The following is a 72,089-nucleotide window of genomic DNA, read 5'->3' as shown; positions in this document are numbered from 1 at the left end:
ATTGCGCGTTATACCACCATACATTGCAGCGGTTTCGCCACCGCACAACTGTATCCGCGCTGTGCTTAGAATGACGCACGATATTTCTAGGGCTCACACAAGTACGTTTAGAGGAAAATATCTGTGGAATGCTTCATTAAACTCGAAGAAGCGTTTTTTTTTTAAATGCGCGTGAATCTGGAGTTCCTTCGTTTTTTCTTCGAAGAGTACACGTTTAGCGGTGCGCAGATTGTTTATTTTCGTTCCAAAATTCACATAAAAATTTCAGTTTTGCTTCTGAATTCTCTGTAATACTATCAATAAGTAACAGTTTGCCTTTGGTACAAAAAAATTATCAAACGTCTGCACATTCACTGGAAGTTGCTCTCACTGTTGCGTGTCTCAGGATCTTGTGAAGACCTGGCCGACCAGGCTTTTTTCTCGCGCTGTAGGAACAAAATGATGCAACATGTTTTTAATGATCATTGAAGTACATTCACAGGTTAACATCTGGGGAGAATTTCAGCAAAATCGAAGAAGTGTTTTTTTTTTAATAAGCCTCTGAACTCGGAGTGTTTTAGTTTTTTTTTCACAATTGTGTGCCATTTACTTTTTAATCGTAGTGTGCACAGACACGATATTTACGGCCCTTATTTGTGCTTGCCAGGAGCAGCCCTCACTCAAATTTTAACACTCTAGCTCCATTACTTACGATAACACTGGCCCGCAAAGTACACAACAAATTGCGCTCTGAGCAAGATTTGGAAATTTATTACAAAAAATATATGTTCTTCTAGCCAACGATATTTTGGGCGCGAAATGTAGACCAGGCGTAGATTAAGCATAAAAATTACCATTCCCGCTTGATTAGTATATTTTTTGCTAGACGTCGCTAAATTTGGCCACGGCGCATGGGCAGGTAGCGGCCGGGGTCCATGCGGGTGGGTTCCAAATTTTTTTTCAGTCGGCCAAAATTTTTTCAGCCGAAAATATTTGTGAATCCGCACATTACATACATGCGGGAATGAGGTAAAAAAAATTCAAGCGAATTGAAGAGGTCGACCAGCCATGCTTTGTTCGATCTTATCTGAAATGACCCTACAGAGCAATAACCAAGCTCTCAATCACTTTCAGTACAAAGGTTATGTTGATTTCTCTCAAAGAAAGCGCTACAATAAATGGCGCCGCATGTCAAAAACATGGCGTTTTTTTTTTCAACACAAATTAAATATTCTATACCACGCCCCCCCCCCCCCCCCCCCCCCCCAAAGGGCCGTTTTTTTTTTCTCGGGGAAAGGTGGCAACCCTACCAAACACTTCTGCACTTATTTAATAAAAATGGGCAGACGGATACTTTCCGAGGGCTTAGAGAGAAGCAGTTGTAGTTGCCATATTAAAAGAGGGGAGAGATACCTCAGTACCTATCAGTTACCAACCAATAGCTCTGACTAGTTGCCTAGGAAAGCATTTCGAAAAAATGGTAAATAAGAGGCTAATGTATTTTCTTGAATATAACGGCATCCTGGACAGTTGTCAGGCGGGTTTTCGATCAGGCCAAAGCACAACTGACCAGCTAGTAGCCTTTGAGTTGTATGTCAAAGATGCTTTCATCCATAAACAGCACTGCCTTTATCTCAAGGCTGAGTCCCTGATCTCAAGATCAGGGACTCAGACTCTGATATCTGTCATTGCAGCTGTGGGAAGAGGGGGCTTCCCTTGCAACCGGTCAGGACTGAATCTCGAGCAGAGTCCCATGGAGCCAAGTGCGTTCTCAGTCATCGGGCCATTGGGAGTGGGCACTCCCGAACCAATCAACACCGGCCGAATCACCCAGCTGATTCCGGGCAGAATGCTCACGTGTCTCCCCCGGGTCAGGGAGAGGGTGGTGTGAAGGAAGGGGCTGAGCTGGTCCTCCTTCCCTCGAGCCCTCGTACACACACACGTTCACAGCGAGCCGGTTTTGGCGCGTTGGTTGGGGTCATGAAGAGGTCACAACTCACGTGACGTGTCGGCTGCCCGGAATGGCAGCTCCCAGCTCGCCAAAATCTGTGTGGACGAGGTGTAAGGAAACAAAAGTCCCCACAACCTCCCCGCCCCCCCCCCTCGACGACCGCAGCCAAGCAAAAATCCCAACGCATCCCAGCAAAGCCAACAAAAGTTTGCAAAGTCCGGAAAGACACTGATAAGCAGAGATAAGGGTGGAGAGAGCGCCGTTAAAGGAAGAAACTTGAATCGAGCAGGCGAAGAAAGCGGGTGTGCAGTCATTGTCGTGGGGTTCGCTTCGTATGTGTTTTCGCGGTCCACCGGCCACCTGGACTTTGACTTCTTGCGGTTGGCACGTCGGCATTCTGCTGCCGCATGGGGGTGTTGAAGGTTTACTCCCACTTGCCAGAACCCGCCTGCTTGCTTGCGTCTGTTCAGCAAGTGGTCTGGCCCCCATGTGGACCTTTGCTAATAAAGTAGTGTCAGAGGGGGTTAAGAATAAAGAAATGTTGGGACGAGGTGACGAAGTGGTGTAAAGGATGGGAAAAAGGCCGGTCTATCCCCACCAGGGCCCGTCATATCAAGCGGACTGTGTGCACCCCCGGTACCGCAGTGATCCGTCTTGAGAAGACCGGGGGACGTATCATCGGCGTTCCACTGTATTTTGCGACGAAGGGTATATGGGGACTAAAACTTGAAACAATACTTGATAATGCGAAGCTAGTGCGTTGGCACCATTCATGCTGTGTAAAACACAAAAAAAGAATGCAGACTTGTGCAAACAAAAAGAAAAGGCCAAAGCACTTCTCTCAGCACAGAACATTACAGTCATGGAGCCATCTGGAAAAAAAAAAGCAGGTTTATAGGCCAAACGTGGCCTTGGTTTGTGAGAGGAGTCCTTGATTCGGTGTTCATCCTTGAAGGTGTAAATAATTCGGTTAACCATTTTAAGTGGCCTGTTTACCAAGGCAGAGACAGCCCGTAGCTACACTATGCAGAGCCTTTCGTCCTCAGGTACTCTAGGCATCCTGCGTTTCTGAGCTAGCACCACCAAAAATATGCTCACCAGAATAATTCGTCCTTAACAGTGGAATTCTGCAAAAGTCTGCACCCTTGTTAGTGAGTTGCATGTTTTCCATGTACTACTCGCACCAACTGGCCACTTTTGATAACAGAAAAAGCAGCTGAACCTTGATGCAGTGTGCATACTAAGCTTGCTCTTCCAAACAAAATGTTTGCTCATTCAACAAGCGGGAGACAGACTTTGTATATCAGCTGCTTTGCACTACGAAACAAAAAAAAAACCATAAGGGCGAACGCTTGCCAAGCGCTGGGGCAGAGAGCTAGCAGAAGACGTGACACGTGCACCGCCCTTATAACTTTACGCGCATGCTTCACGTTTACAAATCTCATTGGCCACGCACTCGCATGCCCCCTCTATGAGTGGACCATGGCCTTGTTACAAGCACAATTAACCCTCATACAAACATAACTTTTCACTCATACCCTTACAGACAAGACTAGTTTTTTCCTTCTTTTTAGTTTATTTGTCGTGTAATTACTTCATAAAAGCAACTTGCCACATCAGCATGAGCACGAGGTGCTAAATGCTGCTGGTTAATGAGTCTGTGGCAGCTTGCCACATTACTTATGGGAAAGGAACCTAGGATAATAATCTGAGGGAAATTCAGTGTTGCTCTGTGCCATCATTTGTGCCTGCATTTAATGGGTAAATACCCCGCTCGGGGCACCTTGAGTAATCTTGGTGACGGTATTGGCAACACCGTGGACCCCGAGCCCCCATACTCGTGCTGTAATCTACCGTGTCTAGGAGTTGTGAGGTGAAGGGCAGAAACCTCAAACGGTGGCCGTCGGAGCCCAGGTCAAGCTCCGGCGGATGGGCTCCCAGTCTGTTTACCAGCTGTCGCGGTTCGAACAATAATTTATATAATAGGTTAATAACGGTATGCTCCCTTTACATACCTCCGGATTACCAACTATCGAACACTGATTTTGAGGCACTGATTTTGAGAACACTGATTTTTAGGCCCAGTCTGTTTACCAGCTGTCGCGGTTCGAACAATAATTTATATAATAGGTTAATAACGGTATGCTCCCTTTACATACCTCCGGATTACCAACTATCGAACACTGATTTTGAGGCCCTGATAGATGAACTACCTGAACCATACTTGGTCTTACTTAGGCGACCTCAATGCAGATGCCCGAGGTCGCCTCATTGAAAACTTCCTAACATCATCGGGAGCATGCTTTTTTAACAAAAACCAAGCTACATATTATAACATAGGACAAAACAGTTACTCACATCTTGACTTGGCTATTGGCTCTGCAGTTCTTTTCCCATTTCTTGAGTGGCACGTGGACACAAACTTATATAGTAGTGACCACTTTCCCACCAAATTCGAATACATAGGCAAAGGCACAAACACTTCCCCTTCTCGTAAAAGGTTCAGTGAGGGAAGAGCGAACTGGAGTACATTCACAGAAACATCTAAAGTACACCACACATCCACATGGAGGAAGCAGCCCAACTCATCACGGCGCACATCCTCGACACCGCCGAAAGGTCCATTCCTCATGGCTCCGGTGCCCCGCACAACCAGAGGAGGCCGTGGTGGAATGAGGACTGTAGGCGGGCGCGGGAGGCCCAGAACAAGGCGTGGGGTATCCTCCGTCGGTACCCCACATCCAATAACCTTGTATCATTAAAAGGGCGAAGGCACTTGGTAAAGCATGTGCGCCGTGAGGCAAAGAGGGAGAGTTGGCGCACCTTCCTTACATCCATTAACTCATACACAGACACATACAAGGTATGGACAAGAATATGTGAACTTAAAGGACAACATACACACAGCCTGCCCCTGGTCAGCACAACAGGGGACACGCTCGAAGATCAGGCTAACACACTTGCATAACACTTCCAACACGTTTCCAGTTCAGCACACTACACAAACACTTTCCTGAAACACAAAACCGCTTGTGAAAAGAAGTCCCTCCGTGACAATAAGTCAAAATGCGGTTACAATTCTGAATTTACACTGTACGAGTTGAAGGCTGCCCTGAGCACATGTAAACCTTCAGCTCCAGGTGCAGATACAATTACATACACCATGACACAACACCTACACCTAGACACTCTTGAAACACTCCTACACCTATACAACAAAATATGGCTTTTGGGGCACATTCCACGCTCTTGGAGGGAGGCCATAGTAGTGGCGTTCCTGAAGGAAAGGAAGGACCCTTCCTCTCCTGCAAGTTATCGTCCCATATTGCCCTGACAAGCTGCCTGTGTAAGCTCTTCGAGAAGATGATAAACAGGAGACTCGTGTATTTCTTAGAGTACAATGGTCTTCTCGAGGGCTGCCAGGCAGGCTTCAGGGCGGGGCGATCTACCAACGATCAACTCGTTGCATTAGAGGCATATATAAAAGATGGCTTCCTCCACAAGGCGTATGATACTGCTTGGCGGTATGGTATCCTCAGCGATTTGAAGTCCTTTGGCATGTCGGGTAACATGATGAACACTCTTGCTAGTTATTTGTCCGAAAGAACATTTCGTGTGAGAGTTGGCAGCGCACTCTCAAGGGCTCATGTGCAAGAAAATGGCATTCCGCAAGGCGAAGTTGTGAGTTGCACTCTGTTTATTGTAAAAACGAATTCACGCAGAAAGGCATTGCCACCATCAATGTCCTGCTCAATCTATGTAGACGACATACAATTATCCTTTAAGTCTTGTAACCTGTCTATCTGCGAGCGCCAAGTCCAGCTTGGTGTTAACAAGCTAGCTGTCTGGGCAGATAGCAACGGTTTTAAATTTAATCCAGTAAAGTGTACTTGTGTTTTGTTTTCGAAAAAGCGTGGCATTTCGCCGGATCCAGACATCAAACTCAATGGTGTCTTAATTCCAGTCAGAAATGAACACAAGTTTTTAGGTGTAGTCCTTGACGAAAAGCTCACATTCATTCCACATATAAAACAACTTAAAACATAAATGCTTAAAGGCTATGACTATACTCTAGGTTCTCTCCCACACTTCACAAACAACTTCTTTTACGTGTTTTTACTAGCCTGATAGGTTCACGATTGCGCTATGGAAGTGTTGTTTATGGGTCTGCAACTAAAACATCCCTCAAAACACTGGACCCAGTGCTTCATCTGGGGCTTCGCCTGGCATGTGGCACCTTCCGCACTAGACCGGTCGAAAGCCTCTATGTGGAGTGTAATAAATGGAACCTACGTCAGCGAGCATACACAGATCTTTTTTATGCTTTTAAAATTTCATCCATGCCTCACCATCCTTTTAAATGAGTTTTTTTATGATACCTCCATGACTGAACTCCTGCTAAATTGACCATCGTTCTCTGCGCCCTTCTCTTACAGAGTTAGAGAGGAAGCGTCAGAGCTTTCTGTATCCTTTTTAGATACCACCCAAACTTCCGTAACAGATTTTATAGCACCATGGCATCTCCGCCCTGTATCATGCGACACATCTTTCACACATATAGATAAAAACCGATTCCCAGATGTGCACTTCTGCAGCACTTCTTGTATTTGCAGCAGAAGTATCAGTATTCTGAATTTTATACGGACACCTCTAAAACTGCTACCTCTGTGTCCTGCGCTGCACATGGACCCGGCCTTAATGTCACTAAAACTCTGAATAGTTATACTGGTATCTTTACGGCAGAGGCTTATGGTGTACTTCTTGTTGTTAATCATATACTTCAAAGCAACATCCCACAATCCATTATCTACACAGATTCCCTCAGTGTTGTGTGGGTATTGTCGTCAACAGTCTTTCAAAAACCACAATGTCAATCTGATCGTCAAGGGTATTATGTTGGTGTATGTCCACAAATTTGAACTGGTCCTTTGCTGGGTCCCTGGCCACTGTGGTATAGCCGGGAACGAAGCTGCGGATCGAATGGCTGCTGCTGCTACACTCTTGAATACAGTAGACATAACCACATGACCCTACACCGACGTGAAGCCACACATCAGACAACAACTTCACAAAACATGGCAAACACTCTGGAGTGAACAAACAGACAACAAGTTACACGTAATAAAACCACACTTGGGACCATACACCACCGACACACGCAACAGATACACAGAAGTCGCCTTGGCTAGATTACGGATAGGGCACACACATGCAACACACATGCAACGCACTCGCACCTTCTCACTGGATCTCCAAGACCTCTGTGCAGCAGGTGCGGAGAGGCACTGTAAACAACACGACACAGACACTTCTCACAACTATACAGACAGCACATTCCACTACACCCATCGTACTTTTTGGACGACCCCATAATCACCCACAAGCGTACTTTTAAGTTTCTTAGCGATGTCGAGTTTTTACACCTCATTACTTACCATGCATATTGACACCCTGGCCCTGTACACCAGTCATCTACATTGTCTTTTGTGTCATTTCACGTATATTTTTAGTTGAATGTTTAGTTGAATCATCTCGTCCTCATAAAACAACTTTTCCTTGGCGCTCTTTGCCCGTAGTCGGCCTTGCGCCAAAAAAAAACCAACCATCATCATTATTGATGGGTAAATATATTGGTTAATTGTGTCTAGATGAATAATATTGTTTTTGATTGTTGCTCACACAGAGTTTTAATTTTTACCATTATATATAGTACCCTCTGTCATGCTCTGCTGTTTTTCTATGCAGGTGGTGCACACGTGCAATTCTTTTGCGCAGGGTCATCGTCGTGCCAAGAAGTTGTGAGCCCGTTTGAAAAAGGACGGCAAGTTTGGCAAGTTGGATCAGATTCATGACAAAAAAACAAACAAAAGAAAGAAGAATGACGGCACAGCACTGAACTCGCAACTGAAATTTTGTTTGAACAGAATGCATATTCATACCAGAAACCAAACAAACTCACGCAATCTTGTCACGGTAAAAGCAAACCATCAGTCTAAAATAAAAATCTGCCAATACTACTCCACGTGTGATGCTCTGCAGCCAACAAATAACTGCACTGCGTTATCAAAAAAAAAAAAAATCAAATTTCCTCTCTAACACTGATTGGGACAGAGCCCTTGCATGCTTCCCCTCATTTCGTTGTGGCGGCGCGTGCCACATTAAGTTGTTACGAGTACTCGTGCCTGCGTGTATAACATACATAATTTGTGTTTTATTGTGCTCTAGCAAAATGTTATCTAGCTGCCCTTGGGCCCATTTACAAACAATTACTTGAAGAATTGCCCACTAATTGACTATAGCTGTCTCTCTGCACATCCTGCAAATAAAGTTGCACCTCTGCAAATAAAGTTGGTGGCGCCGCCCGTAGACCTTTGATTGAAAGGTCATCTGGTGGCAGAACTCCTAACTTCACTTATCAGCATCCTAGGCGCCACATGGCTTCACCAATGACTGTCTGAAGCAAGGTGGTTTGTGGGCACCAGCGGCATGCGTGTAAAACAATGTTGTTTGTGTGCACAACACAATCTTAACGCATCATTTTACCTTATTGTTAAAACAGCTGCGAGACTGCGGGCACTCTAAGTTCATTTAGACCCGCGCCGAAGCTCCTCTGAACATTGGGCCCCACCAGCAACGTTATTAGAATAAACTCAGTTTCGGAGCTCCGCATCTCCGCCAGCGGAGGAGGGTGGGCCAAACGGCGGTCGCGAGAACTAGCGGCGCTGCAGTCAAGTTTTGCGCTACTCTCGGGGCGTCGTCTGCTACTGCAGCGGCGGCGGCGTGCCGCGGTGGGCCGCCGCGGGGTTGCTCGCGGCGGTATTCTAGTAGTGCTATGGCCAAACTTAAACATTTATCATCCTTGCAGTCGACAAACTTCAAAATTAGTCATCCTTCCAGTTGACACCCCGCATCACATTCGCGCACTGTTTACGTAGATATGCATACGGTCGTCTGTATATACAGCATTGACTTGCGTGCGTTGCTCATTGGTTGGCTGATTCGACGGTGGGCCTATATTTGAGCAGTGTAGATTGCGTGTAACTTCCATATACGGGAGTTTCTTAGCGAGTGACCATTTTCAGCGTAGTTCTGATAACTACTGAGCTATCAAAATTTCTTGTCCGGCAACAACATGACGGTAGTGCTTTACAATGTCGTCATCTTCAAAATGAATGTCACAGACTTTGCATTTCGCAGTTAGGTTTTTATCTTTGTGATGTAAAGCTTGCTCCCACCTTTCGAATTCCGTAGGGTCCTTTGGTGGCCCGAAGAAGTGGCGTGAAGTGAAGTAGCCGTTGCGGTAGCCGCTCTTGCACCTCGGCGCAAAGCAAGTCGGCATGCCGAACCGTGGATGAATCTCTTGCTCCTCCTACACTTTGTACATGATGCACGTGTGTTCGTGCAAGCTCCTTCGCATGGCCGAAAACAGTTCCAAAAATGACCGACGAGCAAAGCATACACACTCGCTGCCAACGTTACTAGTAATGTTGGTCGCTGCAAAGCACGCGCACTTGCACCGACGAGCTTATTGAAAACCTTCTTGAGTGAAAGATGCGCCCGCTATTGACGCCGACGCTCGCCAGGCAAAACAACACGTGTTTTGCCTGGCTTCAGGCAAAACATGTGAGGATGGTCGTTCCGGCCCGCATGGCAGTGCGAGTTTATGTGAACCTCATCAGTGGGAGGTTCCGTTAACCAGCTTCTGGTGTAGAGTTCCTGTGCTGAATTTTTATGTGCGCCGGGCTGGTCTCACCTTCTACGGCCTTTCGAATTAATTCCGGGTGAATAAAAATCATATACCCCTTTGTTGCTTCCACCGAGTACCTGACTTTTGGAATGTTTCAAGCGAATACGCATTACGCCCGCGAACGGCTGAATGCGTATTCGATCATATATTGGCCGTTCAGCAAGTGTCGGACGCCCTCGAGCTTCAACGCCCGAAAGTGTCACTCCCACCCGGGCGTAAGGCATGAGTAGGTGACGGAAGCCGAGTGGCCAGCTGACACGACGTGAGGCCGCGTCGCGTTTGCAGGACAAATAAAGATGTTTTCTCTCTCTCTCTCTATTCGATCATATATAATCGCTTACGACTAATATGAAATTGCTTAAACAACTGCCTTGTGCAGCTCCTTTGGAAGGTAGTAGGGTTGTTGTTTTTTGACACCCCTTTTCTTTTACGTAACCAAAAAATGCTTTCAGGTAGTATTGAGACATCTTGTGCGTTAGCAAATTCTGCAGCTTCCCTGTTTCCACAAGCCTGTCAAAAGTTGCCATGACACTGTTCATACGTATGGGGAGTCCTTAAAATACGGTTTTCTTGAGGCCCTCAATTGCTGATTTTCCTTGCGCATCCTAGAGTTCTGTTATGTTTAATTCAGCCTTTAAAAAAGTCCTCATTGAATCCTCATTTGCCTTTCGCAGAGGTGCCTTGTACGATCAGGTGGAGGGATTTCTTGAGTTCAAAACATCAAAAAGGCGGTCAAAGATCCTTATGAACTTAGGCGTAGAATCCGCACCTTAAATTGTGGATTAAAGCTTTAACGTGATTTCGCAAAAGTCGAGTGCATCTGCGAGAGATGAACTGAGCGTCAGAACTGTAGGCGAACTTTCATCTTCGGTGATCTAATGTCTCGTATGCACCACAAACAGCGCTGGCGCCGGAGGAGGTGAGACGAGCCCGGCGCATATAAAAGTTGAGAATAGGAACTCTACATCGGAAGCTGGTTAACGGAACCTCGCACTGACGAGATTCACAAAAATTGTCGTGATGCTGCACAGGCATAAAGGCATGGCTTTTACAAACGTGTTGGGTCATTTTTCGTCGATATAAGACAGCTCAGTACTTATCAAAACTACGCTGAAAATGCTCACTCGCTAAGAAACTCCCGTATATGGAAGTTAAACGCAATCTACACAGCTCAAATATAGGCCCATCGTCGATTCTTAGCCAGCCAATGAGCGACGCATGCAAGACAATGCGCATACAGACGATCGTATGCATATCTACTCAAACAGTATACAAATGGGATGTGGCAACGTCGACTGGAAGGATGAAGATGTTTAAGCTTGTCGACCGGGAAGATGATATATGTTTAAGTTTAGCAATAGCAGTACTAGAAAGCCGCTGTGGTACGTCGGGGCGGCGGCCCGCCGCGGACGGCTGCTGCGGCGGCCCGCCGCAGTAGCAGACGACGCGCCGAGAGTAGCGCAAGACTCGACTACAGCACCACTAGTTCTCGCGCCCGCCACGCGGCCCGCCTCTCCGGCGGAGCTTTCAAACTGAGTTTATTCTAGTAACGTTGCCCACCAGTGACTTCAACAACATCACTTTGTCTCCGCTGCTTCGTCATTTACAACGATGAAACATCAGTGTACTGGCCGCTGGTTTAATCCATTCCAGAAATTAAGCTACCTATCTTGTATTTCGGGGCGTTGTTCCGGCAGCGGACGCTTCCTTTTTGCCGCTGCTTGTACTGAGTATACTCAGCTGGGGCACTGTAGCCAAAGGTAAAATGAACGGCACTGCATCAGTTGCGAGCGCACACCTCTTCGATGTTCAGTAGTACTTCCCCTCCAACCTCCAAGCTCCAAAAAATACCATTTCGCACACCCGCACTCTCAGAGAAATGCCGACAGCAAGTAGCATCATTGTCTACTGCGGATGGCTGAAGAGCATGCATTCATATTTGTTTGGGATTGCAGGGAACGTTAACTAAAGTCACGTGTTCTTGCCAGCTGCGCATACCGGCGTTGCAGTGCGTCTGCACCCCATTTTTTCATTGGGAAAGCATGAAATCTCGCTTGTGTGAGTGCTCAACGGCTACCGTGACGCATTCACTTCGGTTTAGTGTTTTATACCTTCTTTGGATTGTTACCGGCTCAAAACACCTGCCAAGCACACATTAAAACACTGTGGTGAGGGCAAATGCTTTTGCACGGCTTTCTCCAAGTTATCGTCTGCTCCATCGGCCTGCGGAACCGGCCAAGCCACGGCGAGCAGACATCGAACAGAAGACGCTGAGCAGACGACCGGTTACAAAAGCGCCGAAAAGATCCGAACACCGCCGAGTGGCTGGCACTCAGGCAGCTTCTTTTCTCTGCCGCTGGAGGGTGCTGCAGTCAACGGTCTCAGTGGAATCTGTTTGGCGAGTTTATTAGAATGACGAGTGAACGTTTGTTTTGCAAGCTGTGTCCTCACCTAATAGTATATCTCCACCATTGATGTGGTGCACGTGTGGGCAACCGCGTGTGTGCACTTCCATGCTGGTGAGAAGAACTTCTTGCTGGGCTAGTTGGTGAATAGATGCCATGATTTGAAGCGCAACAAAAACACACAGTCTCGTCTACTCTGTTCTTCGTCCGTGTGTTTTTGTTGCTCTTCAAATCATGGCTGCCATGCCGGTGTCTGCGCGTACCCATTGCTAAGGTAACGTCATATGTTCGACCACTTGCCGATAGATGTCGCTTCTCCCAGCTAACAATGCACTCACTATAAACATTGCTCAGTGGTATATGCTACCATTGTATCTCAACTGATGGGTGTGTGAACCTCATAGTTGCTTCAGAAACATTATTTGGCTTTTGTACTGTACGACTCTGCCATGGGAAAGGTTGGGGTGCACCTGCGATATCCATGTTCGCAGGCAACTGTGCTGCAGCATAGGCATTTCATGCATCGTGCGCTTTATTTCGCAACCGCAGCTCCATTCTGCAGTGCTGATGCAGACCTCTCAAGAGCAAGTATAGCATCACCACACAATGCCACTGTGACTATTCATATCTGTTGATGCCTCGGCCCAGAATCTGGTAATAACAGTGCGGATGCCAGATGCCGGGGCGTTTTCTTTTTCTGCCGGATGTGGACGCATGTGCAGACACAGTGGGCACTGTCATGGCAGTGTGTTGCCAACAGAAGAAATGCCCACTAAACTTTTTATGTGAATACCATCTATACACCACAAGCTAAGAAAACCACGAAATAAAACAAAAATGGCCTGAACAGGTTGTTTTCCTCGCTTCATACAGAAAAGTGAAGTGCATAAATCACACTGAACAGTACCGTAGAAAGCAACACGCTGCGCATGTAAATAGTTCTCCTTGTCACCCCCATTCCTGCAAAATTAATTATTCAAAATTATTGCTTACTGTGTGAACTGATCTACAGTAGACTCCCGTAAAAGGGCCGTGCATACAAAATACAAGTTTGAATTATTCATAAGATTTGGTGTTTTATAGTGCCCCCTGCGCTTGTCCGGTAGCAAACGATGCATTATTCACTGAGAAATTAATCAAATTATGTTGAAATTTCGATTCTCCCTCTAAATCTTGTTTCGTGATGTCTGCAATGACGTAACCAGGACAGGTCTTCAAACAAACGTTAGTGCGCAGTTAGTCTGCAGCATACTGCGGAGCACCTTGTTTACCAGCAGACCTCCTAAATGGCACCACCATACTGTTCGGCACCGCTGCCTGCCTTTGCTTTGTTTCTTACCATATTTGCACCTGGCTTGTTTTTGTTACGGTAGGTAGTAATCGTTTTGTGAAACATGGGGTATGCTCGACAGACAGGGTCATGCGATAAAATGTCGCTTGCGTCAATAAGCCAGTGCCGTGTGAAAAAACTCCAAAGCGGCAGAGTGCTGTGCAGCTATAACAAGCATTGTGCACACAGTACCAACAGCAGTACGCACTGGTACCTTTATGTTTTTGTGTACTTTCATAACTTCCATTGTTTACCCAACCATTCTTATTGCTATAAAAAGAATATGCATTATATTTAAGCGCAAATAGCTCATTCTGCAAGCTTATAAGCCCTGCTTAACTTGTGTTTGCTTTTGCTGGCCTCAGCCAATTGCAAAGCTGCGCATATTCATCATGTGTTCTAGTATGGGAAATGTGCTAGTGAGTTGCATGGTCATTCCATTTTTTTCTAATTTGAGCTTCTTAGAGCTAAATTTATGTCAAAAGTGGTGTATGATTCTAACGAGGCAATCTTTTGAATTAACCAAACTTGTGTTTTGTCTGCATGACCTTTTTAGGACCAACTCAAAGGGACTGTAAAAATTTTTGTATTAGAAATTCATCTTAAGTGGAGGTTTTTTTTTTTGCATTGTTGATGTTACAAGAGAGCAAAAGTGTTGTTCATCTTAACTGGAGTCATATGCACTTCACCTATAGCTTTTAACAATGTAAATGTAACAGTAGCAGTCTTCAGATACCTTATTCCCTGTGTACAAGGAGCTACACAAATTTTTCGTCCTAAGTAAAAATGTCGAGCGGACACACCTGTTCCATATCGCTTGTTGAAAAAACCCTGAAGTAGGTTGTAGGACGACATAAGGGATGGGAGGGGAAGTGTTTTCATGGCTTCATCTTTGTCTTGGGAAAGCTGTGTATAAAACGGCCATTTTGTATTTCGTTATTTCATTTTTTTAGTTTATCCCTTTTATTTTATTTTATTATTATTTTTTTTTAACATTTCTTCCAACCCGCCACGGTGGCTCTGTGGCTAAGGCGTTGCGCTGCTGAGCCCAAGGACGTGGCTGCCGCTTTTCTGATGGAGGCGAAAAGCAAAAACGCCCGGGTGATCAAGACTTCAGCGTATGTTAAAGATGCCCAGGTGGTCAGAATTAATCCGGAGCCCTCCACTACAGTGTGCCTCATCGCCTGTGTAGTGTCGGCACGACCCCCGTAATCAATCAACATTTCCTCCAACAATTACTATATTTACATAATTAGAATGATTAAATGTGTGAATTTCCCCAATTATGCATTTTGTACAGATGCAGGGTGTTACATGGTTGTTGCTGTGGATACTTGCCAAATAATGTTTATGCAATAAAGCAAGTTGGGCAGAGGGCGGTGTCATACACATTCCTGACACCAAATAAATGCACTAGGTAAGTCCTTTCGAACTCTGTAACAAAAGAATAGCATAAATGGGTCTCACCCGCAAATACTTGGTACATAAACAAGGCAGCCCTGCCCTATTCGCACAAAATGAATTAAGAGGGCACACTGGTCTTTGAAACTTTTTTTTTTTGCTTTCCAACCAATTTTGACGAAATTTCATGGGCTTGTTCAGTTTTTTTAGCTGATTTCAAATATCTAATTAGTTTTTATGAGGTAATTAGTTTCTGAGCTAATTAAAACAAATTCTTCATTGTTCTTGAGAAGAATGAAAAAAACTATTCAAAAGATTACAGCAAGGCATGAATAGATACCAAAAGTTGCATAGAATGGAATGTGGGAAGCAGCTTTTTTGTTTTGCAATCACATACGTTCACACGAATTCTAACTTCTAGGTTTGAAGTACTCATGCAAACCAATTTAAAATAACGCTAATTAAACAACTGCTGGAACACAAAATGCACAATCTGCTTATCGGGCCTCTATGGCTTTCATAAGTACCTGGTACTGTTCCACATATGGAGTTTCCGGAGGAAAAACTGTGCAACTCAGGAGAAAAGTGATACCTAAAAAATTCTTTTTCGGGGCAATTTTTCGGTCCCAAAGACCCATGTGCCCCCTTAATGAGCGGGACATAGTGAGTATTCTGCACATTTACATATTCCCATGTGAAGATGTACAGTGACACATACCACCCTGTTCAAGCAACTACAAAGATAATGGTGACGATAGAAAAAGATTCTATCTTGATAAAGAGAGCTGAGCTCGACAAGATGTTCTCATGATGGGGATAAAAAAAGCTGAGCACCTAACAAGGTGTTTTAGGGCAGCTGGCAGGCTAGTGACTGCCAAAAGCAGCAAACAACATGTTACACACAGTGGCGGAACAAAGGTGATACAAACCATGCTAGCTGATAAGTTTCACGTGCGTCATTCCTCTTTGCGCAAGCGTGGCTACGTACCAATGTGGGCATATATCTTTGTAGATGTGTGAGCATGGTGGTGTGTGCCATTGTCTACATATTCTCCTTCACATGGCAATATGTTCTACGAACAAGTACAGTGGTCCAGGCTGCTCACAACAACGCACAAATGTGTGGCCTTTGATACATACAGTGCAGCCTGCTGATAGCGATGGGTGTGACCTGCAAGATGAGGGGATGGCACCGCACAAGTCAGGCATGTGAAAGCTACTGTGAATGCTTCCATGTTTTGAGGGCAAGATTAGACATCAACAGCCCCTCGCCACAACAGCAACCAATGGTTCCTTTAAATATTATGTCGCGCTGATAACCAGCGAGATAACCAAACAGAGCCCACGGCATTAAAAAATTTAAGAAATTTTGAGAATTATGTTAATGCATAAAAATTCTTGCACGGTTTTTGTCTCGCCAACCTTGCGCTTTCTAGGAGGCATTAAATGTCTAAATCCAGACAGCTAACCAGAGCACGGGATCGGGATACACGTTGATTTCGTCAGTTTGTCCTCGGTTCTCTTTTGTTTTTAGACGCACATGAAAGCATACGATTACGTAGAACTGTGACATTAATTTTCAATATATATTTATTTTTGCGCGTATCCGGCTGTCATTATCAAATTAGGTGACTTTTGTTTCGTTTGGTTACATTTCTGTATTTTCATTCGATGATTCACTTTTACTCTTCTACCGATAAATGTATTGACAAGGCAATACACGGTTTGCATTTCGGTACTCGGCATAGAATGCTGGCCGTCTGTCGGTGACAGTCTTTATTTCACAGAGGTGGTAAAATGTGGGAGGGGAGTGGGGAAGGTTTGTAGCTTGGGCTGTTGGGTGGTTAAATTACTTTGGCTCTCTATAAAATGACCACTACAAATGCAGGGATGCTGCTTAACTCTTAGGCTCCCATGCTGTCACTCATGAAAACAGAAGGCACAAAGCTCGCAGTCACAGAGAGAAATTGTGAACTGCTTGTAAATTGTATACAGCACCACAAAAAGCGCCCATATCAATGAGGCCCATACCCAACCGTAGAAGCGTCCAACGAGTTTAAGTAGCCGGTAGTGCATTTAAGAACTCAACACGTCTGCCTAGGTTTCGTTTCGCCGCAGACTCGCAACACTCTGTAAACATTAAAAGCACCGAAGCAAACATGACACAAAACAACGGAAGGCTGTTTATTTCAATGTGCCGGCCCATCTCAGTAATGAAGGAAGCGCCGACTTGTAGCACCACCCATCAGTGATTTCCCTACACCCCCCCTAGGGGGTGTGTAGACCCCCCCTAGTTTTTCTGGACACCCCCCCTTGAATCCCCAAATTTCACTCTTGTCAGTCCTTGTATGGGCCTTTTTCAGTATCGATCTGCGCATGCGCGGGCTGCCCGTCTGCTATTCTTGGCAGTAGCCTCGGGCAAAATAAACAAAAGTGCGCCCACCGAGCTTGCTGTTAGCGTTGCACGTATTTATTTCCTTTTTTTCGACAGCTCGTGGCAAGTTCGTATGTGCACACAAAAAAGGCTTTCAAAGGAAAGGGGCAAAGTGGTTTGAGGCTGACCACGCTGCGAGCACATTGCTACCAGCCAGGGAGTAGCGAAAATGAAAAAAAAAGTAAAGGAAAAGGGGAGCTTCAACGGCCGCAGATTAGTCACGTAAACTTTCGCCTGCTACCGTGACATTCATATGAATGGTACGGGTGACGGGTGGGTGCGGGAGCAACTGCAGGACGAGAACATCTTGTGCACGAGTTCTCCGAAACCCACATATTTTCGGGGGTGTGCCTTACTGCCATTTTTAATACGCCGAAGTGGAATACCACGCTGGGACGCACCAATTCCCCACTCGCTTGAAGTGATTTTGGGAGTGACGTCGGGTGCCCAGGGGAAAATGGTCCAATGGAGGCAGCGGAAACGCGAGTATGCAGGACAGTCCCACGGTCGAGGGAAGTTTACTTAACTATAGTTCATCTCACAAGCTAGCTGCAGAGCTGTGGAGGCTACATTGTTGTCCCCCTCAGGGCGCCTAACTCCCCGCGAAGGAAGCGACAAAAGGCGCCGGGGCCGTGCGGTGCCACTTGCCGAGAGGGGAGAAGGGAGTGTCCTTTCAGGACCCCCTTCACGGCGGATTAGGCGCCCTCAGTGGGCGCACTATTGATAACAATGTAGCCTCCACAGTGCTGCAGCTATAGCATGTGAGATGAACTATAGTTATTTAACTTAACTTAATTATTTAACTTATTTATTTAACTAGTTAACCTAACCCAACTATTTAACTAATAATTTAACCTAATTATTTAATTTAATTAATTAACTTAATTATTTAACTAGTGGGATAAAAAAACAGCTTTTCTAGTTTATGAACCCCCCCCCCTCCCCAGAGCCATTGAGACACCCCCCCTTGATTCGATGCCTGGGGAAACCCCTGCCACCCATTCAGCTACCTAGTCCCTTTACTCACAAGGGGTTGTGTTTAAGGTCACTGGTAACATGAAAAGGTGCAAAAAGATTGGGATTGCAATCCCATTCCTCATGCACAGTACAAAATTCCAGATATAAAATTTTTGGCATAAAATTTCTGTCAAGTAGCCCATACCCGATTCTGGAATTCAAAACTGTGTATACATCATCGTGGTGAGATGCTGAAGGTAGTAGACACAAAGTAGAGAACTGTCAGTAACATAGATGAAAATGTTTGTTTCAATGTTTTGGTCGAAGTCAGGAGTGACTATGAAGAAAAAGCATGCATTTAGTGGTATTAACGAAAAAATTGGGGTGACCTCATTTGGGGGGGGAGGAGGGAATGAAGAAAGAAGTATTCGAAGATGCCTCACTGAGGAGCCAGGGTTACTAACCAAAATGGAATGTTTGGGTAGGGACAACACAGCCCTTGGAAGCTTGGCTTCTGCCTGGAGGGTAAGGGTGCTGCAAATGCTCAAAAACGTGTCAGTGCACACGCTAGGGGGCAGAGTACACAAGAGAAAGTCCACATGGTCCAAATGGGAGGCGGTGCTGTTCAGCTCCAAACTACTACTACTACAGCTACTGATCCAAGCTGAAGAAGCCACCAAGGGTCAAGGAGTCCTAGCTGACGACTGAAAAGGACAGGGCACCCCCGTCCCTTCCCCTTCTAGCTTCCTTGGAAACAGTTGTTTTTCCCTCTCAAAATTTTGCCTCCTCACATTTTTTTTAAATTAGGGGAGAAAGTTAAAAAAATTACCGGGGATGCTTAGAGCTTTCTAGAATGTGAAATTGAAAGTGGGATAGTAGGACCTTCTATCAATCTGGACATGATGGCCATACCCGTCGCCTCTTGACCAGGCCCCTGGACAGCACCCTCCAAAGCTTGCTGTGCTCGCTCGCCATCGCCAGGAGCCTCCATCGGTCTTCACCTCTCAAGGCGGCTTGTATCGTGTGTGCAACAGCGGCTTACACTACTCCTCTGGCGCAGTTGTTTACCTTTCCCGGCACACACTCTGTCGCCCTTTCTCAGAACCCCCCTCCAATCCACACCTCCGACGCTGCTGTTTCCCTTTTCCATCAAATGCTGACTTAGAAAGGCATACGCCATGCAATTAGAAGGCATGGGTTTGGTCCCTGCTGTAGACGCGTGTATTTCTCCACTTTCTTTCCTAACATAAAGGAAACTTTAGCTTCACTAATAAGATTAAAGAAAAAGCCAAAATATTCTGTTATGCTTTTCTTGAGTTCTAGACTGCTGGCTTTCCTTTCTGTGTGTGCATGTGTGTAATGTATATATATATATATATATATATATATATATATATATATATATATATGTGTGTGTGTGTGTGTGTGTGTGTGTGTGTGTGTGTGTGTACGAGTATAGATTGTGGGGATATAAATGACATAACCGTTGACTCCCATATTTTTCGCTGTGGTTTGTGGGCCACGTGGGGGTGTGGACATAGGCTGCTCTCGCAAACTCACTCACAGGAGAGCGTGAGTGCGTCGTTAAATCTGCTGAAAATTTCGAGATAAATAGAGTTTTGAATTAAGCGAAATGCTGAAAATCTGGGGCCAAGTGACTGAAATAAGAGCTAGTGCTGGTAGCAAAAGCTCAACTGCACCAGGGGAAGTTTCGTGGTAAAGGCAAAACAATTCGCAAGAAAAACAACTTTTTTAAATATTGCAGAAGAAAAAACTGCGTGATGCCAGCCTGCTTCGCGTTCACATCCAGTCCCAGGAAAGCGTTCTCAAGTTGGTCAATGCATTGCATCAAGTTTTGGTTGCCACCGCTACGTTCTACCTTGCAAAACAGGAGCAGCATGTTTCTTGATTCTGCCGTTGTAGGCATTTCTCGAGGCTCCTTGTTGCCCGCATGATCAGTTGGACGAGGCCAAAGCAACAGCGCCAGGAGGGGGGTTTGGAAGTAAAACTGCTCCCCTCCTTCTCTCGCTTCCTCGTAAGCGGCGCAGTCGACTCTGTTTCCAAGGGGTAGACAGGATGCGAAGCACATCGGGCACATGCTGTCAGTGCGGTCGCCACGGAGAGCCGGCAGCAGCTCGCATTTTCGATGCGAGCTATACCCAGATTCAATCTTTTTATCCGATGTCCCGACACTGGAGCATTGTAATAAGCAATTTATTTTACTATAGAAAGCATACAAAAGTGGACGGTGCCATAGCTGTTCATCGTTACTATATCCTATATATAGTTATAAACGGTATTGTTATAAGTGTACTCGACTGTACCCGTGACCTAAATATTTCTGCAGTACCTGTATAGAAGCAGCACAATATGCAAACAGCGAAGAGGGCAGACCGAAACTGGTCAAAGCACCCATTTGTGCCGCACTCTTCTCGCCGTGTTTCCTTTGGCAGCTCACCACACAGAAAATGCTCCTTGGTGTTTTTGCTGTTGGTAGCACACTTATTTAAAATTACCAGTCCTTCTTCCTTTGCATCCCTGTTCTGTGTTCTTACATTGCAGACACTCCAATTGGCTGCACGGTTACAAACGAGGACAGGGCACAAGCTGGTCAGATGAGGTGGCTGCAGCATACTCCCAGCTCACGATGGTGTGCTTGGCCTGGAGCAAAGTCCGTTCCCTGAGGACGGGCGCAGCCAAACAGCCATTAATCAAAATGGAAAAAAAAAAAAAAAAAAAATCACCCCAATAAACATACAGCCAACAAAAGCGCCAACACACACCATATCTGCCAGATTCTCTGTAACAAAAAACCTAAAAAATTGTCTCTGTCCAAACCGCTTCTATTTGGAAGAGCCACGGGAATACTTTTTGAGCAATTTGTAGCTGCTAACTTAGGTAAATATGCTTAGAAGGTTGGAATTTCCTTCCCCTCAGAGTAAGTTCGCCTTCAACTTGCTTTGCACTTAATTACACGGAATAATATACACTACAGATACATTCCCATTCTGCAGCAGCCCCCCAAAACATGAAAAAATGCGGTAGTTCGATCTTGTGCCACAGAGCAGTTTTTACTATACTTACCCGAGTTGCAAGTGTCCCAATGTTCCCAAGGAAAGATCTTTTTTATTCATTTCAAACTTCAAATGGCACACCAATAATTTGTACTCGGCTGTTTAAGTCTAAAAGCAGTGCTAAAATGTTGTATAGAAAGCTAGCTTTCTACCACACTAAAATGTTAAAGCACACTTCCTGCATTCTGCTTTTCTATTTCTAGATTGCACTATACTTTAGCTGGCAAATGAAATAAAACCAGGAGATTAGCTCGCTGAGGTTAAATAATACCCTTTTCCCCACACATTTGCCGCCTAAGATAACTGCACTATACAACAGCGAACACAACCATTTGATGTTTAATGAGAAAATCTTTAAATTTGTTTGTATTTTTCCCATTTGAATTAAATTTGCCTGAGTAGTGCGTAGATTGCTAACATGGCAAGTATACTGCAGCCACTGCACACACAGGAGAACAGAGTATATCATCTGAGGACAAGAAAGGCATACTTGAATGGGAGCAAAGGGTGACATTTCCCCCACTGCCAAAAAAAAAAAACAGCTCTATGCAACACCAGTGACCTAGAACAACCTATGCTTTACATCCTGCTGTGGGAACCAAACTATTCAAATCACTAGACGTTCTGTTTGTAGACTGCTGTAAATGCATGCATAGGGGTTCTTCAGTTCAGTTTGCCAAAAAAAAAAGACCCCTGAAAATTTTGACATTCAGAATCGTGTAGAATTGCCAGACCACCGGTTAGTTACATGCCTTTGTCTAGCTTCATTCTCCAAATGCTATTGCTGAAGGCTGAAGTCTGTTTCACAGGGCTGTTTGACTGTACATGCAGTGTACAAACTGTTGTTGCACCCAGAAATAGCTTACAATTTGGTTAGGCCTTGCACCAGATAAACACAAGCACAGTGACAAGGTAGTCCACCATATTCTTTTAAGCCTACTCTTAGGGATGCAAACTGTTTCAAGTATCATCACTGAGGACAGTTTGGAGCCTCTCCTCTAAGGCAGTGGAACAACATGGAAATTCGTTTCAAGCTTGGATGTCCGCCAGTAAGGAAATGATAAAGATACACGACATTGTGTATCTCGTCGCACTTTTCTGATGTACTTTCACTTACAAGGGCCCTGTTCAGGTAGCGCCTACTTCTCCATTCATGCAGTCAACATGGTCCCTGCCACATGTGAGCAGGAGAGCAGGCCTGACAAAACTGCAGTTCTGGAAGCTGCAGTGCATGAAAATGTCATACTGTTATTATACTGCTCTACTGCAATACCAGTGGTACGTCAACACATTGTGATTTGGAGCCGTTTTCGGAGTTGCAAAATATCAATTTTGGAGGAGTTGGCAGCATCTATTTGGGACTCTTTGAAGCAACTAAACATCAACTGGTAAAGATGCCCAAGGTTCTCTGAATGCTTTAAAATAGACCAGCATCGACCCTGGAAGTATCTGCTTGATTTATAAGTGTGCCGCTCTGCCTACAAATACACACAAGTGAGAACTAAATTCACATTAATCTTTAAATTTAAATACAAACAACAAACCTGCCTGCACAACCTGATTTTGTGCATGTAAGTCAAATAGAGTGAATTTCTTGAGACATTGCCTCTTGCATGTTCTGAGGTTTTTCATTGACAGCTGCGAAGTTAGCTGTGTTTCCTATTTTTGCCTTGTCCTGATTATTTTTCCTGTTATTCGTCAGCCATGTCCCATTTGTCTTCATTTTGAGTCTGTGTGGTTCCCTTGCATGCACTGACAGCGTAAAACTAACAAACCACAATTTATTCACATAGAATAATTTACACGAATGAAAATGCATTAAAACGTGTTCGCATAATAAATGCGCCCTTTATATTGGTCGTCAAAATTTCAGGATTTTTCCCCCTCTGCACAGGGAACACATCCCCCCTTTTTGAGAACAAAAATGTACCTAATCTGCTCACAGATTGCTTGTGGGTAGTTACCGGGCTATAAAAGGAGTGCCTGCATGTGCCAGTCACCATGCCTGCCCTGCCTTTTGGTCTGTTATCACCTTCGAAGCTCCCCACTTCAGTGCATTGTGGAGTGACCTGTGAATGGTGAAGAGGTAAGAGGTTTGATAACATGCCATGCGAGTAAAACTCCAGTCACAGAAAAACTCAAAACATAGTGCCTCGAATAGAAGGTTACTGTTTTATGCGATTCCACGAAGTGCTCGGCTGTACCGAACAGCTAGGGTGGAATTCTGAGTTGGATGTTTTAAAAACGTTTATGTTGCACCCGTGTTAAGTTGTGATGTAGTTACTGCTGCAGGGCAGCCTCTGACAAGCATAGAAACCAATGCTGCCCCTTTGCTTGTTTTGTGACCGATCCATATCATCTGCCTTCAGCCAATCAGGGCTCACTTAAAGTTGACACTTTGAAACAAATAAAATGTGGAATACCAGCCCTGGCCACGTCATGAACGTTTTACTTTGCTCATATTACATTGAGCAACAGGTTCTCAGCTTGTGAAGAAGACATAATGCAGGTATCACATAAGAAGACAGAAATATAGTGAGCTTAAATTTGCCTTGCACAGAAAATGCATGACACATGCCACGTTTTACAAGGAAACAGCAGCCTAACCTCCATTATTCATTTGTGCCAACTATGTTGAAATGTTACAATACATCTGGATCTCTCATCGAACTGAATATTAAAAAAATGTATTATTTGGACAAGCATTTGTAGGGAAAAAATAAAAGCCTACTGGAAACTACTGAGACGTCAGAGGCTGCACACAGTATGTGCAGTCACTACTTTTGGCACACCTGCACACAAGATCGTGATAGAATGGTGCAGGAGATCTCGTTTGGTGTAATTTGGCACAAAGTGGGAGCAATTCAACAGGCACTCCCCCAATTGATCGAAAAGGGGGCTTGGAAACCTTCTTATCATACTGATTTTATTAACAGTAATGTGAGGTGACTTGGTGGCACCAGCAAGAGTTTGTGGCAACTTCATTCTCACATGACAGCACCCACCATGCTCATTCACCAGTGTGTCGCCCTTACTACCATCGCACATGGCCATGGCACCTGTGCCAAGTCATGCACGCAAAACGACCATGGCTGCCTGCTGAGTTGCCAGACCCCACCACACCCTCTTCTAGCCTGGCTTTAAATCCCAGGAGCTCAGTCTTTATCACAGCCTCTTTCTACAAATGGTGACCCAACTTCTGCACCCTCTGACCCTGCCACAGCAAACATGGTGACTTCGGACCCAACCATCCATAGGTTCTAGCTGTGCTGCCATAAAACCTTAAAATTCTGCACGTACCTAATTTTTATGAAATTTGCAATTTTAAAAATTCATAAATGCCCAGTACACGCCACTTAAAATTTTGCTTTTAAAAATTGCACCGTGAATAATAATTGTGGCTGTATTGTTTGTTGCTAAGCCTGATCACTCGTGCATTAGAAATTAGTTTCTTGAACACACGGACTACTGCTTCTGTGTACAGAATGAACTCATCGAATCAACACGAACCGTGAGCACTGCTCCTCAGCTGGCAATATGACAAACTGGTTTGATTTTATAGCGGTGTGGAGCAGTCAGAAGAAAAATTTTTCCAAGAGTATATTGAGGCTGCACCTTGCTTTGCTCTGTTACAGCACTTTGCTCTAGGTTAAGATTGAAAGTGCCAGTGTGCTGAAAAAGCGTTTCCACAAACCTTTGTGAAAAAAATACTTGTTGCAGTGACCCAACCAAAATGCTCGAGGTTGCGCAGATTATCTCTCCCTCATAAACAACCAATATGTTGTGAGCAACTGCCAGCTCTTTGAAAGTCTCAGTATGCGTTTTCTTCCTAGCACTGTTTCTCCCTTCAATTTAGTCTGACATTCAGTCTGACATTTTTCATGTTGCCGTTTTCTGCCTCTTAAGGTGAATTTATGAACCACTCATCTTTCCAGGCACAATTATGGACACCATGTGCAGAAAATCCTGGGCACATTCTTTGCCAGGTATCTAAGTCACTACGTTTCCATGGCTCAAAATTCAGCTTCAAATGTCGGCAATCAGCCTCAGACATTTGCCAAAATTTATCGTCACAAATATGGAGCGTATGCCTGAATAAAAAAAATACAAGCAATGACATTAAGATGTATATTATTAAAGGGCGGTGTGAAAAGCTGGAAAGCATATCCCAGTTGCACTAAATTACCACTCAGGCACTCAAGCGCTCGATCCTCTGGCCAGTCCCTACTAAGTCCCCACCATTCCATCACTGAGTATGCACCCTACAATGACCTTTGTGCAGCCATGCACAGACGCTATGGCTCGTTTTCATGGGCACGGACTAAGCTTAGTAGCCGTGGCTACCTAATCACGACTTCTGCAAGTCAGCTCTTACTAGGCCCTGACTAACATAAACCGTTTTCAAGTCGCCATTCAAGTGTGCTGACTAAGTAGTCAAGCATTAGTTGGCACTGTGACGCATTCAGAAAATGCTGCGCATGCATTTTAGAGATTTCCCCCTAGCAACAGGACAAGTATATGCTTGGCGCTCACTTCCTCATGACATGGTCTTGTGAGTGTTTAAAGGAGCCATGAAGAGAAAATGCAAGTTGGTTTTATTCGAAAGATTTCGTGTTTTACAGTGCCCCCAGCGCTTGTCCGGATACAAACGATGCTTTATTCACTGAGAAATTAAACAACTTAGGTTAAAATTTTGCATTTCCCGCTAAATCGTTTGTTTTCGGTGTCTGCAATGACATCACAGGAACCGACCGCTCTGCAACCTAGAATACCTTCATTCTCCGCCGTACAGGGTAGAGACACGTATACGCTGGCGCCGCCATTTTGTGTCGCTCGCTCACCGCCGAAGCAAGTCATTGTGTAAAAATCGCGCTAAAATTATCGCCGCAACGCGGTTTACTGAAGAAGTTTGAATCATATTGTCTGTTTCGCGTTGCTAGGTCTCGTGGGAAACGAAAAGAACAACGCGTTGAGCATGTTGGCCCAATTGCGGCGGCACGGGACCGTTCAAAGGTTGTCTCCACCCTGTACAGCGGTGTTGGTTTGTTCCCACGTTTCTTTACGTTACCCGAACCTAGATGGCGCCACCATACCGTGGCAAGCGTTTGGTTTGTTTTTGCCCGTATTTAAACCTGGCTTGTTTTTGTTCTGGGAGAAAATATTCGTTCCCTGAAACAGTGCTCGCTCGACAAATGTGGTCACGTAAGACACCGTTGCTTGCGTCAATCGGCCCCAAGACAACCCCAAGCCCCGTAGTGCCGTGCAGCTAAACCAAGCATGCTGTGCGCAGTACGAACAGCAGTACGCATAAGTACTTCTATGTTTACATGTGCTTTCGTAACTTCCACTGTTTGTCCCATCATTCTTACTGTTTTGTAAAGAATGTGCCCTAAATTTAAGCGCAAATCGCTCGTTCGGCTAGTTTGTAAGCTCTACCTAATTTGCGTCTGCTTGTGCCGGCATCTGCCAATCGCAGAGCATTCTCGTGTGACATCATAGGTTCTGTTGCGGGAAATGAGCTGGTGGGTCGCATGGTCATTCCCTTTTTTCCTAATTATGTAGCTTATTTGAGCGAAGTTTACGTTAAAAGTGGCGTCAGTATGATTCTAACGAGGCAATCTTTTGAATGAACCAAACTTGTGTTTTCTCTTCATGGCTCCTTTAAGAAGTGCTCCATAAGCGATTCCCCGGAACGCACCAAGGACGAATTGCTGTGTGGGAGAAAGCCAGACAGAAGCAGTCGTTCAACAAGATTTCAGGCAGCTCTAATCAGTAACAGACAAAACAAGTGCTTATAGCCTCAACAAAAGGATGTTGTGTACCTAATTTTTTTCCCCCCAATTCCGATTTATACAGTATGTGCAGTGCCATGCAAAAACCCCACATTGGATCATGACTGCACACCCACATGGCAACTTCGCAGACTGAATTACCTCAGCCCAAACACAGGTTGTGAAAAGAAATAAAAAGAAGGTATGTCAACTCCTTCCATTTCTCTGAAAGCGGCAGGCTCTTACCAAACAAGCGCCTCGACACTCCCCACACCAGCTGCAACAGTCAGCCCCTCCACAAGCACCATGGCAACATCCTGCAGAAACCAAAACAAGCTGGTCAGCCAATGCCGCCATCCAACCCACTGCTCTAGAACAATTTCCACCCTTACCTGCCAACACTCCCCACACCATCAATCACCCAATACACCACATTTGACCGTAAAAACGCTTAACATTCCACCATCCTCATGAACAAATAGTGCAACTAGAAACGAACTCTTCAACAGCCTTTTTAGTATATGCGGTGCTTAAAACCAGTAAACCTGCCGTAAATGACGAAAGGAATTCCCAAATGACACTCAATGTCGCTTAATGGAATGACGAGCATCAGCAATCCAAATTTCAAAGGCAAGCGATCAGTGTTCGTGTCATGGCAAAATACCACACCAGGGGCCCCAGGTCCTATTCTGTGAGGAATGATTGTGTGCACAAATTTTCCAATACTTTTTTGCCGCTACTGAAACACAACTATTTCAGCCACCTGGTAGAAAGCTGAACAAGTGCCAACTGTCAGCCTGCCGCACCTTACTAGCCTTACTAAGATGCAACTATTTCAGCCATCACTGGTTCTAGAAAAGAGAACGAGCATGTATTAATAACAACCTGCAAGAAGCTTTCTGCCTTATGTATATAAGTGGTAGAAAAAATTTACCACCCCTTCCAAAAGAAAGTTGAGAGAAATGCAAAAGCTAAAAGTGCAACCAACATTCATTGAAGGTGCCCCCATTCGATCGACAAACCTTCAAAGGCCGAAATCACAAACGAAGAACGAACCCATGCAATGATTTTTCGCGCACTAAGTAAACGCATCTGCGAATGATTTAAACGTATACCGACAGGTGATTTATGAGCTAAAGGTATGCTATTGTACACACTCTTCGTGATTGATGCGGTTATTGTCTTATCTAGAACCGTTCCTTCTTCGCGATTTTCAAGTAACCGTTTTGACACAATGGAAGCCCAGTTACACACACACGCTGTGTGTCTAGAGATGTTATCAGACCTTTTCGGTCGACCAACCGGTATGTGGGAAAATGCATTAAATTTTGACAGAGTGCAATCGATAAGAAAGCTTTCACATTAAAAACTTCACAAAAGCTTGGTATTGCTAACACAGACAAGGACAAAGGGACTGGACGCACACACAGGGCACTAACTTCCAACAACTGTATTACCATGTTTCCTACGTATACATATACAAAATCAAGCTCTTTCTTTGATAATGCTACAGAGGCAGTGCTGAGGCACTGGTCCTTCATATTTGCTATCATCTGGGATTCTATTATCTCGCGCGTGAGTTGATTTTTGTGGTTGCCATGATTGCCCACTTATCGTAGAGATTGCAACCACACTGCTTGCAGTGTAACGCCAGCTATCTTCCTGAGCCATTCCTTACATTGTTGCTGTGCTCTTTGAGGTGGTCATTGAGGCAATGCCCAGTCTCGCCTATGTGCTGTCAGAAGCAAAAGTCTGGATTCCATGCGAGCGGCGAAGGAAATGCATTGCAGTGCCACCATGCAAAGGGGTGCCTGCTGCCGAGACACCGCTTGCATGGCCTAACTGGTCGCATCTTCGTTGGCTCGCTTGAGTTGATACACCGTTGGTAAATTCAGCTGCACATGTGTCGTGCCTTTTTGAAGTGTTCTGGCCGAGCCAGGCTGAGCGGTGTAATTCGTGCAGAGTGATGCATCGAACAAGTTCGCTTTTTTTGTTACTTTTTATCATACACTCACACACGTGACACGCTTCAATTAAGCAATGCCCGAGCATGTACTGGCTTACTCTTGAGTGCCAGATTGTTTGGGAAGCACAAAGAGGATAAGGAGTAACAACAAAGAATAAGAACACAGCCGAGCATTAAGGCACCCCAGATAGTAACTGAATATTCAGCGGCTCACCGAGACCACCTTTGAAAAGACATGCAACATGTGCAGCCAAAGGCGACACCTTTGGTTTCTCTTTCTACCAACAGTGCATCAACTTATGGAGTTAAACGAACATGTGTGCAGTTAAAATAGGCCGCACAGCTAGTATCTCGGCAGCAGGTGTACTTCCATTGGGTAGAGCTGCAATGAGTTTCGGCCTCTGCTCGCGGGGTAGCTAGACTTTTGCTCCCGACAGCACCTTTTCAGACTAGATAGCGAAGGCTGTGCCCGATGCCGTCTGCACTGTGGGGACCCTGGTTTCCTTTAAGCCTCATTCGCACATGTTTTAGTGAGCTGGGAGCCGCCACTTTGGCAGCCGGCGCGTCACGCGAGTTGTGATCTCTTCATGACCACATGAGCTGCGCCGAGCCAGCCCGCCGTGAGCATGCGTGTGATGGCACGGAGGAAGGAGGACCTGCTTGTAGCCTTCCACTGTGCAGCCCTCTCCGCGACCATTGGGGGAGACCTCCTCTCCCCCCGAGCCGACGAGCTGGATGCGCGAGTGTTCTGCAGGGGAGTCGGCTGGGCAGTTCGGGAGTGCCTACTCTAGACTCCATAGGACTCTGCTCAGAAATTCCGTCTTGAGCGGTCGTAGTAAAAGCCCCTCTTCCCACGGCTCCAATGATAGATATTGGAGTCTGGATCCCCGCGGCTTGAGCGAGCACAAGGAGCACACCTCTCCGCGAGCGACAGTCGTGTTGTCAGTTATGCACCCAGTACTAGCCCACCAATAAAGCCTTACTAGGATTGCTGGAGTCTGTCTACGGCATGAGTACTTGAACCCGTGCATGAGTCTTCGGATTAAACTGGGGCTGGCGTACGGCTGATAGCACTTTCTCTAATGAAGCTATCTGGGGCCCTCTGTTATTCCGTAGTGCATCCTACTAAACGATCTTTGTGCCTTTTGTTGCACATAGGCTTGGTAGATAAGCTAGGGTTACAGTCTGCAAAGCGTCCTCAGATTATTCGAAGCCAAAAACCCAACTTTTATTACCTCCAACCACGCAGCTATCTTTTTCAAACTGTGGGAAAGTGTGCACATGACAAAAAGCACAAAAGTTTTCCTGTAGGATGTACAAAAAGCATTGTGTAGCATGTGTAGAAGGCCTGTGTTCAAATCTGAAAAGCACTTCGAGAACATGTTTGGTATGCCATCCAGTCTAGCACTTTCAGTAGTGTCGATGCTCAAGCAAAGGTTGATGCTCAGGGAATATCTATTCCTGGAAACGGAGCCATTTCCTGGTTAATACTCAAATCATAGGTGGTACCATTGTCATTTCCAAACACAGATTAGAAATAGCTATCGAAGGATTTCGAGATTGAAGAGTCAGAACAGAACACATCAACTGAACGATGATGGGCAGGAAGTAGCAGGATTGATGGTTTTCCAAAACTGAAGTGGATTATTTTTCATAAAAGATCTTAATGTGGTATTAAAATAAAACTTTCCAGCATCACTCATTTTAGTTTTTAGCTCAGATTTAAGTGGGGACTCCCCATCATTACTGTGTGCATTCCATCATTTTCGCAGGCACTTCATTGCAACGTCTGAGCAGTATGATTCGCCTGGTGTACCATGGGTGTGTAGAATGACATTTTATACTCTTCTGAGAAGGAAACTGTGCTATACACTGGTTAACTATGCTGTAGAATTGGTTAGTCAACATATCAACACTGCAGTCATCACTACAAGACAGTACATCGTCAAAACATGATGCAAGTTTAGCAAAAATAAGGGTGTTGTCAGCACACTCAAAATTCAAAAGTTTTAAATGCAGGTCGTACTGGCTCACAAGCAACATTTAAATGAACAATAACAGCCTAATAGTTGGAAATTTTGTCGACTACACTGCACCGATGTCCATTCTTTACCAATTCATCATTGACAAAAACAATATCCAAGACAGAATCTTTGTGCATTGCCTCATCAACCAGCTGCAACAGAAATTAAAGTCACACCTTATGGAACCACAAGCAAACAACTAAAATTACATCTTACAGAACCAGAAATAAAAGCTATAGTCACATCCTATGTAATATATGCAATTTCATCCCAATGTTCCACTGTAAAACACATATATAATGTGAATACAAAAATAACACAAATTACTACTTTGTAACATTCGATGCAGCGTTAGAGCACTGGTTTAAATCGTAACGATGGCCATGGTTCCAGTTTGTTCGGTTGCTCTAGAACATGTTCCTCATATGTATAGTCTGCTGAAGCCAGGTGGGTTCGATGGCCATGAATGAATGAATGAATGAATGAATTTATTGTTAGAGACCATGGAAAGAAAATTTCACCAGCGGACGTCTCACCTAAGGGTGGACACCAGAAGGCCTGCTGGTGGGGGGCTGTGGGGGATGGGGAAAACAGACAGGCAGAAACAGGAGAAGAAAGAGTGAGAGAAGAAACATATATACATGCATACAGGACTATACACACACACACACAAAACGAACATGGGCACAGACTAGTTTGCTACCTGGAGAGAGAGCAGAGTGCCGGGAGGAGTCCCAAGGCGTCCAAATAGGAACCCAGGGCCTCACAGACTTCATCCCGCTCTCTGGCACTGCCCGGCAGCCACAAAATCTCTCCGAAGGGCCGAGCCGTTCCCCTGCGGGCGGCCAGCTGTTCAGCAGCCCTCCCTGCCACAAACTGGGGGCACTCAAGGACCAAGTGCGGCAGGGTCTGGACGACCTGGCAGTGCTGGGACGATGGCCAGCTCCAGGCGGTATTTTCGCTGTGCCGTCCACACCCCTACGCGGAGGCGCACGACAGCCGAGCGTTGCTGATGTGGTAATCGTGTGGCCTGCACGGGTGGTGGGGCCTCTCCGGCAGCTAACCGCGGGGCTGGGTGCTGGGCCCGCACGTTAAGCTAGATCAGGAGGCAGGCATCGAATGCAGCTGCCTGGGCTGCCACGAGTGAGGGGGGGCAGCTTGTGGGCCTCGGCCACCAGCTCGTCTGCCTGCTCGTTGCCCTCCAGCCCGATATGACCAGGCACCCACCGCAGCCGCAGGCAAGCGCCCCATTCAGCCAGCCGCGCCGCCTTGTCCTGCACAGCCTGCACCAGGAGTGAGTGCAGGTCGCCTTCCTAGGTCCAGAGTAAGGCCACCGGGAAGTCGCACAGAAGGGTGCAGCGCTCGAGCCCATTACAGATTGCTTTATTTTATGTTTCTTTTAAGCAATTTATGTAGATTATTTTTATAACTAAGGAGCATCTTGAACTGAAAATTACACAAAAAATGTACAAAAGTAACACTGAAGTCAAGCAAACAGAACTCCGATACAAAAAACAGTTGGTGCATCAATAACACCATCAAGTGACAACAGTAGTATTTCACGGTTAGTATATTATGTGGATATCTCAAGCTTATCTCTAAAATGTTTGTTTTCGACGCACACGGAGATTTCGGCGGGAAAAGCGTTCCATAGAATTATGGCATCAAGAAAAAAAAATGAGCTAAATGCTGACGTTCAGCGCCGGCTGGCGTTGTTGTTATAAAATTACTTCAGAGTAGTCAATGGTCTGGCACGGTCCAACTAATCAGGCACTGAATCTAGTATTCAGCAAATAACGACACTTGCAAAAAAACTGCCGTGCTAGTCGAGCATTCACATCACCTGAAGCCATGCCATGCCACATGCGCCCTCTAAATACTGTGGAGGCCCAAGGGCATACAGAGGTTGTATGGAATGCTGTCCTCATTTTCGGTTGGGAGAGCCCTAATGCAATGTGGGTCTAAAGAAAAACCATTATGTATTGTTCATTGGCTGTTGAAACATTGTACTGTCAGCGCCCCACATTACTTTAAACTCAGCATTGTGTAGCCACATTCGAACTGTAAGTGTTCTGAAATGAAACTAAAAAAACGACTTCGTCCCTCCCCCCTTGAAATGAAATGGCATTCTTTTTACCCTTATAAGCACATCACATCCTGGGCCTTCTGAGTACAAGGATCTCTACTGTCGTACAAGGCAGAGATCTCAACAACTGTCTATGTGCATTACACTCAGATACCACATTGAAAAGCGAGCAGGCAAAAATCAGGAGAAGACAATTTTTATAAAATAACCAAAAATGCTTCCTGTGAAAGCACTGAGACCACAAACTGTGGAAGCCCTTGACCTAAGCGCACCTGTCACATGGTTCTCAAAAATGAGTTAAAAGGACACTGAAGAAAACCAGCAAGTTGGTTTCAAACAAAAGTCTGATCTTTCCATAACCATTTTAGCGTTGAGTCGGGGCCAACAGATGCCTTGATTGCTAAGAAATCGCTATCAAAAAACGCATTTCCCTTCCTCATATTCCTCACAGCGATTCAATGAGCTGTTTGCGTCACGATAAACTGGAAGCCATTCTCAGATAATGAATAGCAGCCTACCATTGTCGCTGAAGAAGAAAGTGTATGACAGCTGCATCTTACTGGTACTCACACCTACGGGGCAGAAACTTGGAGGCTCACTAAGAGGGTTCAACTTAAATTGAGAACGACTCAGCGGGCAATGGAGCAGAAAATGATAGGTGTAACATTAAGGGACAAGAAGAGAGCGGAGTGGGTCAGGGAGCAAACTGGTGTTAAAGACATATTAGTAGAAATTAAGAAGAAGAAATGGACGTGGGCAGGGCATGTAATGCGAAGGCAAGATAACCGCTGGTCATTAAGGGTAACAGAGTGGATCCCTAGAGAAGGCAAGCGTTGCAGGGGGCGGCAGAAAGTTAGATGGGCAGATGAGATCAAGAAGTTTGCGGGGATAAATTGGTCACAGTTGGCACAGGACCGAGGTAATTGGAGAATAATGGGAGAGGCCTTTGCCCTGCAGTGGGCGTAGATAGGCTGGTGGTGATGATGATGATGAAACTGGAAGCAAGTGCGGAAGCAGTGCTGTATACAGTATAGAAGTAACTGAATACAATGCTACCATGCATCAAGCGGTTTCGCCAATTTTGGTCAAATCAGTCGTGCTTTCCACAACTCCCATGTACTTCGCTGCTCCGAAAACTAAGCAAAACGTTTAATCATGGGATCCGTGATCAATAATGATGCTGTGTTGAAAAAAGGCACATTTTCTTTTTAGGCCACGTGAAGGTTGATGTCGAATCAAGCAATCGTGCACAGCCCCAGCATGCCTCCTTGCATAGCATTACTGCTGCATGCTTGGACAAGTAGCGCCATCGAGCAGCAACCAGGGAAGACATTGCATGCGCCAGACATTCCGTACACTTGAAAATACTGACATTAGCCAAAATAACCGTTCCTGTGCTTTTTTTTTAGCGCAGCAAAAGCCCGCAGAGGGTCATAATTAAAGTGGCTATCTAGAAGGGTCACACAATTATTTGGCCGAGTATTGCCCCAGGGATTGCACCAAAACAGACTGATTGATTGTAGGGTTTAACGCGCCGACGCAACGCAGGCGATGAGGCGTGCCGTAGTGGAGGGCTCCGGATTGATTTTGACCAACTGGGGATCTTTAATGTGCGCCGAAATCTCGTACACACGGGCGTTTTTGCTTTTCGCCTCCATCAGAAAAGCGGCCGCCGCGGCCGGGAATCGAACCCGCGACCTCGTGCTCAGCAGCGCAATGCCTTAGCCACTGAGCCACTGCGGCGGGTTGCACCAAAACAAAAACGAACTTATTGGAGTTTGGGGTCACCCCGTGATCTCTGGGCTCCCGCAATATTGTTTCTAGCTTTCCTTTCATTCTTCAAAGTTAAAACATGACACAAAAAAAAAAAAATTTCATTTGAGTTTTTATAAATTGGTGAAGGCATGTTGTTCAAATATTTGTCACGCAATTTTAACCACTTCTGGCGTAAGTTGCGTAGTATAACCAGCGGAGGCAATGCCTGCCTCTACGTTTTGGCTATTTTCTACCTTGTTTTAGAAAAGCTGTGCATAAGAGTGGCAAAGTCGTGTTCTAGGTGTCTTCAGGGTCCCTTTAACTGTGACCAGCAAAAAAAGAATACGGTTTGACCAACATAAAAAGAAAGAAAAGAAACTGGCACATAAACAAATGTGGCAGTCTCAGCCCACCATGTCAAATGTGTCTGAAGAGGTTTGTTCCTTCACACCTTTCCCACATTGAGGATCAAATGTACACTTCAAATGCTCAGAGCATTTTCTGAACATTCTTCTGGGAGCGATGCATCACTTGCATCACAAACCATTTGGAAGTTGAACCAAAAAATAAATTGCACACAGATCGAAAGGTTGACCCCTTCCACCTTTCCCCTCCCTTTCCCGTGTTTCCTGTGTTTGCGCACACCAGTAAGGATCACTGTACCTACAGTTCTCGAGAGGTGTTCCAAGATACTTGATGGGTTTGTTTGTCAGCTGACGCCAATGAAGCCTGGTGTTGTTGGCCAACGGCCATGCCCGAACCTCAGACACTTTTGGACCAGTTCATTACACTACCTGATACCATACCAAAAGCCTTAACGTTGTCAACGGCAATAGTGACACTTTCCTTATTTTTGCAAAATACCACAGTATTATCTGCACATGCTAAAAGCTTGACTTCATGCTGAAGCAGCTTGAAACCTCAGATTCAGTCATTTCCCATTTCTTTCAGGCTCGACGTCTCGATGCAAGGACAAAAAAGCGGGCGGCCCTCTTTGCCGCCAATCGACCAACCTGGAAGCATGGTCACCGTGGCGATTTCATCCAGTGCAGCAATGGCGCATCGGACGTAATTTGTGTTGTTTGTACTGGCGTCACGGCCGTAAAGCGGAACGTTACAATTAGGCTGCGCAGATTACATATGGGGCAAATTTAGCTTTAACCAACTTTTACTTTGGGTTACGTCAGAGAAAATTTCAATTTCCATGTGACGGCATGTAACACGTAACTCGTGACACTGGTGTAAAGTTACAAACTTTAATTTCCCTTTGAAACTACTTCGGAGAAAGGAGTCAGTTTTCACTTCGACGACCACACACGTAAAGCTAGCACGCAGCAAATACACTGTCACATCGACCGCCAACACTGTCGCATAATTAAAACAGAGAAAAGTCGAGCGATACTCACTTACGGCGTCCCTTTGCATTCTGTCCTCAGTGTACACGGCTATGCGATGCCACGGAGAACCGGCGCTCGTTAGCAGCGCAGTTACTGTGAACGGTGCACACGACTTGGCTGCATATTATGGAAGACTGAAAAGTACGATCTGAACCCGCACTTTACGAAAATAGAGAGAGTCAAGTTCCCGCGGTTTTTGCGGCATCGCTCAGCTGGCTCGGCAACAGGGCTATGTCCAGACCGCGAATGTTCAAACCTGAGAAACCGGAGACACTATGAAACTGTGTTCAAAATGAGAAGCGTTGTGTTGTCTCGTCTTTTCTTCTGTGTTCCGTCCTTTTTTCGCTGGTTTCCCATCCGTAAATATGTAGCAACTGGCTTAGCAAGATTCACTTCTGAGAAACTCCATGGTTGAAAGTATTCAAACAGCAGGGCGCAGCCCATAGAGTTTCTCAAGCTAGTGAGAAACTCTATGGCGCAGCCATCTTGGTTCGACCTCAATTGCGATTTGGCTGGTAAGAGCTTCTTGCCACAAATGCTGAAAGTTGAGTAAAAGATTAAAAACATGCTAAAAAGTTATAATTTTCACATTTTACACAGTATTTTTACTTATTACCGCAGTTAAATTGCTCATTTTCTCCACCTTTTAAAACAAAAATTAGAACTTCCAAGCAGACGATTTTTTTAGGGAAGGAAGGAAGGTCTCCCGGACGAACGCGTAAAGACGGCTCAAAATCTCGCAGTGTCGCAGTTGCATATGAATGACGAAGAGACTTTCGTCGTTATTTAAAAGGCGAAGAGATGAGTAATTTTCCCGAAACTATGATGTTGCAGTGGTTGCAGGACGCTAGCATGGACCATAACAACGTCGGAGAGGCGGGCCTTGGTAAGCTGTCTGAATCCTCTCTCAAGCTATGCCGCTTAACGATTCCTTCTGTTGTCAGTTTGTAGCTTAGTACATGGGTATTTCAATGTAGTGTGTTCTTTGCTGCCTTAGGATGCGTGCATACATTCGCTAGAAAAATTGTCCTCAATTAACGCTGTGGGTAATTCAACAGCGAAGCTAAACGTTCTAGTGCAAGACATATCTGACAAGGGCACAGTCCAAACGAGTGCTAGAAACAAGAAAATGATTATTCGTAATTTACGCAGATCATACTCTTCTGCTAAATGAACTTAGTTTTATCCCAGAAGACAAACCAGGCGGTTTCTCTGTGTCTCTGTGGCGCTGCCGCAATAGCTTAGGCGCAGCGGCTTCGTTTTTTGAATTAAAAGTGACTGATATTTATACTTCTTCTTCTAGCCCAATGAACTTTCTGGGCAGCAGACAAGAATTTCAAATTGCGCAGCACTCCGCGGTGAACGAGCTGCGGATATCAATGGCACTGTGCGCGCGGCCAGCAGCGCCTGTCTCGTACTCTGTTTCCTCGTCCGTGTTTTAGTTACGCTCAAATCATGGTAAATATTCATCACCTAGCCCAGCAAGAAGTTCTTCAGCAGCGACAAGTCCTCCGAGAACTGACGCTGGCGGCGGCCGTGTAGGGGTGCAGGTGCACTGTAGCGGGAGCCATGGCTGGAGCCAAATAGGGACACTTAGAACGACATAAAATCCCTAGAATAGCCAAAGTAGCGCCAACCGTTCCCTGCGCTCCCTGTTTTTCCGCTGCTCTCTCCTCTTTTTGACGGCGCCGCTACGGCGCGTACGTTGGTGCGAGTACAGCCGCGTCGTCTGCTACAACGGCCGCCATTACGCCTCCCGCCGCGGGATAGCTGGATAGCACGCGAAGCACGCTACCGCTTGCGCTGCACGGATACATGCGGAGACAAGTACACCCGGTAAAAGGCTTGTCTATAACACAGCGTTCGTACTCTCAGCCCTATCCTGCCCCGCTGGAGCGGGATTTGAATAAAACTACTGCGGAATTCTGAAGTCTTCGCCCTTCGCTTTTGCCTCCGAAATGTTTGGAACGAGTATGTTTCGCATGTTTTCGTATGTAGCTGGTTGAAGTTGAAATCGCTGTTATAGACAAGCGTTTTACCGGCTGTACACGTTCGCGAGCTTCTTTTTTTTTTTTTTTTTTTTTTTTTTTTTTTTTGCGAGGCTCGGACAGCGCATAGTGATGTTGTTGTGGAGATTCCTAACACGGCCGCTGGATGAAAGGCGCACTGACGTGCGTCCTGCCGCGTGCCTCCAAAGCGGTGTGAGTGCGCCTAGAGCCAAATACTGCCACCGCGGCGCCACCGTTCCGGGACTGGTTGCGGCCCGCGGGACGCCGGCTTACGGGCCGCTTATTTCGAAGTGTGGGCTTATCATTGGCGTTCCACGCTCTACATAAGGCATTTACCAGCACTAATGTTACGCCTGTTAAAAGACAAACACGATTAGCGGCGGCCGAGCTTCATTTGGTCAAGATGGAAGTTAAATACCGTTCGCAGCAGCAGCATTACGCGCTGATAGTATGCCTTCTGTTTCGCATTGCTGTGTCGTTGTCTTACACCGCCTGGAAGGCTCTTTGTGACCTCACGCCCGGCAGAGATTTACGTTTTGTCTGCAAGCTGTAGCCTCGAAAAAAAATTAAGGAGAGCAGATGGGATGTCCGGGCCAGCAAAAAATTAAAACAAAAATATTTGCCGAGCTACGGCAAGCTAATTTTTTGCCCGGACACAAAAGAAATAAGTGAAATTGTACAGAAATTCTAAAAAATTGCCAAAAAATGCGTAAGCATTCAAACACCGCTTTTCCATTTCACCTTTTCTTCTTTTCTTTGTTATTTTAAACCAACAATCTACATCTAGAATATCATTATTATTAATTGTTCGAACTGCGTGAATTACGCATTTTTTGCGCAGATACAAGGCATTACACTTCTTGCATTACGTAGAGATTATGCTTGGGTACTCAAAAAAGAAATCTGACGTAATAATAACCTACGTTAAAATTTTCCTATGCTATGAAAATTAATTCGAATTGAAGCGCAGTATGTTCACAGAGCAAAACTACCGCAACGTCTTTAGATCGAGCTAATTTGAGCACATACTGGTGCTGCTCCAGGAGCCCGGCCGTTAGCTTCAGGGATAAATGCATATGGGTTTAAATCGGCGATGAAATAACGGAGGAAATGTACCTAGGGCTAGTTCTCATCGCAAAGTTTAAAAAATGCTTAGCAGCTAGGAGCGTGGACCGTACGCACTGTCTCTTGAACACAGCACGGCGCATTTATTTTTCTTTCTTTACAACCTCTGTAATCAAGTTTTCAGTAGCGTGTTTAATGGCGTTGTCGTGCCTGCGAAAATGAAACAACCCAAATCTCTATGCGCGGCAAGACATGATCGAGCCAGTATAAGAGTATCAAAAGACACGCATAGCAAAATGTCTAGTCTTTTCAAATCCTTTTCAACCATCCTATCGCGTGTCCCCGTTTTATGAGGTGCGCATTCTGCCCGGCCAACATGTTTTTGCAATAGAAGTGTCTTTAAGGCAAGCTTTATTCCGTCGCAGGCAAATATTCGTCGCTCTCCCGTTTGTCGACACAACCTTTCCCGAGAAAATGTGACATTTTTGAAATTTCGGACGAATAACGTCCCACCAAATACCGGCCGCTTGAACTGTAACTAATCAACTTGCGGCTTTAAACTGTGCAACGCGGTATACGTGCTGTGTGTGAGACGTTTTCAGACAAAGCTAACCGGTGGTTACTATCTTTTTGTTGAATATTATCTTTTTTTAACAATGTTGTTGAATATGGAGCATCTTTTTAGATTTGTTAGATTGAAAATGTATTGCCTATATCTCATTCAAGAATTATTTGAAGTTCTGGCTGCTTCAGTTACGGCCGGGCGGCTGAATCGAGCGACAGACTGACAGACATACATACATACGGACAGACAGTTTTCGCGGTTGAGTAGCCCAGGAAGGACAACATCTTTAAAACCCGTGCGCTGGCTGTGTCTCTCAGTCGGCGCAAGCGCTCGCCTACGGGGACCGCCCCGCTCCGTCCCGAAACCAGTCCCCGAACGCTAGCGCCGCGAGGGAGTTAGCGTAAACACCGCCACTCACGCCCTCGCCCGTTGAATTCCGGGCGACGCGGCAGGCCGCACCTTGCGTGCGCTCTCATTCTAATAAAAGAACGAAGTACTTCATATAAGCTGGTGGTCTGTTCACGTTTTATACACTAGGGGACTAGTGCATAACACGTTGGAGCACTATTTAAGCACTAGTTATGCGCTTATGCAGGAAACGACAGAATTTCAACAAGTCTAAATCCTTACCTATTTTCCTCGTTAACTCTGCATTCCAAATACGGTAAGGGTCGTGTAAAGCGCTTATATGCATGCCAGTAGCATTACATGTACCTCAACGCACAAATTTCAGTGTTGCGCAGGTACCCAAGCCCAATGATGGCGGCTCATTTTGCGAAGTTTACAAACAATTTATAAATTTATTAGATATGACGTCATACGTACGGCACACAGGAAAATTCCTCCTCCTCAGAAATACACTGCCGAGGAAGAGAACGGTGCAAGTACACAGGAAATATTTGGATTTTCGTGATATATGAACTCATGTTTTCCCCTTGTTATTATCTGACATTGGTACCTCCTCCCTCACCCCACCATTAAAAGCACGTACTGTGCGCGCACCCTGTTGCATCCGGGAAGGCCGACCCGAGCCGAGCTCCGTCGCCTCCGACATACGTGTGGTAGCGTGGTTTGAAGTGAGCGGACAGCCAATGTTGCAGCCGTGAAGAAGTCCAGAAGCCGTAGACTAACGTAACTGTTTACTTCATAGCGAGAGATGAGCCGAAGCCAAAAAACAATGCCCCGACGGGCCAAGTTACAGTACAGGACTCGAGCAGAGTGACAGCATTGATCACTGCTCAAACAGGAATGAATTACAGCGCTTGGGGGGTCTTATTTATACCCAAAGCGCCAACGGTTAAAACAAGCGTTCTCTCTAGATTGTGCACACGTCACGAACGGCACAGACACACACAACACTCTTTCCAGAGTTTGTGAGCAGTCGGTAGTAGCGGCGAACGCTGTGTCCGAGAGAGGGGAGAGAGGAGGTCTCCGCAGCGGTCGCGGGGCTTCCGTGTCCTTGGGCAAGTCTCGGCGTGTTGCGTCGGCACGCCACCAAAGTTTGATCGCGCCGATAGCGAGGCGCCACCCATCCAGACGTGTAGCGATGCGTTTGAATTGTCGGCTGCAAGCGTGAGTCACCGACAGGGGGCCTGCTTGAAAGGCGCACGTAGTGGCGGCTTCGCCGCACAGCAGAGGAGTGTTGAAACAAAGCCCAGCGGCGGGCTGATTCGTAACAACCCCTAAACACATCAATCACGAAATCCGGGAATTCCAGTGTAGTAATTTATTTGTGGGCATAGATGCTGCGCCGACGGAAGCAATTCCACCAATAAAACGCTCCATGGTAGAATTGGATGAGTTCTGTGGCTGGTCTCTTTACGACTGCATTCGATTTCAGCTTTTTACAACCGTCCGCACGGTTTCGCTCGTAGTTGTATGGTTCAGAGTGAGCCTGCAAAACAAATTACAATTCATTTTTAACAGACAGGCAAAACAAAAATGAATCTCGGTCTCTGTCATTAAACAAAAACTTCATTGATGCGTGCAGTATGATCCCTGGAAAGAACTAGCAGTGACTTTTACAAAGCAAATTTTTATCAGCTGAGCTCACGAAGAACCTGGTCTGTAAGACGTGATTTTATAGCGGGCGCTACAGATTTCGTTTCATCAAAGCTTTGTAGCCAAGTCGCGGTTTCGTACTAGGGTCGAAGGGAATTATCAGGTAATATGGCCACGACACTGCGCAATAGCGCTTGTTTTGATTGTCATCTAGAAGCCTCTGTTTCGCAGGTATACAGATGGTGATACACGATACACACTAAGCGAGCGCAGGCCGAGGCCCGTAACATTGCACAATTCTCCCAGGAACAGCGTAAGTTTTGTGCTCAAACGCTGCAATTGCGGAAGAGGCACGCAAATAAATGTCGACTGAGTTGTGGAACGCGTGCACGAATAAGTAAGCGCAGCAGCCAGGGTAAAACTTTTCCACGCAAAGAGAGGGAGAGCGCGCGCGCGCGCGAGAGAGAGAGAGAGAGAGAGAGAGAGAGAGAGAGAGAGAGAGAGAGAGAGAGAGAGAGAGAGAGAGAGAGAGAGAGAGAGAAGGCTCTTTATTGAAAAAAATAAGAGATTTTCGCGGGCTTTTGCTATCACCTACATGCTTCTATGCTAGGGATTGGAGATGTAGGGAAAAAGGTCCTAGAAAGAGGTGGGAAGAAAAAAAAAAAAACAAACTACAGGCGTGGCTTGACGTGCTTGACGGACGATTTATCAATTTGCGCCCGGAGAATCCACAATTTTAAAATGTGACCAATGTCCTCCAAATAGGAAAACAAACTTTTTAGAGACTGACGCTGCTTTGGGAGGCACTTCCATGGTCCTAGGATAGTCTTCAGAGTTACCGGCCCTTGTTCTATGCGTTCAATATCTTCAAAAAACAAGAAAAACGGGGTCTTGATGCCAAGTAGGCCACACATTCTAATAAAATATGTTCAACAGTTTCCACAGCAGAACAGTTGTCGCAGTACGGGTTGGTCGTCAGTTCGAGGCGAAAAAGGTAACTGTTGGTGAAAGCCGAGCTCAGTCGTCGGCGATGGTACAATGTTTCTAGGCTACGAGGGAAGTCTTGATTTCAACTCAAGGTCAATCGCGTGCAAAAAGACTTGGTTATTCGGCTGGTTACACCGTAGCCGGTTTATTTGTTACAGCAAAGCGATGCGCCATGGTAGGAGTCTCTGTTTTTGTAAATAACACTTCACGGTATTTTCGGTGGTTAAGGCCCATACAGGCCGCTTCATCGGCTTTTTGATTTCCAATAATACCACTAAGGTCAGATATCCTTGTCATTTTATTCTGTGTCCAGTAATGCAAGTGAGGTGGTGAAGGTAGGAGACATCGAAGGCTGCAGTATGGGGAAGGGGGGGGGGGGAGACCTGATCCTCCTTGACAAAACTTGTAGAGCCGCCTTGGAGTCTGTAAAGATGCTGAACTGATGCGGCTCGTGGCGTAGGATGTAAACAATTGCTTCTTTAAGGGCATAGAGCTCAGCCGCCGTAGATGACGTTGGTCGCTCCAGACGAAATGAAAACATTTCACCAGTAAGTGTCATGTGTGTACTATTATGGGAAATATGAAAGGGAACACGGGAACGCGCAGAAAACACCCTCAGACCCAGCTATGAGTGGTACGCAGCGGCCGTCGTGGGAAACAAAGTGGAAAGGGGGAGGCTGTTCTAACAACTGTTCGCATTCTCGCCGTGCGTCTTATCGGCTGTCGGACGATACCTTATTATCGGCGAAATGACGTAAGCTGCTGCTTTGATGAAATTCCAGCGTGGTGGGAGTGCCAACCGTTAGTGGAAGAGCGCCCACCTTTCCCCTTTGTTTCTCACAGCGCCATCCGCGTGTCGCTCCGAGTCTGTTTCGAGGATGTTTGCCACGCGTTCCTGTGTTCCCTTTCATATTGCTCATAATAGCACATTCCAGATGAAGAGCTTTGCGGGGGTGATGATCCATCCGTAAATGATGTCACATAGCCAAAGATGACGCAGGGCTTGAAGGATTGATTGATTGAGTCTTTTTATTGGAGCAAGCAGGGCGTGTGCCGTACGGTGGGGAGAGGAATGGAAGGAAGGGGATTACTAATCAAGGTCCGTATTCAAATATGGGATTCGTGTTAGGGGGGCCTGAAAGTCTTCACCGGAGTCGGCCCCAGTCAGGCTACTCGCGCCAGACCACTCTTAACTGCAAAAGCGGCAGTTGTTCGTAATAAAGATGCGTCTAATCCAGTATGTGCTTCATGTTGTAGGGTGTCGGGATTAATGTTTGTTAAGCTCTCTGGGCGATGTTTGGCAAAGTGTGGGCACGTCCACACAAGGTGGGGGAGATCTGATTTGACGTCAGTGTTGCAGTAGGGGCATCGTGGGTGTGTGTTGGGGCATCTTGTCCATTTCTGGTTAATGTGAGGAGTGTAGGCGGCATCTGCGCATAGCTTGTTAATGAATACTTCCTCGGATCTGCTGCAGGAGACAATGTTGGCAAGATACCCAGAGGGTGTAACCTGTTGGTAACGTTGTCTTTTACGTTTCTTTAGTCGGAGAAGTAGGAGGGCTGGAGGAGTAGGTGTGGAGGCTGAAAGGGGAACCAGTGGAGGCGTAAAGTTCAAACACTCCTGTGCCGCCTCGTGGGCCGACTGGTCCCCTGGGCCGGCCTCCTCGTGGCCTGGAATCCAGTCAATTCTGATGTGCACGTTGTGGCTTTTGATGAGTTCTTTGTCTAAGATTATAGAATTACCGAGCGGGTTCAGGGACAGTGGCTTGCGAAGTTCTTGAATTGCTTCGAACGAGTCCGTTAGAATCCATATTTTGGCTGGTGGTCGGGTATTGAGGTCGTAGCAAATATGATTGCAGTTCGCCTTCCAGTGCAGTTGCACCATCGTGCCTGAGGGAGAGTTGACCTCCAAGGGATGGGTTTTCAGGGCAGGTCCATGCTACGCCAATATGCGAAGTTGCCACACTGGCGTCGGTATAGGTGTCGATCTCATTGGGAAGTTTGGACTTCTCCAAGTGAAGGCTGCGTTTAGATCTTGTTGCCGTTCTAGAGCGGGGGATAGGTTTGGTAAGATTGCTGGTGATGTTTTCCGAGATTGTCCAGGGTGCTAAGGGATGGGAATGTCGATGACAAGGATAGGCTTCTGCTGGTCCCATGCTCTGAGAAGGAGCCCTTGTCGGGTGAGCCCGCGCTTGGTGTCTGCCTTTCACGAGTTTCTTTTATGATGATGTCTATAGGAGGGAGCGCAACTGCTCGCTCAAGAGCTTCCGTTTTTGTATGTTTTGGGAGGTCTGTGATGATACGCAATGTGGCTATATGGAGCACCCGAAGGTGTTTTCTGTTCGTTTTGTTGAGGTTGTATACTGGAGCTCCATATGCGAGAGTGCCGATTGCAACTGTCCGGGCCATGGAGAGGCATGCCTGTTGACTTGCGCCACCATATTTGTTAGACAGTCTCGCGATTAATTTGAGCATGAGTTTCCATTTCTGTCGTAGTTGCTTTACTACCATATTGAAGGAAAAAGAAGTTTATTGGAGCGAACTTGCGCTCCCCTAACAACTCAAATAATACACAGGCGGCGAAGCAGAAGTCAACAATGTGACGTGCACAGGCGAGTGTCGGCGAATCGAATGCCGCGGCGTCTGCTCTGAGGGCATATATCTTCCGGCGCGGGTGTTTTTCGAACCGTTGATTTACATCGATCACACTATAGATCAAAGAAGATTATTCTAGGCTGTTGACGTTAGTTCGAAGCGCTCCCCATATCAAAAGAGATAACACGTGTGGGATAAAAATATAGAATGGAACGCGGGCTTCACTTGGCACACGGATAAAACAGATAACACAGCCTGGCACAGCTGGTCGGGAAAACAAAACATAAACAAACCCAATGCATGGCTTGTGGCATTACCCCCTCTAAGAGTGCATCGACCCGATGCTAAAATAAAAGACTCAGAACAAACAACAAAAAAGCCCATCATCTTGCGTAGTAAGGTTTCAGGCGAACCACGTGAACGACTTCAGGCCGCGTGCGTCGTCGTGATGTTCCGGATTCACCATCATTAGGGATCACCTCGTAGGTAAGTTGGCCAACACGTTGTAGAATCCGATAGGGTCCGAAATACCGTCGCAGAAGCTTCTCACTGAGTCCGCGTCGTCAGATGGGATTCCAAACCCACACACGATCCCCTGGGTGGTACTCGGCGTCTCGGCGTCGGAGGTTGTAGCACCCGTCATCCACCAGCTGCTGGTCCGTTGTACGAACTCGAGCGAGCTGGCAGGTTTCCTCCGCATGCTGAAGGTATCCTTGGACGTCGGCGTTGAGGTCGTCGTCTTCTACATACGGAAGCATGGCGTCAAGCATCGTAGTCGGCCGTCCGTAGACAAGCTCAAACGGTGTCATCTGCGCAGTTTCCTGGATAGCCGTGTTGTACGCAAATGTGACATACGGGAGAACTTCGTACCAAGTCTTATGTTCAACGTCGAAGCACATTGACAGCATATCCGCGATTTTCTTGTTCAGGCGTTCCGTTAGTCCGTTCATTTGGGGGCGGTACGCCGTCGCTCTTCGGTGATCCGTGTTGCTGTAGCGCAAGATTCCTTGCAAAATTTCCGCAGTAAAGACCATTCCGCGGTCTGTGATAAGGACTTCTGGGGCTCCATGCCGCAACACAACTTGGTTTATGAAGAGCTTCGCTACTTCTTGTGCAGTCCCCCTTCGAAGAGCGGTGGTCTCTGCGTAGCGCGTCATGTAGTCTGTCGCTACGACAATCCACTTGTTCTCGGATCGTGACGTAGGGAACGAGCCCAGAAGGTCCATTCCAATTTGTTGAAAGGGCCTCGAAGGGGCGGCGATCGGGTGCAGCAGTCCGGCGGGTCTCGTCGGCGGCGTTTGTCGTCGCTGGCAGTCGCGGCAGCTCCGGACATAGTGGGACACATCGGATGCAAGGCGGGGCCGTAGTACTTCGCCTTGATTTTTACAATAGTGCGAGCTGTGCCGAGATGTCCGGAAGACGGGTCGTCTTGGCACGCTTCCAAAATTTCGTTACGAAGGTCTGCGGGGAGGACAAGAAGGTAATTCGTTCTTGTTCCTGGGTAGAAATTTTTCTTCACAAGGACGGAGTTTTTGAGGCTGAATGCTGGTAAGTTGCGGTTGAAGGCCCTAGGCACGGCGCCAAGACGGCCAGAGGGTTCTTTCAAATTGGCGAGCCAACTCAGCGCATGGTGGTCTGTCACAACCACGGAGCGTCACAACCTTGAACGGCGTATACCTCACACGTATGGCCGAAATTTTGAAATGGCCCATATATAATAGCCAGGCACTCTTTCTCAGAGGCTGAGTAGTTTTTCTACTCCTTTGACAGACCACCGCTGGCATAGGCGATTACTTTTTCGCAACCGCTTTGCTTTTGGACGAGGACGGCACCCAAGCCTATATCACTGGCGTCCGTGTGCATTTCCGTTTCGGTGTTTTCGTCGAAATGAGCGAGTACGGGCGGGTTTTGCAGGCGTTGGTGCAGCTCGCAGAATGCTTCCTCTTGGGCACTTGCCCAGCTGAAAGTGGTGTTACCTTTCGTCAAGCGCGTGAGTGGCTCTGCAATTCGTGCGAAGTTCGCGACGAAGCGCCAGTACTATGCGCACAGTGAGTTCTAGCCGAATGCATTTTATACGTATTCTAGCACGATATGTAGTATTTCCGTCTGGGGCATTGTCTTTTTGGGGCCAATTCCAGGGTTGCGACACTGAATTTATAAGGGGGTAACGTTCCAAGGAGGGAAATGTGGTGGCATTATTTGTTTGGGCTTGCTTGGAAATAACATAGGTATATTGCAAACTGCTTGGGCGAATCCAGAGCTCGAATAGCTTGAGGTTACCCGACTTAAAAAGTGGTTCCTTAAGTGAAGCCGATGCCTCAGGTGCACACGGAGTCTCCTGTTGTTTAATCACGCCAAAGGCAAACAACGTGCCTCTTCAAGGGTTCCGACGCTCGAAGATCCCTCCGGAAGCCCAAGGCAGATGCGTAAATTGTTGTTCCTTGCTGCCTCGAGACTCTTCTTGCTTGTTTCTGATATTCGGTGCAGGATATGGAGGCTGCACTTCAGCACACCATCCACATAGCTGTTGTGCAGCATAACCATTGAATGGCAATCACTGCGCCAGCGTGGACTCGCAAGACATTTCAAAACCTGAGTTACCGGAGAATGCGGGCCCGTAACTGTTTAACCTCGGGTAACCAGGTCAAGTTGCGATCTATTAAAATTCCAGAAATATTTGAACTCGTGCATATGAGAGTGCGCAGACTCCTAAAATCAGTGGACGACAATCCATGTTTTTTTCGTGTGAAGGCCATGGCTACGCTCTTACCGGGGGACAGTTGCTGGCCATGGTCTGCGAGGTAGCTGGATATGTTATGGAGGGCTTTCTCTAGGAGCTGCTGTGTAGATCGTCGAGAACGTGAGGCACACCAGATACAGATGTCATCTGCATATAGTGTGATCTTTACTCCACGCGGCAGGACTCGCTTGAGTGAAATGAGGGTCAGGTTGAATAGCAATGGACTTAGTACAACGCTTTGTGGAACGCCCTTTTCTAGAGCGTAGTAAGAAGTGGGGCAGGTTGGAGTAGACAAAAAAGCTGCCGTCCATTAAGGTAGTCCACTATCCATGCGTATATCCTGGCCCCAAGATCATGGTCTTCAAGAGCGGCAAGGGTTGCTGCGTGGAGGACCGAGTCGAAGGCAGCTTGGATGTCCAAGAAAATGGCAGTTGGTGTGCAGCCAGAATTGAGTGACTTTTCGATAGAAGACACTAGAGCGATGATGTTATCTATCGATGATCTGTTTTCACGGACGCCATTCATTGCTCGAGGAAAAGTTTTCCTGCTCTCAAGAAACCAGATCATCCTTGAATGCATTATTTTTTCCATTAACTTTCCAACACAACTGAGCAATGCAATAGGCCGGAAAGGTGCGTAGCTAGTTGGCGCTTTCCCAGGTTTTAAAAGTGGTACTATTTTTGCTAGATTCCGTTCCGGAGGCACTTTACCTCTTTGCCATATTGAATTATAGAATTCCAAGATACGCAGCTGAGAAGGCCGTGACAAATGAGCTGTGGTTTCATAGCTGGCGCCATCATGGCCTGGTGTAGAGCGCTTGTTCACATCGAAGATGGCCGAAGAAAGCACTTCTGTTGTAAAAGGAAGGTCAAGGACTGGTTCCGACATTCCCGAGTTTGTAGAGGAGGACACACGCACAAGTCGCGGTGAAGGCGTTGATTACGTTGAGAGAAGCCTGCAATATTCCTCGGAGGCTTCTTTTAATGGTGCGCGCTCGTGCAATCGACTAATAAACACCAGAGCTTTGGGGTACGGACTGCATCGCGAATGGCGTCAGTCTTTCGCTCGCATCACAGCTTCCCATAGACCGGACGCGACAGGCTACAGAACATACGCCCACAAATTTCAGCTGTCGGTCTTTTTAAGGGCCACATTGCACTTGCACACGAACTGGCTGCTTCCGACCTCAATCTCACGCACCCATTTACGCACCGTTGATTTTCTTTCACCGCCTTTTCTCCCTATCCTTTTTTTAATTCCCTTTACTGGTAGTGTATTCACTAAGGTGCCCTATTCCCGTGGCCTACCGGGCCTGATCTTTCCAGCCCTCTGCAAGAGTTCATGTTATTAGCACGAATTTGATGCTGCCGGGCACGTGGCGTGCGATAAAAAAAGGACGATGCGTTGTGCGTCGCCTGCCGAGCAGCGTGGAAGTCAACTGGGAAGTCTACTTCAGCACCGCTATATTCTCGCTTGTCAGGCATCTGAGTGGTTTGCACACAAATAGCCACGTGACACGGCTGTAAATCTTTGATCCCAATTGTTCCCGCTGTTTACCTGAAACATGAATGCCTGCAGTCTTTCCCCGTAATGGGGCACTTGATGGTTCCGCTTCATAAAGGTGGCCAGATGGGGTTTACAATGGCTGCATGAGTTTAGTTTTTGACGGATTCATAAGTTCAGCTTTTAGTTACACTTGAAGCAAAGTAGCCGCGTGCATATTTGCTTGCAGGTGCTCAGGGCCCAGCGCAGGAGCGCATGCAGACTGACCCAATGCCACAAATGTACCCGCCCGGAATCGGCCACACCCGTAAGTGCCAGCAGGGTCCAGGTTGATCATCGGAGTAGGCAGAGCGGACTACTGGCGGTGCGGAGGGGGTTCAATCTCCATGTCCCCCCTAGGCGAGACAATTTACGCCTGTTGGTGGATCTTCCCATTCCAATTATACATACATACATACATACATACATGCATACATACATACATGCATACATACATACAGCGAATCAGAATGGGAAATGAGGGGCTCGTTGAATTAAGACAGAAATCTTGACTGCCAACCCTTATTTCTACATACATACATACATACATACATACATACATACATACATACATACATACATACATACATACATACATACATACATACATACATACATACATACAGCGAATCAGAATGGGAAATGAGGGGCTCGTTGAATTAAGACAGAAATCTTGACTGCCAACCCTTATTTCTACATACATACATACATACATACATACATACATACATACATACATACATACGTACATACGTACATACGTGCATACGTACATACGTGCATACGTACATACATACATACATACATACATACATACATACATACATACATACATACACACATACATACATACATACATACATACATACATACATACATACATACATACATACATACATACATACATACATACATACATACGAGACATCCACTCCCATGGAGTTAGATCTACCTCTTCAACTGCATGAAAGTCGAAGCCGCTGCTAACCGGGAAGCATCCTTTCAGAAACCCGAGGCGCGTCATTGGCAACCTCGTCTGCTTAGAACATAAACAAAAAAGAAACCCGTACAGACGCCTAACACTGCTTACGTGGGGAAATATGAAAGTATCGTACCGTATTTCAGGCTTTGCGATACACTATGTGTAACGGTAGGTCGGTCGGGATTATATTCTGTTGCCCCAATATTGTCGTCATCAAACCGGTGGTTGCAGCTGTAGCCGGCGCCTTCCTCGTCGTTCCCCGGGCGTCATTTCAAAGCAAAGCTTTACTAACCCAGTCGAGCCGAGTTTCACCGTCGTCAGCAAATTGACCTGCAATTGACGGCAGCTGATACGTAGCCTTGGCAACGCGCCACGTGAGTCGCCGCGCCGAGTGCCGCCGCCGCCACCGCCGCAGGCTTGGCGCACGGGCTCTTCGCCGCTGGGTCGCCGCCTGACCACGTGACTCGGCGTGCGCTTGGCCATAAGGAGCGCCGCGCTCGCCTAGTCAGTGCGGGCTTGGCCATAGGTGAGAGCGAGGCCGGGCCGTCTTCTCTGAGCGTTGCGCGGGAGCGGGAGGCTTTGAGCCATGGTCGACAAGCGGCATCTGGCCCCCATGGCCCGCACCCCCGGATATTGCCCGGCGAGCTGCTTCACTGGATAGGGTCCTGAATGCCAAGCTCGCGAAGCTAGCATCTGAGAATGAGGAAGTGTGTGTCTACCAATTAAAGCCTAATCCCAGTCATGTGTAGCCACCGATCTAGGCCCAGCCGTCATACCTGGCTTCACGATGAGTGCATACTTAAGTATAATAATTACAGCTAAACCATAAGTTGAATGAAAAGTGAAACTAAGGTTTAAACAGGCTAAATGAAGCTTTGGATGTGAATATCCAGGATTAGCTGAGCTAAGCCGCAGCCCTTTTTGTGTCTTCTTGAATCTTCCTCCGGAGCATAGTTCCGTGGACGACCATGTTCCCCAGCTGCCGTTAAGGTAGACGCTCCAGTGCCCACCGCAGGGGAGACAGTACCGGCAGCAGAAACGGAAACAGTGCTGCGATTGCGACCTCTTACCACGATCTCTCATTGCTGGACTCTCATTCGTATAAGTTCCGGAATGGAATCTCAGATCCATATTCGACCAATTTCTAATGCGTTTAAAATTTAATGGTATTTTAATGGGTCTTTATGGTTTTCCATTAAAAACGAATTATGGTCCCAGAATAGAGTGCACATGTTACCTAGACACGTTGCACACACGTCGCTCTTGAGGAAGTACTCAGCCCGCCCGTTTTCTGTTGTTCTTGGCACGGTTTCACTAAACTTTCTGTTGCTTTCTGCTACCTGCAGTGTTAGCTGAGGTTCTAAGGGGAGGTCACACCTTGTATTTTCGCTTAACATACCTGCCCCACCCTTACCAAGAAAAGCAGGATAACGGCAACCTATTGCAGTAGCTGAGCAAGGATTGTAAGGAATAGTAGCCTGCTGATTCAGACACTGGTCGCACGAGGCGCTGTTTCGCACATACCAGCTGGACAGTAGGACACGAACTTCCAGGCGGGAAGGGAATCGAACGAAGGGCATGGAGGAAGAGAAAAGTAGTAAAAGAAAAGGACCAAGCATGCGGACGGAATAGCTGACCGACGCGCGAAAATGAGAAACCAAAAAAGTGGGTAGGGAAAGTAGGCAGGTCTGTACATCGTTGAAATTTAATCTCGCTCTAGAAACTCCTACAAGAAAGAAGGCCGACACCATGTTTCTAGTTCGCGCTTGAATTTAAACCATGTAGGTTCACCAACTAGCTCGTCTCTACATTTTACCCGCAGCAGTGGCTGAGTGACTAAAGCCCGTACTACATGGAGCGATTTCGCCTGCGAATTCGCTGATGCGGCGCCGCTCGTGCGGCAAAACCACCCTTTTTCGTTGCTGCGGCAAAGTGCCAAACATTTGAAGCGGTCGAGCAAACGCCGCTCGTGCGGCGTGTGCGGCGTAGAGGGGCCGGACCTGCAGCCAATAGGAGCACAGCTCGGCACCACTTGCACGCTTGGAAACCAGATGGCGTTGCTTGTATGAGCGCGACAAAAGCGCGGGCACACCAAAACGTTTGTCTTCTCTGCTGTGTGTGCGTATATTGATAAATAATTGGCGATTCTTATATAAAACCGCAAATAAACTTATATTTACCGCAAACCAGGCAGAAACAGCTTGCCAAGAAAGTAAAATAAAACCACCCTTGTTACAATCACAACAACCTTTGCTGGTGGCAAACTTAATTCAGTCTGCAAACAAGGCGCATCTGAAATGCGAAAATCGCGGCGTTCGCAGGCCCCATGTAGACGACAATTCCAGGCATTGCGAACTTCGAAAGTGCGAATGTTCGTTCCAGCGGATTCGCAGGCGAAATTCGCTCCATGTAGAACGGGCTTTAGGCGTTGCGCTGCTGATCACGAGGTCGCGGGTTCGATTCCCGGCCGCGGCGGCCGCTTTTCTGATGGAGGCGAAAAGCAAAAACGCCCGTGTGTGCGAGATTTCGGCGCACGTCAAAGATCCCCAGGTGGTCAAAATTAATCCGGAGCCCTCCACTACGGCGCGCCTCATCGCCTGCGTTGCGTCGGCGCGTTAAACCCTACAATCAATCAATCAATCGTCTCTCCATTTTACTTCAGTTCTTTGTAGATAGAATGCTGGAAATTGGAAGAGGGGGAGCACCATAGATCGGAAATTGTGTGCTCTCAAAGATATCTTCAGTGGACTTCACCCCAACGCTACCAAGCGACCTATCAGCGTCACTAAATGCGCGAGTTTGGCGAATGGCAATTAGGCCCAGTATCTGAAATACCTTGTCGAGTCAGCGTCTTTGAAGAAAAAAAAAAAGTGGCTTGCAATGGGATACTGAGAAACAGCTTGAAAATGTTTTCAATGCCTGCGAAATTCCCGACAAATTCGTGGTCTCGGAGGGAAAATTGCTTCCCCGGTGCAACTGCCCTCAGCCGCACTAAACGCCGCTTTCGACATATGCACAGCATAGACTTGTTGCTTGAACGGGAAAGGAAATTTACCTGGTACCTGTAAATAGACTGACCTACCGGAAATGGGCTGCGCGGGTAATGGAGAGGTGAGAAGGTTTGTAGGAAAAGAAGGTCGGATAGAATTCTGGGGGCCGAAGGGCCGGTGAAGTAAGAGCCGGGGAATTATTGATATAATGAAACCCCGATATGCGACTTTCACGACACCCACATGTTGAAAGAGAAGGTCTATACAAGTTTTCCACGAGGTGGATGCGGATTCTAGTGAAACCCTCAGGTGTACGGTGCATCTCCTCTCAATTTCTTGCACAAACTCTGGACTTCGTCGTATATACTGGTTGAAACCCCCATCAAAAGGATGGGATCTTCTCGATTCCGACATTGCACTGCATTTTATGTAAACTCCACAGCCTCCTTGGCCGTACCGTAAGGGGAGATGTACGCTACTCTCATCTTCGTAGCCTGGCCTCGTGTACAGATGGCAACACTAGCAGCCCGGTTTCCAGGGTGTTTTTGTTTTGCGTTAACAATGCCGAGACCGGTTTTGGGAATGCGCTCTGCCGGATTATTCCATGTTTCACGCAAACAGAGGAGCTCGATTGTCTGCAACGCCGCATATAGCACATTAGCATAGTTCCCAACAAACTTCAGGTACATCTCTGCCAACAAGAAAGGCGCGCATGGCCAGACGGTGCCTAGCAGTGAAGACGCGCGTGCGTCTTTCCTGATGGCATGTCATTCTTTCGCTCAGGCGCGCACTCCTCTCTCTTTACGCCTCGTTATTATTTTGCTCAGGTTGACTTCCCACATACGACGACTTTTTAGGAAGCGGCACAGCTAGCGCTCGCACGCTGGAAGAAACACAATAACGCATACGCAGCTGTGCGTTTAAAGAAAGAACAGCAAGATAAAGTACAGAACATAGCCTACAGAATCGGGCAACACCTACTCCACTTTAAAATGTCAGCTGGGAAGTTTAGATTACAGTGAACTTCCATTAAGAGAAACTCGGTTAAGACCAATTCTCGGTTATGGTGAACAACGTGTGAACGTTTGTTTGGCTTTCCATAGACCCAATGAAAAGCAAAAATCCGCTCACGACGAGCAGCCTTGCACGTACTCTTCGGTTAAGACGAACAACTTTCGGTTTGACCCCCACTGCTGGCGATTCGGGGTAGCGAACATGGCAGTCTTGGCGGGGGGCGACGGAGCATTTACGCAACTAGCCCACCCTTCAACCCGCGGAGCCAGCGGCAAAGCAAAGGGAAAAAAAAAAGAGCTACAGCGAGTTTTGTGGCCGCTCTGCTCTGAAGGAGAGAGGAGCAAAACTAGAAGGATAAAAAAGGTAAAAAAAATGGTTGCGGCTTAGTTCAGCTAACCTTGGATACAGTGAACTAGAATATTGTAATAGTGGCAAAAACGGCACAGGGAAATTGAAGCCAGAAATACGAAATTAGTTTTTTTTTTTGCATATGCATGGAGCGCACGAACAATCTGCTTAATTAAAGCACACTCAAGGTCAGGATAATATGTACTTCTCCATAGCAGAGCTGTATTACGTTAAGATTTCATACATTTTTCGACGCCCTTGGTCGCGGGCACTGGGTGCCGCGGCGGCCCTATGGACTCCCCCCCCCCCCCCCCCCCCCCTTCCCTTCGTATTCACGGAGACTAGTTTGTTCTCTCTCTCTCTCTCTCTCTCTCTCTCTCTGTATGCCCTTTCATCAATAAGCCTTGCGGCAAAGCCAACTTTATGCGCGTGTTTTTAAAGCACGAGGCGCCAAATACAGCGAGGAGTTCGTGGCTGTGCGTTTATTTTTTGTTTTCGTGCGGGCTTATTTCAGAAGCTTCAGAGGCTCCAAATGTGTTTGAAGCGTGAAGTGTCCTGAAAAACACGTTTTAACCCGGCAATAGCTTAAGGAAACAAGCAGGGGTGTGACGTGTAGGAGACTGATCGAATGCGGAAAGCGGAAGGGGATCGCGAAGCAAATTTCGAGTACTCGGGGCGAAATCAAAGTGTTCCATATAAAGATGATTCAGAACATCAGAAGAAATTTTAAACAAAAATAAAGCACAAAACTATAAACGAAATCAATTCAGCTTAAAAAAAAACTTCGCTATGCAGTCGGTGTGCTCTTCAAGCCATCTAATCGCTTTACCTTTTGTTTTTCTTAACGAGGATTATTTCATTGGCGCTCTTTATTGCAGATATATTTGTACCGCTAACACGAACGTTTTGTCCGATGACGGATCAAATTGTGCAAATAATAAGTGAGAAAATAAGTGAGAAAATAAGTCTCGGTCGTCGTAATTAGGATGGGCGTGCCAGTATTACATCCACTCCCGAGAAAACCAATAATTCCGGGAAATAGGGCGACCCCTGCACAATTATTCCTTCATACGGCAGAGCCATCATGCTTTTTGTGTATTCGTCCAGGAAAAAAAAAACGCGCACGCCTGATACGTGATGTCAGAAGAGCTCACTAGTCTGAATACGTGTTTGCGCTGAGCCACCATTGCCACGAAAAAGCCTGTTCTTTCCCTTCCACTTTTTTGTTTCAATGCGAGAACGAATGCCACAGAAAATGTAGGCAATCTCGAATGAGAGCTTCACAGACGAGGTCTTCGGATCCGCGCATTTTCTCCAACGCGCAACTTTGAGAAGCGAAAGCCATTCCAGATGCTGCTCGGGAACAGTTCACTGAAATATTCCAGTCCTCTTACAAGTAGTCGCGTTTGGTAGGGAAGACAGGAATTGGCAACTGGGGAAAGCGTACAACCGCCATCTCTGCATACGCCCCACTAAACCGCTTTGCCGAGAGCAATACCTATGCGAGGCCCTATGCCGAAAATTTAATGGGTAGCATTCTTTGCCGAGATACCCCCGCAGCCAGGACCGCGTAACGCCCTGCATTTCCTAAAAAATGCAGATTTGACGGAAAAATCAGCTTTAATCGTTATAAGAGCGTAAATGGGGATAATTGCTAGGACAGCATTTTGAAAAACAAAATATACAATAAAAATAAGAATAAAATTTTCACAAAAATGATCTCACAAAATCAAAAATGTGCATCTTATACATCTCCCCCCACAACCGAAGAATAAACTAAAAAAAGCCCTCAAAAGAGCGTCTCAGAATTGCGAATAAAAAATAGCGTAAACGGTCCAATTTTGCAGTACGCCTTGCATCTTTGGGGAAAAGAATTACCAGCGAACTAAAGCGCTTCATCCCTCTAATTCTATAAATTTACATTATTCGCGAAAAAAACTTCAAAAGAATTAAAGAAACCAACGCCTTTCGCTTCTCATACTCATATTTGGCTGCAAAGAACTCTCACTCTGCACAAGTTGCATAACAATGCTACGCATTAGTAGACAATTCTGTGAATTTCTGCAGATTTTTTTTGCTGTCTATAATCATTACAAAAATTAAATCAGTCGGTGTTCAACACAAAGAATTTGCTTTTATTCATGTGTATGGGTTTCTAAAAAAGAAAAAGAAAACATGTGCATACGCCGGGAAGAGTGGCAGGCGGTGACGGTATCCACTACGCTATGTCCCCTCTAGTACTCGACGTTAGCGCTCCTTGCGGATTTCCGGTTTTCTTGCTTCACTGCCTCCCATTGAAAATGGCCTTACGTTTTCCACTATTACAATATTCTAGTTCACTGTACCTTGGATATGCAACGCAAAAGCTTGCCTTAGTCTGTTTGAGTCTTGGTTTCGCTTGGTTATCCTTTGATGTAGCACGGGACCACGGCTCAAAGCCGTTCGGTCCCGTGCGACGCACACAGAAGGAGGCCCGGTCTCGCTTTCATTCTCGGAGAACGCGGCGTTCCTCTTTCACAGCGAACGCGGCGCAAGATGAGTCACAAAGCCCGAGACAAGCCAGCGGCGCATGCGTGGGAGGTTGCGGGTTTGGTCAGCTGCCGACCAGCTGAGCGGCCGCTCCCGTCGCGGCCGCAGCCGCTACGTGAGCACGATTGAAAACGGGGCCTTGTGCGCAGCGCGGACAGGTGAATATGCGCTTCGAGGGGTGTGTCGCCGGGTATGTGTTTCCGGTCAAAAGGTTGACTTGCTCATCCTCCGCGAGACCGCTGGACGAAAGTAGTAAAGCTTTGCTTTAAAAAAAAGCGACGGCGGAGGCTTCCTGTTCGCGGACGTAGCAGCTCTCCTGACGAATGCCGTTTCTCAGCGGGAGCATGTGAGTTCGCGGCGGTTCGCGTCGCGAGTTCCACCGCGTCACCGCCGAGAAAGCGAGGGGTTCCCTCTCTGTCTCCTGCTGCATTGTAGCTTGAGGTAGTGGGTGTTTTTCTATCAGGTTGCGCACTCAAATGATTTTCATATTTTTCCTCAATTGTAAGCCTACTACATTCCCCGTCTTGAAACAAGATATTTGCATGCACCTGGGCGTGTTGACGATTCTGTTTTTGGGAGGGCTTCTGATAAGACGAACGTCTGATATAACGAACAAATTATCATGGTCCCTTCGAGTTCGTCTTAACAGGAGTTCACTGTATGTCTATGAATATAGTGTACCTGCACTGCATTAAAGAGATTTATAAGAGAGCTGCAGCAAGAGTGCGAACTAAGCTTAGCGATATAGCCAACAATGACCAATGTGCTGGTCCCAAATTCTTACGAAAACAAGGGCTGTTTATAACCGCGATTCCCTGTGTGATCAGCTCTTACTGCAGATTCTACGACGAAGAAGGTGAATGGGATGCGAATGCCAGTGGTCCCTGTGCCGCCCCCTGGATTCCAGTATAGTAAGTGAAGAGAATCTAGACGACTTTCACAAACCGTTTACTAAATGTTTTTATACGAAGCGTACCTTGACGTACCTACAAAGCTTTTCCCGAGTCGGGCTGTTGGCACCGCTTTTGTGTGCTTTGCTGTTTCAACATAGCTATTTTGAAGCCAATTAAGTTTTAATTGAGGAACGTAGTTTTGTCCGAAGTGGGGCAATTTAATATACATGATTCTACCCAAAATTCGTAAGACCTGTTTGAAGAAATTGCTGAAGGAATGGCTCACTCTTGTAAAGGTTACTGCATGTTTGGGATTGTTAACTTTTTTAGCCGCAAAGAAAGTGAGTCTTTGTGGTATGGCAGTTAATTTGCACGCATATTCCGTGCACGTGCAAGGCCTTGTCAGTGCCACATACTCGCCCTCCTCAAGGCGCCAAGGAGGCCAGCGCAGTGCGCATGTGCTTGAGCATTCATGTGACTTACGTGCCGAATCATTCAGATAGACAATCTCACACGTACACAAACAAAAACACCAAGAGGCATGCATTTTTCAGCCGAAGTTTGCCCAGAAAAGCTACGACCTTTAAAAGCAACACCGCTTAATGACACTGCGTGTGTGTCGATACTGCAGATCCAGACCCGGAGACGGTCCAGTTTATGGTACCGCGACCTGGAACACCCATGCCTTCAGCCGCATATTGTAAGTGGGGAATATCCTAATGAAGAATATTTTAAACCAGAAAACTTTTTTATCGGTATTCAAAATATCTTGGTAGAACGTCAATTGGCGAGCAGGGAAACCACAGTACAAGAAGTTCACTGTAGCCATAATTTTCAAATTTGAAAGAGGACAAGGCAATTTGAGAGAACCAAATAGGAGCCGATGTGTTCATTCTAACGTGACATGTATTCCACTCAAAATTTATCCCAAATGGGGCGTCATGCAAAGGGAGAAGTTGATTATGATGGTTGACGTTTAATGGCGCAAGGCCAACAAGGGCAACAAAAAGGACGTGTAGAATAAATTCCCCTTTGACAGAGAAGAAGTTATTTAATCATCAATGGGTAAATAAGTTCTTCTGGCATAGGGAGAATTTATTGTACACGTTAGTATGCGCACTGGACAATAAAACGACTTCGTACTTCACGCTTGCCTCTGACTGTCGTCTGTGACATCATACAGGAGAAATAACGACGTCAAACAACCAAAGAACTGCAGAAATTGAGCATTGTCAACTAGGGCGCTGTAACATTTTGACTATATACTGAAGCGCCGTGAAATGAAATACTTATACCGGTGCCTCTTATGAGCTGTCAGCACCAACTCGGAGGTTTTAAAAGTGAAATCGTTCCTTTGCTATAGGTTGGTGGACTCGCGCAGCTGGTGTACGTACACAAAAGGTAGTGGGTCGGTTGGTCGGTATCAGTCGGTTGGAGTCCACAAAAAGCGTACGCAAAACAACTAACTCTATGCGCGCGCAAGTTTCCATCGGCTGCTACGCGTTCCATAGCAGTTCTTCTATCACAACAAGTAAAACCCAAATTTCCCCCGAGGCGTCCCAAATCGCGCTCCTATAACGAGCGGAACGGCAAAAAAATATCAGGTATGGGCACCGGCCCACTCCGCTCTGGCCGGAAACGAGTGTGCGCACGACGCGGCTCGAGGCTTTTCCTACCGAGCTGGTGTCGACACCTCTAAATCACGCGCAATCTCGTTTTTCTGGACGTGCAGAGTGTGGCTTATGGCATACAGGGACCTTCTCATTACCGACTTGAACGGGCCCGCTACACCACCGCTCATCCATCCCTCAGCAGAAGGCCATCTGTAGCTTGGCGGCGTCTCCAAACCAACTCGTACGAAAACCCCGTAATGTATAGTCATTGTTATCCCGGGTGGTTTTGAGATAGATTGTAAAGATGCAACGAACAGGCCGGCTGACCGGACGCAGATATTACGTGCCCGTCCGCAGGAGTCTTGTCACGGCCGCAGAATTAATTGCTAGTGATGGGCAGTGGGAAACCGGTCCGCTCAGTTCGTGATCGGTAGTTTAGTTCGCCCGGTTAGTCGAAGACGCTGCTGGAACCAAAAGGCTCCTGGCCAACGTCTAGGGTGGAGAGGGCCCCTGGACGACGTCTAGCCTTCATTCAAAAACTGGAGAAACAAAAGTTCGTTCTCTCTCTCCGAAGAAACATCCGGCACGTAGTCGATTCCCATTGACTGCGACAACGTTCGATTGCACGCGCACCAGAAAAAAAAAAAAATAACTCTGAGGACACCTAAGCACTTCTTATGGGTTATGAATGCGAAAGCATTGATGTCCCATTGAACGCCTGACGTGATTTGCTTTCACTAAGCATTTTCGAAGGGCAGCGTCCTCATGCCTCTTGAGACGCTTTGCTTCGAGATTCGCCTTGACGCTTTCAAACGTCTTCGACCTGTCCCCGACGACTTGCGCCGCTTCTCATTATTGCCCCATGGCTGCTGCGGAGTCACGGCTAGGAGCGACGGCGTAGAGGGACTTTCCGGCCGTCAATTGACTGGTGGATGAGTAAAGTTATACCTCCTTTTCCTCCTCATTCCTGTCCCCGAGTAGTTGGAAACTTGATGGCAATGGGGAATTTCGCTGCTTGTTTCTTCGCTCGTTTGGATGCGTTCTTCCGCTCGCTTACTTCACCTGCGGTGTAGTGGCACGCATGATGACTTTCACAACTGCGGAGTTTTAGTTTGCGCTACGGAACGCCTTGCGCTACGGAAGGCTTCCCAGACACTTTTGCTAAAAGGCCGTTTCGAGGTTTCCGTCGCAGACACTTACGCCAACGCCCACGCCAGCTTTTATTCCATGTGTAAATGACCCATTGTGTAAAAAAATGCCGGCGTCGGTGTCCGGAACGGAAGTAGCTTCTTGGAAAATGAAACCGAAACGTATTCGATAGGTAACCCGCGTCAGTATGAAAGGTTTGACCCTTGTATTTTCTTTATGTTTTTTTTATGTTTTGAAGGAGTGGAAGAATGAGCAGGAGGGGGAGGAGGAAGTACTTATGCACCTGTTTCCTCTCCCTGGGTTCTTCTTGGCTCCAAATAGCTTCCATAGGGCTGCATCATGTTTCGCACGGGTGACGGGTGCGACGCGCAACATAATGAAACACACCGGAATGTTTGTTTCCCTTCGCGAACCTAGCTTTTTTTTCTGTATTAAAAGCAATCGCTCCCACTCGGACTCAGCCGCTCGCCCGCCAGCTGTCTCCTGGTTGTAGGGGCGACAGGTATTTAGAGACACACCATGCAGTTTGCTCGATTGCTTGTCTTCATCTTGCGGTAGAGCTTGAAAGCTCGCCCAACTGCCACCATCCTTCATTCCTAGGTCGTTCCCTGCGTCTCGTCGCATTTCATGCAGTAGACGACTTCCTCAGCGACAGATGAGGTGTGCTATGTATTTTCATCTGTGCCGGATGGGTACTTCGCGTACCTGTAATATTTGTCCGATTTGACAGGGCTCGTGAAGGTAAATCTACCACCGCTATTTTATTAAAACCACGCACCCTCTGTGGCACCCTCAGCTTCCAGTGGAACCCTCAGCGTCAATCTTTATGCAGAAAAATTCGTGGCATCGCTTGTGATAAAAAACGTATCTTATGAAAGAATAAATGCACCGCTAATATCAATTTTATTGGCAGCTGTCATGCTTCGCTGCGAACTATTTCCTTCGTAATGCAGGTAACGAACCCCAGTTGAACTTGTATGCCGAATTTTCGTGTAGTGAAAGCTCGTTAATTAGAACTTCAATAATTCGAATTTATGGATAATTCGAACTGTATTTGTTCCGGCTAAGTCTTTATAGAGGTCCACGTAGAAGATCAAAGAAAAAACAGCGCAAAAAAGAGACAAGGACAGAGAGAGAACGACAAGGACTGGGCTGAACATGGACAACGAAGCCCGTTACCTCTTTCCTAAGGCGGCATAGGCCATCGGACACGGAGTTCCGATTATTTCAAACGTCCCGCAAAAGCTAATAATGGCGCCTTCATCTGGCCTATTTATTGACAGATACTTTTTCGATTTTATTATCTTTGTTGACATTTTGCTTGCGGAGACGGCGCCGAGAGTGAAATTTGAGCCCGCCATGGAGGCGAGTTGCGCAATAATGGCGTCCACTTCACGGCGCGCTCCTTCAATAGCGGACAGCTGTGGCAGGGACCGCCGATTTTCCTTACCCCAGCAGCAGTGATAACACCAGCAAGGATGTGGATTCGTCAGATTTTAGTTCTGATGGAGACGCTCTAATTCAACGGCCTCAGACTTCGACAAGTGCTACCCGCCGCGGTGGCTCAGTGGCTAAGGCGTTGCGCTGCTGAGCACGAGGTCGCGGGTTCGATTCCCGGCCGCGGCGGTCGCTTTTCTGATGGAGGCGAAAAGCAAAAATGCCCGTGTGTACGAGATTTCGGCGCACGTTAAAGATCCCCAGGTGGTCAAAATTAATCGGGAGCCCTCCACTACGGCGCGCCTCATCGCCTGCGTTGCGTCGGCGCGTTAAACCCTACAATCAATCAAATCAATCAATCAACAAGTGCTGGGGGTAAGGTTCGTTTTTGAGTTCACTCTGTATTTATGATCAAAACGGGCTTCCTATCTGATGACTACGGTTTTACTTTCATGTATAGGGTCTGGACAATGTGCGGATGACATTTTTGCAAATGCACCATGCCGTACGGTGTTATCGCATCGAGATAGCCTGGCGCTCGTGTCAAATTCTCGAGATAGCCTGGCGCTCGTGTCAAATTAGCGCTGCGGAGCGACGCGCGCCGCTTCTCAAGAGCGTTGAATTTCTTTTTCTTGCTTTTTTACACCTGAAGGGATAAGACGTTTGTGGGAGAACCCAAACAAGTATGCTTGGATGCATATTTTAGAGAGACCGACCTACTCTCGAGTGGCTTCCTGGAGTTGCACAGCCGTCAGGGCCGCTAGTTTGACAGACCCGCAAAAATCCAAAACTTGATGTACAGCGTTGATGTATATATTGAATCATAGGTTAGGAACGTAGGAACAACTTGTATTTCTTAGAACTCCTAAAATAGTTTTTAGGTTCAGTACAATTGCCTATACACATTGTGTGTATACTTCTTTTGTGCATTTTTTTCTGTTTATTTAACTACTAAACTGTAAACAGTTGTACATTTCGCAAAATTGCTGTTATGTGGTTGAAAAAGCAAATATAAGTTACAATTTCACGCTTAGCAATGCTAAATGTGTCCAGTAGCTCAAGAGAAAAAAAGGTTTTGTGGAAGCACTCAAAGTCGGCCGTTTTTCCGCCGTAAAGAACGATTTTCTTGACAGGTATATTTATAAAATGTTTAGTTATTGGATACCTTGCTATCTTAACTAACTAACTAACCAATTAAATAACTAAATAACCAACTAACTAACTAACTAACTAACTAACTACTAACTAACTAAATAACTAACGTACTAATGAACGAACTAACTTAAAAAATAAATAGAAAAATAAATAGAAAAATAAATAGAAAAATAAACAAACAAACAAACAAACAAGCAAATTAGTAAATGAATGTATATTAATGAAACACCAAGAAATTTCGCTGACGAGGCATTGTAGTCAGGCAAAGGTTAGTTATGTTATAGTTACGTTAAGCGAGTCTTTATCTGGTGTCTCAAAACGAGGTTTATTTCTAATTTATCACATCTTCCTGCAATGTGTTCGCGTGAGAAAAAAAAGGCCGTATCTATCGCACCAACCCCGACCCCCAGCAAATGCACCCACACCGTTAGAACCGCCACGTCAGTGTGAATATACTAACTGCCGGCTACTCGACCTTTTATCTAGCGGCCGGGCTAACGGTGTGGGGAAACTCTTTGGCCAGGCAAATCGTCTTTCCAGGACCGCAGCTCTTTACTTTTATACGAGAAGCATATCTCCGCAAAGCATGGCACCTTTTTTGGCATTGTGTTTGGCGTCGTGCCTTTCCTTTGAAGCTGTTTCCCGCACCCGTTACAAAAGCATCTCGGTCTAGCAGGCAGCGGCAGCCTGCATCCAGCGGCATACGTGCGCTCGCATCTCGCTGCCGTCGTCGTCGTTCCGGTAAGCGGCGATGACATCGTTTCCTTGAACCCCTGATACGCACGGCTGTTGACGTCTAGTGCCTGTGGAAAATCGCTCAGTGGCTTAGTAACGCTATCGCGTTAATAGTAAGCGCTGCTTTGAGACGCATTTGTCTGTTGAGCGAAATCGTGCAGTGTGACTTGCACTGGCACCGGAGTAGACTATAGACCTATTTCATACAAAGTTACAACGATGCATGGGTGCCAACAGCCGCTAGCAAACCCGCGTAATGTAAGCAAACGCCCTGTAACAAAGCGAATAGAACCTAACAACAAAAAACGAGCGTGCGTCCAATGCTGCTGCAGCATGCGACGCCCCAACTACTGTTGTTACGGAACTGTGTTGGCAATATTCCGACGGAGAACGCCTAAGCTCCCTCAGTTTGTTTAGCAATATGAAGTAAAGGAAATAGTAGGGGAAAATGGTTGGACACAGTTGCGTTTATATAATGCCACACGATTTGCCTTGGAAGCAAATCTCGTGGGGTTAAATCACAGCATGATAAGCGCGAACTTGAGTGCGATCAGTTGTCTTTATTTATTTCAGTGCCACTGCCACAGCCGCAGGGTCAAGATGAATCCATGGCCTGGGAGGTGAGATTATATTTCAAACAAAATGCTTACTGCTTTCGTGGTGCCCTTACATTGATGGATTGTTTTGGTGTCAGTACTTTTCTTTGAAGCCGTTTTGAAAGGATAAATTTATTATCAAAAAATCCTGGTATCAATGATACAACGTAACAACCAGAAACAATTAAACAAGTGCAGCGCCTGTCGCTACAAAACTAATAGAGCGCGAAAGCTGCCAGTTACAGACACTTACAGAAACACATAAACAGTTTCAAGTTGATTGTAGACAAAGGATTAACATACAAACAATTTAGAGTTGCTTACAACCAAAAGATTAACATGCGAGGAAAACCATGATACAAAAACATTCGCTTCAAGAATGCAGCAATATACAAAACAGGGTTGGTTTTATGTCACAACGGGTACTGTAGCGCACTAACACTCAATTCTAACACCAAGATCAATTGTTACAACGAAAATCCCTAAGTACACAGGTCTGGAAAACTGGCATGAATAATAACCCTTTTGTTTGAAACCTCAATAAACCGGGTAGACCAATGTCGCAAAAACTCTTCCTCACCCAAAAGGGCCAACTCGCCTTCCAAAAAGGTCACGAGGTGTTGTCTGAAGAAGGAAAGCAAGGGCCACTGCATACGTAGCTTGCGATTCTGTGCTACAGCCCTGCAGCGATTACGCCATAGTATATAATCGCCAATCACTACGAATAGTTTGCCAAGGGGAGTGCCAGGGCACTGTTCTCTCAGTTGATACCGTGCAAGCCCCAAACTTGGAGCGGCACGGTGTATGATGCGCCAAAAGCAACGCGCAACAGTGCAGCTTGAGAACGTGTGAGCCGTGGATTCTGGTTGACCGCAGTTGGGACAGGAAGAGTTCTGTGTTACTCCCCAGCGAAATAATCTATCTATTGTGGGAAGAATTCGGCACGCTTTTTGCCACTGGATGTTTTTGGCGTCCTCTGGTAGCCTACCTGAAGTCAGCCGTAACCAGGGGAAATCTGGTGGATCCACACGTCTGCCCGACCTCGCAGTAACTATTTTTTCACACAGCCTGGCAGGTTGTTCATTCACAAAATCGAGATCAGCATCCAGTGCACGAATTTCCTTAGCTAAAGTAATGACGGCCTTGAACAGTCTTGACGGGAAAGCTGCACTGGGGTGCAGGTTTCTGGCCATAGTTGGACAAATAACCCGTCTAGAGGGACCGAGAAAGTACAGGATCAAAGGTCTGCCCTGAGCTTCTACGTCACTGAGAAGTGAAGAGACGACTCTAAGGGCCAACAACTGGCTCATGAGGTCGATGCAAGGGAGACCATAACCCCCAGAGCGACGTGGGAGGCGCAGGGCATCTCTCGCTAAACGCTCCGTGCTTCCATCCCAAAAGAAAGAAAAATGTCGCGGGACACTTTGTGCGTAACAGGATTGGGAGGCAGCATAATCCTGGAGACAAAAAAGAATTTAGCAAGAAAAACGCATTTAATCAGATACGATTTCTCCGAAAAAGAGAAGTTGAAAGACCTAGCCCGGGCAACATTCTTTTGAATATCCTCAACTAACTCGGGCCACATGTCTGGAGAAACACCTTCTTCGGTAAATTTGACGCCGAGAATCATCAGGTCTCGAACTATTTTTAAGTTATGAATGGGGGCGAGTGTAGCGTTTCCCAGAGGGAGAATAGCACTTTTTGTGGCATTTAACTCGGCACCTGAAAGTCGAGCATAAGACTTGAAGTCCCCTAAAACAGCCGTGAGGCTATCAGTGTCCCGGATAAAAATAGTGACGTCATCTGCGTACGCAGACACTTTAACCGAGCCTTGTCCGGGCAAGGGGAGACCCCTAATTTTGGGGTTATCAACGAGTTTTCTGATGAAGGGGTCCAGACACAAGACAAACACAAGCGGCGACAAGGGGCATCCTTGTCTGACACCTCTATGAATTGCAATTTCACCCTGCACCACACCATTAATGACCAGGTCACTGGATAAATTATCATACAATTCTCGGAGAAGCTGAACAAATTCAGAGGGAAACCCATATGCCTGAAATATGGCAAGCAAGTATGAATGATTGACCCGATCAAATGCCTGTTTTTGGTCTAAAGAGACACACAGGCCTGCAATACCAGTTTGGTGCGTATAGGCTAGTATGTCTCGGGTTAGGCTAAGTGCCGAAAAAATATTTCTGTATGGGACCGAGCCAACCTGTTGGAGTGAGAGGAGGTCCGGCCAAAGGGCTTTAATTCTGGATACCACAAGGGAATTTAAAATCTTGTAGTCCGAATTCAAAACGGTTATTGGCCTGTAAGAACTCGGGAGAGAGGGGTCTTTTCCTTCTTTCAAAAGTAAGATTAGACGGCCTCTCTTAAACGAGTTTGGAAGCCGCTAATCTGCTAGGATTGAATTTATAAGTTGCACTAAGGAAGAGCCTAATTCTGCCCAGCAACGCTTGTAGAATTCCGTTGGCAAACCGTCCGGACCAGGCGCCGATCCGGTTTTCATTTCTCTTAAAATGTCGTATAGCTCGGAACAGGTTACGTCCTTCAGTATTTGGGAGTGTATGCTTTGTGGAACCTGAGGTAGGGAATTTGAAGCAGAACATAGTTGTGCTACCATGTGTCTTTCATCTACCTCGAGCGAATCTCCCGCAAAGACATCAGAAAAGAAAGAAAGAAACCCTGATTTTATAGCTGATGGGTCTGTGGAGACGGTGTTATCCGGGCAGCGCACACACTCTATAATGTTTGGAGCTTCACGCGTCGCCAAAAATCTTTGAATTTCTAAACTACCGTTGCAAGGACCATGAATATTGTAGGAAGCGGGTGGTTGCATTGTTTCATTCAGTTGGCGTTTGTACCGCTCCCTAAGGATGCCAAGATATTCGCTCATTAACGGCGTTAGTTCTTTATCATATCTAACTATCCGGATACGCTTGAGCGTATTGTTAAGCTCAGCTGTGTCACGAACCTTTTTTTGTTGGCCAACTGTTTGAGCTTGTTGCCTCCATATGGATTTTAAACTGTCCTACTGTTGTATGCTAACTTCGACCGGTAGGGAAGAAGAAATATCTGCTTTTAAGGACAATAAAGCTACGTCATCTTGCAGTATTCTAGTATCAAGCTTCCAGTGCCGGGCGCCATCCAGTCTACGGTGACCTGTAAATAGGCACAGGAGCGCTGGGTAATGGTCGGAAATGTAACTGGCCATACTAGGGAATTGATTTACTTCAATGTTTGACACAGCCGGGATTAGGTCTGGAGTTATATAAAACCTGTCTAGTCGGGACATTGAGGAACCGCGCTTCCACGTGGGAGAGAAATAATTCCCGCAATGGAGCAGCCATACATCCTCCAGGTGAAAGTCTTGCACTAGGAACCCGAGTTCGCGTGCGTTCCACGTCGGTCGTCCCTGACCCGGCCCTCGTACATCACGCATACTATCAAGGACGCAGTTGAAATCTCCGCAAAGAACTGTGGGCACGCGCTCCAAAAGATAAACCCCTAGGCAACGAAAGAAGTTGTTTGTAGCTGTCACGCGTGCAGGAGCATACACGTTAATGATCTTAAAGCGGGCACCAGAAAGAGAAAATTTCAAGACTAGCAATCTTCCCTCACTATCTGTCGAACTAAAACTGGAGCAACGGATGGTGTGGTTGAAGATTAGGACGCCCACCCCACAGCAGTGGTTAGACGCCAAAGAAAAATAAGACGGAATATTAAAGTTCTGCTGAAACGTTCTGACGTCTTCAATAGAAAAAAAGTTCACTTCTTGGAGGAAGACTAGATCTACAAAATTTTCTCTGGCAAAGTGAATCACCTCTCTTTGTTTGTCACTGTTTTTAAAACCTTGGACATTTAGGGTTAATATTCGTAGCATAATTAGAAAAAATAAAACACTAGCACGTCCAGGACTAGCCATGAAAATTGTCAAAAAAAATACGTGAGCTTCAACAAACGCCCTGAAATATCACGCGGGCCTGGAACGCGGAGGTTGGGCGAACGCCAAGACCACGCGCAGCCCTCCAAAAATACAATAAAAATTAGAGGTATCCCCTGCGAAAAGGCACGCGCATCTGAAACGCAGCAACAACGGAGGCAGACCGGAGCCGTGTGCAGCGTGGAACGCTGTCACGTGACCTCGGGAGAAAGAAATGAGTAGGAAGGAGCACACCATGGCCGCCATGCTAGTACGAAAGCTAACATAGGAGGAACCAACATTATAAGCCTCAATGGGCTTTCGCGTCGGCATTCGATGGAACTTCTGCCGTCTCACCCACCAATGAAAGTACCCACCAGCGACTGAGAATAACGGCGGCATCAGGGAAATAAAGAAGGTAATGAAGACAGAGAAGCCCATAGGTGCTACTCAATTTCACAAATCCGGACTAGCGCTAGGGGCAGGCAGACGCAACTTCTTACTTGCGTCTGCTACGTCGTCCGAGTCGGTTGACGACGATAACACGCGCTTGCTTTCCACACGTGAGGTGTCCATCAAGTCCTCAACCTGGTTGATCGGGTTGACCAGACGTGGATCTTTAGCTTGCGTTGGACAACCGGGTTAGTTCGAGTTCGGTATGTTGATCGGGAGTGAGATGTCGTCCGGGTGTCGTGAGGGCCCACCAGAGGGGCCTGACGCGGTCGCGTCACGCCGGTAAGGTTTGGACGCCTCTCGGCGGACTGGTTTGGCGTCTTCGTCGATGAAGGAGCCGCGGAGTCCGCGGTTGCGGGCACCTCGGGGCTTTGTCGCTGGAATAGGGGCAGGGTCTACTGGGTGGGACGACGGGAGCTGACTGCGAGAATCTGCTGAGCCACTTTCTTCCGTGTCAATGTCTGTGGAGGAGGGTGGCGAAAGAGACGCTTCGTTGGATGAAGAGTATGAGTTGCCCGCCGTCTCTTCATTGGGCTGACCAGTAAGCTCGTCGGATGATGACGTGTCCTGCGCAGGCGTCGGCGTGGTTGCGATATCTTCCCTCAGCGTCTCGTCGATTATTGTGGCTTGCGAATCGCCATCGCTGGAAGACGAAGCGCTACTGGGGATGTCGTCTGGTGGAGTCTGCCGCCGGGCCAAAGTCACCTGCGGAATCTCGTTGGTGTTTCGAGAGAGTTCGGGGAATTCACTTGCTGCGGCCGCATAAGAACGAGGTCGCAGGCAGTCCACCGTGGCGTGGTCTCCATGGCAGCGGCGACATACGGCCGAGCATGTTTCGAACTCGTGTCCGAAGGTCTCGCACCGAGGACACCATGGCGTCTTGCAATCGGAGCGGTTGTGGTCCTCTCGCTCGCACCGAGAGCACACTCTCTTTACGCCCCGGTACTCGCACTGCACCTTGTATCCTCGGACCGACAAGAAGTTTGGGACGGGAGACTTCATTTCGATGCGGACGAGGCGCACGCCGTTCTCAATGCGCGGCCTACCGTTGAAGCTCGGGTAGTGAACGCTAAGCACCCTGCCGTAAGGCGAAAGGGCTGCACCCAGGTCTTGGTCGTTCATGTACCATTGGAAACGATACACGGTGACGTTGATTATCTGGGGACCGATGCAGGTAACGGGGCACGAAGTGCCATTCACGACAATGGCACCACGCTCGTTGAGGGTTTTAGCTGCAGCAGCGGACGAGACCGCGGCACAAAACTTCATGCCTCCTTGGTGCTGGAGGCCCTTGAGGCCGTGGGGACCCACGACGTCTTCGATTGCATCAATGATGTCGTCAACGGAAGCATCCGTGGGGGCATCAAGCTTGAAGCATTGAGCCTTGGGGACTGGCGGCCGGTATTTCACGGGAGCGGGATGAGTAGAGGCCATCTTGGACGGCGAGACGAAGGTGACGATGGCGGATAGCGTCCACAGACACAAGGGGTGGGGGCTACCCAACGCAAACCGTAGGGTCGCCCCACAAGAATACGAAGTAAACTCACTTGATCGATTGGCCGCAACAGAGCTGTGACTCGATTCAGCCACTCGGCCCTCGTTACAAAACATTTCTGGTATAACAAAGAGGGTGAACAAAAATCTCATATAGGTACGATCTTTCCAAACTACTAGCCCTGGTGGCATAGCTTGTACATGCAAACATTCTCCAGAACGTGGCCCATCTTTCGCATATTTGAGATAAAACATCAGGGCATCAACGAGCATCACCCCCTTCTTTTTTTAGGAACTTACGTCGGGGTTATTTTGATAAGCATAAACTAAAAAAAAACCGGTATTTAAAGCGCCGGTTACGAAAGACAAAATAAAAGCAGAACAGAACAATGGCCGCGTATCTGCTTGCTTCACTTCAAACAAGCAAAGTGAATGGAATGCGGATGCCAGTGGTCCCTGTGCCGCCGCCTGGATTCCAATATAGTAAGTGAAGAGAATCTAGACGACTTTCACTAACCGATTACTAAATGTTTTTATACGAAGCGTATCTTGACGTACCTACAAAGCTTTTCCCGCGTCGGGCGGGCTGTTGGCACCGCGTCGAAAAAAATGAAGGAAACACGGAAAAAAAAAAAATCGGAAAAATGATGGAAAAAAAATTCCCCCGCCGAGGGGGAGAATGTGAAAGTGCGAATGCACGGTTGTCGGCCCGCTTGCGGCGCTTGCGCTCGGCCCCCGCAGCCCACCGCCTCGCCGCCTTCTCTTCCATCTCTTCCATCGGGTTTGTAGTATCACGTGCACACCACGCAGTTATCAAGCCGCTATAACGCCGCTGAGTCGCCAACGCACGCCGCTGACGACGTAGTTTGAATGCGTTAAAGATATAAGGCGCGTTACTGACACCGATATCAGCGTCGCGTCCGTGGCTTATTCGGTAGAGCGTCGGGCTGCGGCCCGCAAAGTCCTCGGATCGAAACCTGGCGCCGGATGCTG

The 72,089-nt window shown here is 46.7% G+C and overlaps 2 long non-coding RNA genes across 7 annotated transcripts in view; one reads left to right on the top strand and one right to left on the bottom strand.

The window, feature by feature from the left end:
- The window catches only part of LOC144167836 (uncharacterized), a 25,477-nt gene extending 17,530 nt beyond the window's left edge, over nt 1-7,947 (top strand). For all 3 annotated transcript variants that reach the window (XR_013322143.1, XR_013322142.1, XR_013322141.1), the window contains one exon: nt 7,676-7,947. This is a non-coding gene — a long non-coding RNA (uncharacterized LOC144167836). The remainder of the gene's footprint in view (nt 1-7,675) is intronic.
- Nucleotides 7,948-20,468: 12,521 nt separating this feature from the next.
- Nucleotides 20,469-36,716, bottom strand: LOC144167819 (uncharacterized). Of its 4 annotated transcripts, XR_013322138.1 has the most exons (4): nt 36,287-36,716; nt 31,743-32,322; nt 27,296-27,366; nt 20,469-20,884 (listed from the first exon to the last, which is right to left on the bottom strand). It is a non-coding gene; the product is annotated as an uncharacterized LOC144167819 (long non-coding RNA). The 4 variants fall into 4 exon arrangements; XR_013322139.1 differs by lacking the exon at nt 31,743-32,322; XR_013322133.1 differs by lacking the exon at nt 31,743-32,322 and having other exon boundaries at nt 36,291-36,716.
- Between the last annotated feature and the right edge of the window lie 35,373 nt (nt 36,717-72,089).

Source organism: Haemaphysalis longicornis, unplaced genomic scaffold, assembly GCF_048455015.1.
Source record: "Haemaphysalis longicornis isolate Haplotype H1 unplaced genomic scaffold, Haemaphysalis longicornis Haplotype H1 scaffold_1, whole genome shotgun sequence".
Taxonomy (NCBI): domain Eukaryota; kingdom Metazoa; phylum Arthropoda; class Arachnida; order Ixodida; family Ixodidae; genus Haemaphysalis; species Haemaphysalis longicornis.
The sequence above is the reverse complement of the archived record's forward strand: the minus strand, read 5'-3'. Positions and strand labels throughout refer to the sequence as shown.